Source organism: Oncorhynchus gorbuscha, unplaced genomic scaffold, assembly GCF_021184085.1.
Source record: "Oncorhynchus gorbuscha isolate QuinsamMale2020 ecotype Even-year unplaced genomic scaffold, OgorEven_v1.0 Un_scaffold_437, whole genome shotgun sequence".
NCBI lineage: Eukaryota > Metazoa > Chordata > Actinopteri > Salmoniformes > Salmonidae > Oncorhynchus > Oncorhynchus gorbuscha.
This window is the reverse complement of record NW_025745283.1, coordinates 288,717-348,716: the sequence shown is the minus strand read 5'-3', so window position 1 is coordinate 348,716 and position 60,000 is coordinate 288,717. Positions and strand designations below refer to the sequence as shown.

The window sequence follows — 60,000 nt, the reverse complement described above, 5'->3', positions numbered from 1 at the left end:
GGATCCCCATTAGTTCCTGCAGCAGCTACTCTTCCTGGGGTTTATTATGGATCCCCATTAGTTCCTGTCAAGGCAGCAGCTACTCTTCCTGGGGTTTATTATGGATCCCCATTAGTTCCTGTCAAGGCAGCAGCTACTCTTCCTGGGGTTTATTATGGATCCCCATTAGTTCCTGTCAAGGCAGCAGCTACTCTTCCTGGGGTTTATTATGGATCCCCATTAGTTCCTGTCAAGGCAGCAGCTACTCTTCCTGGGGTTTATGATGGATCCCCATTAGTTCCTGTCAAGGCAGCAGCTACTCTTCCTGGGGTTTATTATGGATCCCCATTAGTTCCTGTCAAGGCAGCAGCTACTCTTCCTGGGGTTTATTATGGATCCCCATTAGTTCCTGTCAAGGCAGCAGCTACTCTTCCTGGGGTTTATGATGGATCCCCATTAGTTCCTGCCAAGACAGCAGCTACTCTTCCTGGGGTTTATGATGGATCCCCATTAGTTCCTGTCAAGGCAGCAGCTACTCTTCCTGGGGTTTATTATGGATCCCCATTAGTTCCTGCCAAGGCAGCAGCTACTCTTCCTGGGGTTTATTATGGATCCCCATTAGTTCCTGTCAAGGCAGCAGCTACTCTTCCTGGGGTTTATTATGGATCCCCATTAGTTCCTGCCAAGGCAGCAGCTACTCTTCCTGGGGTTTATTATGGATCCCCGTTAGTTCCTGTCAAGGCAGCAGCTACTCTTCCTGGGGTTTATTATGGATCCCCATTAGTTCCTGCAGCAGCTACTCTTCCTGGGGTTTATTATGGATCCCCATTAGTTCCTGTCAAGGCAGCAGCTACTCTTCCTGGGGTTTATTATGGATCCCCATTAGTTCCTGCCAAGGCAGCAGCTACTCTTCCTGGGGTTTATTATGGAGCCCCATTAGTTCCTGCCAAGGCAGCAGCTACTCTTCCTGGGGTTTATTATGGATCCCCATTAGTTCCTGCCAAGGCAGCAACTCCTCTTCCTGGGGTTTATTGTGGATCCCCATTAGTTCCTGCCAAGGCAGCAGCTACTCTTCCTGGGGTTTATTATGGATCCCCATTAGTTCCTGCCAAGGCAGCAGCTACTCTTCCTGGGGTTTATTATGGATCCCCATTAGTTCCTGCCAAGGCAGCAGCTTACTCTTCCTGGGGTTTATTATGAGAATAACCTGACTCTGATTGAGAACCGCCTCAGGCAGCCAACCTATGCTACACCCCTACTCAGCCGCAATCCCAATACCTACAAAACCCCCAATACGAAACACAACATTAAACCCATGTCACACCCTGGCCTGACCAAATATATAACGAAAACACAAAACACTATGACCAAGGCGTGACAGTTGTTTAACTAAAATGCAATAGCTAGTTGTTTAACTAAATCTAGTTGCTAGTTGTTTAACTAAATGTGTTGTTAGTTGTTTAACTAAAATGCAGTAGCTAGTTGTTTAACTAAATCTAGTTGCTAGTTGTTTAACTAAATGTGTTGTTAGTTGTTTAACTAAAATGCAGTAGCTAGATGTTTAACTCAATGTGTTGCTAGTTTTTTAACTAAATCTAATTGCGAGTTGTTCAGCTAAATCATGTTGCTATTTGTTTAAATAAATATATTGCTATTTTTTAACAAATTGTAGTTACTAGTTGTTTAACTAAAGATAGCTAATTGTTTAATATTTTGAAGATGCTAGTTGTTTAACTAAATGTAGTTGCTAGTTGTTTAACTCAATGGAGTTGCTAGGTGTTTAACTAAATGTAGTTGCTAGGTGTTTAACTAAATGTAGTTGCTAGTTGTTTAACTCAATGTAGTTGCTAGGTGTTTAACTAAATGTAGTTGCTAGGTGTTTAACTAAATGCAGTTGCTAGGTGTTTAACTACATGTAGTTGCATGCAGTTGCTAGTTGCAATTTAGCTTTTAGCCAATAGATGGGAGCAGTGTATGTGCAAAGTTTTAGTCTCAACCAACAAAACATTGCCTTTCTGTTCAAAATGTTGTATCAAGACTCCCCAAGACTGCCCAAAAGTGCCTAATTTGTTTATTAATAACTTTTCATGTTCAAAACTGTGCACATTCCTCAAACAATAGAATGGTATTCTTTCACTGTAATAGCTACTGTAAATTGGACAGTCCATTTAGATTAACAACAATTTAAGCTTTCTGCCAATATCAAATGTGTCTATGTCCTGGGAAATGTTCTTGTTACTTACAACCTCATGCTAATCGCATTAGCCTACGTTAGCTCAACCGTCCCGTGGAAGGGACACCGATCCTGAAGAAGTTTTAATTAACTAAATATGTTGCTAGTTGTTTAACTAAATGTATTTGCTAGTTGTTTAACTAAATGTAGTTGCTAGTTGTTCAGCTAAATGTGTTGCTAGATTTTGAACAACATTTGTTGCTAGTTGTTGAAATAAATGTGTTGCCTGTATATGATTCATTACACATGTATTCTATACAGTAGGAGGAGTACAGGAATGTCACAAGGCTCTGAAGATGACTATACAGTCCCAGAGTAATAATGTCATTATAGAGGCATGTCACAGGGCTCTGAAGATGGCTACAGCCCCAGATAATGCTGACATCATAGAGGCATGCCACAGGGCTCTGAAGAGGACTACAGCCCCAGAGTAATAATGTCATTATAGAGGCATGTCACAGGGCTCTGAAGAGGACTACAGCCCCAGAGTAATAATGTCATTATAGAGGCATGTCACAGGGCTCTGAAGATGACTACAGCCCCAGATAATGGTGTTAATGTGTGTGTGTGTGTGTGTGTGTGTGTGTGTGTGTGTGTGTGTGTGTGTGTGTGTGTGTGTGTGTGTGTGTGTGTGTGTGTGTGTGTGTGTGTGTGTGTGTGTGTGTGTGTGTGTGTGTGTGTGTGTGTGTGTGTGTGTGTGTGTGTGTGTGTGTGTGTATTTTGTGTGTGTATTTTGTGTGTGTATTTGTTTTATTTGATTTATTAACTAGGCATGTCAGTCTTATTTACAGTGGATCCCGATCACGACCGGATGTGATACAACCTTTGATGTCTTTGTGTGTTTTGTGCTTTCAATGATCAGATGATTTCAAAACACTTCCTCTATTTACAGCTTTCCTGTTGCTTTCCTGTAACACTCTATTTGTGTTGAAATGAATACAAATCTGTTGATATAATGTGTGTTCCGTATGTGGGAAGCTGAGTTTAATCAGCGATGGAGATGGCAACACGTTTGAAAGAAGAAGAACAAATCGGAAAACTTTCCAACTTAAGGACAATGTTGAGTACCATATGTGAAGTCCTCTAAGCTCATTTGGCAAAGCCCCCTGCCCTCAACCCCCAGCCCTCAACCCTCAGACCTCAACCCTCAGACCTCAAACCTCAGCCCTCAACCCTCAGACCTCAACCCTCAGCCCCTACCCTCAACCCTCAGCCCTCAACCCTCAGCCCTCAACCCTCAGCCCCCAGACCTCAGCCCTCAGCCCTCAACCCTACGCCCTCAACCCCCAGCCCTCAACCCTCAGACCTCAACCCTCAGCCCTCAACCCTCAGCCCTCAACCCTCAGCCCTCAACCCCCAGCCCTCAACCCCCAGCCCCTCAGCCCTCAGCCCTCAGCCCCCAGCCCCCAGCCCTCAACCCTCAGGCCTCAACCCCCAGCCCTCAGGCCTCAACCCCCAGCCCTCAGCCCTTAGCCCTCAGCCCTCAGCTCTCAGCCCTCAGTCCTCAGCCCCCAGCCCTCAACCCCCAGCCCTCAACCCTCAGTCCTCAGCCCCCAGCCCTCAGCCCCCAGCCCTCAACCCCCAGCCCTCAACCCCCAGCCCTCAGCCCTCAGCCCCCAGCCCTCAGCCCCCAGCCCTCAACCCCCAGCCCCCAGCCCTCAGCCCCCAGCCCTCAACCCCCAGCCCTCAGCCCTCAGCCCTCAGTCCCCAGCCCTCAGCCCTCAGCCCAACCCTGGCTTGGCTTCCATTAAAGACTTGCGGTATGCATTTTGGACTGAACAGTAAAAAGACAAAGAACAAAAGAGGAGATTGTCTCATGGAAAATGTGTTCCAGTAGGCGTGACCATGACACATGTATGGATCCTGTTGGATATCCTGAACTCATGATGATGATGTACATCCCAGATGAATGATATGTGCTGTACATAGATACTGTAACGGCGTTCGTCTGTTGAAAGAAGAGAGTCGGACCGAAATGCAGTGTGTTGGTTACTCATGACTTTAATGAATGAAAATGCGGTACATGAAACAACTGAAAGACGAAAACAACAAACGGAACGAAAACCTAATTACAGCCTATCTGGTGAAACTACACAAAGACAGGAACAATCACCCACGAAATACAAAGCGAAACTATGGCTCCCTAAATACAGTTCCCAATCAGAGACAACGATAAGCACCTGACTCTGATTGAGAATCGCCTCAGGCAACCAAGCCTAACAACACCCCTAATCAGCCGCGATCCCAAATAATACAAACCCCAATACGAAAACAACATATAAACCCATGTCACACCCTGGCCTACCCAAACATATAACAAAAACACAAAATACAATGACCAAGGCGTGACAGAACCCCCCCCCCCCCCTAAGGTGCGGACTCCCGGACGCACCTCAAAAGCATATGGAGGGTCCGGGTGGGCGTCTGTCCATGGTGGCGGTTCCGGCTCGGGACGTGGACCCCACTCCATTAATGTCCTTGTTCCTCCCCTTCGCGTCCTGGGATAATCCACCCTCTCCGCCGACCATGGCCTAATAGTCCTCACCCAGATCCCCACAAAACTGAGGAGCAACTCGGGACAGAGGGGCAGCTCGGGACACAGGGGCAGCTCGGGACAGAGGGGCAGCTCGGGACAGAGGGGCAGCTCGGGACAGAGGGGCAGCTCGGGACAGAAGCAGCCCGGGACTGAGGGGAAGCCCAGTACTGAGAGGAAACCCAGTACTGAGAGGAAGCCCAGTACTGAGAGGAAGCCCAGTACTGAGATGAAGCTCAGGCAGGTAGTAGGCTCCGGTAAATCCTGGCTGGCTGGCGGAACTGGAAGATTCAGGTTGACAAGCAGATCTGGAAGATTCTGGTTGTCTGGCACATCTGGAAGAGACTGGTTGTCTGGCAGATCTGGAAGAGACTGGTTGTCTGGCAGATCTGGAAGAGACTGGTTGTCTGGCAGATCTGGAAGAGACTGGTTGTCTGGCAGATCTGGAAGAGACTGGTTGTCTGGCAGATCTGGAAGAGACTGGTTGTCTGGCAGATCTGGAAGAGACTGGTTGTCTGGCAGATCTGGAAGAGACTGGTTGTCTGGCAGATCTGGAAGAGACTGGTTGTCTGGCGGCGCTGGGCTGACTGGGAGCACTGGCGGCGCTGGGCAGACTGGCGGCGCTGGGCAGACTGGGAGCACTGGCGGCGCTGGGCAGACTGGCGGCGCTGGGCAGACTGGGAGCACTGGCGGCGCTGAGCAGACTGGGAGCACTGGCGGCGCTGGGCAGACTGGGAGCACTGGCGGCGCTGGGCAGACTGGGAGCACTGGCGGCTCTGGGCAGGCGGGAGACTCCGACAGCGCAGGAGAGGAGAAAAGCGCTGGCTGCGCTGAACAGGCGAGGCGCACTGGAGGCCTGGTGCGTGGTGCTGGAACTGGTGGTACTGGATCGAGGACACGCACAGGAAGCCTGGTGCGGGGAGCTGCTACCGGAGGACTGGTGTGTGGAGGTGGCTCTGGATAGACCGGACCGTGCAGGTGCACTGGAGCTCTTGAGCACCGAGCCTGCCCAAGCTTACCTGGCTCGATGCCTACTCTAGCCCGGCCAATAGGAAGGGCTGGTATGTGCCGCACCTGGCTATGCACCCGCACTGGAAACACCGTGCGCTCCATAGCATAACACGGTGCCTGCCCGGGCTCTCTAGCCCAACGGTGAGCACAGGGAGTTTGAGCAGGTCTCCTACCTGGCATAACCATACTCCCTTCTAGCCCCCCCCAATAATTTTTTTGGGCTGCTTTTCAGGTTTCCTTGCCAACCGTGTTCCCTCGTATCGTCGGCTCCTATCTCCGGCTGCCTCTGGTCTCCTTAGTGCCTCCACCTGTTCCCATGGGAGGCGATCTCTTCCGGCCAATATCTCCTCCCAAGTGTAACAACCTTTACCATCCAACACGTCTTCCCATGTCCATTCCCTGAATAATTCATCCTCCTTTTACTGCTCCAGGTGTCGCTGCCTGTTTATACCAGCGCCTCTCCGTTTTAACCGGCGTGTCTTTTTCTTTGACTGATTCGCCTATAGCCCTCTTCACACTGCTGAAGCGAATCCCAGGCGGGCTCCTGCACTCTCTCTGGGTCGACCGCCCACCTGTCGATTTCTTCCCACGTCGTATACTCCATGCCTCTGCTGTCCATAACGTCCTCCTTTCGCTCCTGCCAGTTTACACACTGCTCGGTCCGTGAGTGGTGGGTGATTCTGTAACGGCGTTCATCTGTTGAAGGAAGAGAGTCGGACCGAAATGCAGCGTGTTGGTTACTCATGACTTTAATGAATGAAAATGCGGTACATGAAATAACTGAAAGACGAAAACAACAAACGGAACGAAAACCTAATTACAGCCTATCTGGTGAAACTACACAAAGACAGAAACAATCACCCACGAAATACAAAGCGAAACTATGGCTCCCTAAATACGGTTCCCAATCAGAGACAACGATAAGCACCTGACTCTGATTGAGAATCGCCTCAGGCAGCCAAGCCTGACAACACCCCTAATCAGCCGCGATCCCAAATAATACAAACCCCAATACGAAAACAACATATAAACCCATGTCACACCCTGGCCTACCCAAACATATAACAAAAACACAAAATACTATGACCAAGGCGTGACAGATACACTGTGCACTATAATCTTCATCCAGATATGCAATAGGTATTTATGTCAGACGTTGACATCAGTTTATGAAAATGGTTATGTGCTACTTATCAATGTGGTATGCCTGGGTTATGAATGTGGTATCATGTGGACCTAGGTACCCATCAAGTCTGGGCCTAGGTACCCATCAAGTGTGGACCTACGTACCCATCAAGTATGGGCCTTGGTACCCATCAAGTGTGGGCCTACATACCCATCAAGTGTGGACCTAGCTACCCATCAAGTCTGGGCCTAGGTACCCATCAAGTGTGGGCATAGGTACCCATCAAGTGTGGGCATAGGTACCCATCAAGTGTGGGCATAGGTACCCATTAAGTGTGGGCATAGGTACCCATCAAGTGTGGGCATAGGTACCCATCAAGTGTGGGCATAGGTACCCATCAATTGTGGGCATAGGTACCCATTAAGTGTGGGCATAGGTACCCATCAAGTGTGGGCATGGGTACCCATCAAGTGTGGGCCTAGGTACCCATCAAGTGTGGACCTAGGTACCCATCAAGTGTGGGCCTAGGTACCCATCAAGTGTGGACCTAGGTACCCATCAAGTGTGGACCTAGGTACACATCAAGTATAGATACCAAGTTTGGGTTCCTGTTTAGGGAGTGCAGCCATACAGCTGTAATAACTGAGATTCCTTCCTGTTTAAGGAGTGGTGCCATACAGCTGTAATAACTATGATTCCTTCCTGTTTAAGGAGTGGAGCCATACAGCTGTAATAACTGAAATTCCTTCCTGTTTAAGGAGTGGTGCCATACAGCTGTAATAACTGAGATTCCTTCCTGTTTAAGGAGTGCAGCCATACAGCTGTAATAACTGAAATTCCTTCCTGTTTAAGGAGTGGTGCCATACAGCTGTAATAACTGAAATTCCTTCCTGTTTAAGGAGTGGTGCCATACAGCTGTAATAACTATGATTCCTTCCTGTTTAAGGAGTGGAGCCATACAGCTGTAATAACTGTGATTCCTTCCTGTTTAAGGAGTGCAGCCATACAGTTGTAATAACTGAGATTCCTTCCTGTTTAAGGAGTGCAGCCATACAGCTGTAATAACTGAGATTCCTTCCTGTTTAAGGAGTGGAGCCATACAGCTGTAATAACTGAGATTCCTTCCTGTTTAAGGAGTGTAGCCATACAGCTGTAATAACTGAGATTCCTTCCTGTTTAAGGAGTGCAGCCATACAGCTGTAATAACTGAGATTCATTCCTGTTTAAGGAGTGGAGCCATACAGCTGTAATAACTGAGATTCCTTCCTGTTTAAGGAGTGGAGCCATAAGGCTGTAATAACTGAGATTCCTTCCTGTTTAAGGAGTGCAGCCATACAGCTGTAATAACTGAGATTCCTTCCTGTTTAAGGAGTGTAGCCATACAGCTGTGATAACTGAGATTCCTTCGTGTTTAAGGAGTGTAGCCATACAGCTGTAATAACTGAGATTCCTTCCTGTTTAAGGAGTGTAGCCATACAGCTGTAATAACTGAGATTCCTTCCTGTTTAAGGAGTGCAGCCATACAGCTGTAATAACTGAGATTCCTTCCTGTTTAAGGAGTGCAGCCATACAGCTGTAATAACTGAGATTCCTTCCTGTTTAAGGAGTGCAGCCATACAGCTGTAATAACTGAGATTCCTTCCTGTTTAAGGAGTGGAGCCATACAGCTGTAATAACTGTGATTCCTTCCTGTTTAAGGAGTGGAGCCATACAGCTGTAATAACTGGCTTTAGGAAGAGTTGAATAGGAGGGCTGTGAGCTAATACATGTTGTTAATTCAACAAGAATGACTTGTTGGGAACACTTTCTATTAGATGACACTTTTTCACATGACTTTTCTGGCAGGCTGAAGAACTGTCTGCACACCCAGGATCTACAAGGATAAAATACCCAAACTTGACCAATAGAAAGGTGAGGTGGAGGGACTTGGTTCAACCATCCACCATGACTAAAACAATGAAAATATGGTGGTTGTTGTGTTTTCCCTGTTAGGCTAATTCACCTGCCAATCACTTATCATTCCTCCTGTGTATAACCCAGGGATGGTACATTTTAAATGTTAAAACCCTCTCGGGAAGTGAAAATTCCAATCCCAAACCCTGCTGGTCCTAGACAATGGGCCTGTTGATCCTAGACAATGGGCCTGCTGGTCCTAGACAATGGGCCTGCTGATCCTAGACAATGGGCCTGCTGATCCTAGACAATGGGCCTGCTGGTCCTAGACAATGGGCCTGCTGGTCCTAGACAATAGGCCTGCTGGTCCTAGAAAATGGGCCTGCTGATCCTAGACAATGGGCCTGCTGATCCTAGACAATGGGCCTGCTGATCCTAGACAATGGGCCTGCTGGTCCTAGACAATGGGCCTGCTGGTCATTGACAATGGGCCTGCTGGTCCTAGACAATGGGCCTGCTGGTCCTAGACAATGGGCCTGCTGATCCTAGACAATGGGCCTGCTGATCCTAGACAATGGGCCTGCTGGTCCTAGACAATGGGCCTGCTGGTCCTAGACAATGGGCCTGCTGATCCTAGACAATGGGCCTGCTGGTCCTAGACAATGGGCCTGCTGGTCCTAGACAATGGGCCTGCTGGTCCTAGACAATGGGCCTGCTGATCCTAGACAATGGGCCTGCTGGTCCTAGACATCATCCCAATCCCAAAGTGTGCTGGTCCGAGACAATGTCAATGGTCTGGCTGGTATTAACAGGGATTAGGGCATGGCTAGTCTCATTGGTTCAGTCATCAATCTTCAGTCACGTGATTAATTTAAAACCCAGAAGATTGTACATTTTAAACCCATGTGCCTTGTCTTCTGAGGGAGTTACAGTAACACCCCAATCCCATTTAGTGCTAGTCCTAGACAATGTCTGCTTCCCAAATGGCACCCTATTCCCTACATAGTGCACTATGGCACTATGGGCCTTTTCAAACTACATAGGGAAGAGGTTGCCATTTAATGCCAATGGGCCTGATGAATGAACAAGGATTAGGATTGGGATTAGCCTTGTCAGCACATATGTCACTGACACCCCCAGCGCACAACCCCCACTCAGATTAACACGGCATGGCCTTTCCTTCCAGATTAGGATTAGGCCATTTAAACAATGGCAAGGACGAAAGAGGTGGAAGACAAAGCCCACAGCACTGGGAGACAATGCCATATTACTGTAACACTTGAAACTGTGGAATCCTTTATCAGAGGGGGATGAATTTCTCTGTGTGAGAGAGTGTGTGATCATATCAGCCTCTCCTTGAAGAAATATGTGTTTTTCATTATAGAAAAGGGGGGGGTATAAACATTAAAAGTGGGTCATTCACCTGAGTTATTTTTCCATTTACTTAAGATTCACCAGCTGATCAGTAAAATGAGGAGGTCTGGAAAGAGAACAGTCCTTTACACTGTCTGGCTGATGAGTCAGATGAGGAGGTCTGGAAAGAGAACAGTCCTTTACACTGTCTGGCTGATGAGTCAGATGAGGAGGTCTGGAAAGAGAACAGTCCTTTATAGTGTCTGGCTGATGAGTCAGATGAGGAGGTCTGGAAAGAGAACAGTCCTTTACACTGTCTGGCTGATGAGTCAGATGAGGAGGTCTGGAAAGAGAACAGTCCTTAAACACTGTCTTGCTGATCAATAAGATGAGGAGGTCTGGAAAGAGAACAGTCCTTTACACTGTCTTGCTGATCAATAAGATGAGGGGGTCTGGAAAGAGATCAGTCATTTATATTGTCTTGCTGATCAATAAGATGAGGAGGTCTGGAAAGAGATCAGTCCTTTATATTGTCTTGCTGATCAATAAGATGAGGGGGTCTGGAAAGAGATCAGTCATTTATATTGTCTTGCTGATCAATAAGATGAGGGGGTCTGGAAAGAGATCAGTCCTTTATAGTACATTCTGAAAGTGATGGTTTGAGAGGGGTTTCAACACGTTCATGCCAGAAGAAAACCAGTGTTCCCTGGGCCAAGGCCTCAACACCTCCAGACTGAACCATGTCATCCTGCTCTCAGCTATTTTGTTCACGTTTCAGGTTCTGTAGGAGAAGTGCACATTGAAGGTCATCTGCAAGCCTTTCCTAACCTGTTGAATTGATATATTTATAGAGCAATAGAGTCGTTCTCAAAGGGACAAGGAGTGTTTATAAAACAGTTGTCAATACTTAACTCTGTTCAAGTTCTGCAGAAAACATGTTCATCAAACATCTTCACCAACCCTTAGCCTTACCAAACCTACTGAATCCATTGAATCAATATCTACAGAAGTAGGATCTTCATTTGAGCCAGTTTGCTACAGTGTGAAAATAATCCTGCAGCAACAAGACATGTGAATTATTATGTGGATTATAATGAATGGACATTTTTGGTAGGGGGTGATACATTTTACGTTAAATCAAGTCTGACACTTTAAAGTGAAAATTGCAAACTTTAGAAGCCACTTTAAACCTTTGAAAACACTACTAGTATTCAGCAACAAAAAAGTTATCAAATTATGATCCTACATCTGTGTAAAGCTGCACAGTGGCTCTTAAAGGGATGAAAACCGCACTAGAGCAGTCCTCAAGAGGTCAACAATGACAAGTACTTGAATGTGTCCATGAGCATCTACCAGAGCACTCAAGTGTTCCCATTGCAGAATACTGTACATTAACCCAGCGAGCAAAAAAAGGTTGCGATGACGTTATTCTGAGGTATTTGGTGACACCATGGTCATGTTGTATAATGGTTGTATGAGGATGTTTTTTTCTTTTGTCACGTTGACAATGTCCAGGGATGTTCCACTCGAAATAGAAACTCTGAACCATATCAGAGGTCCCCAGTATATTGGTCTGTCTCTGGCTGTTATCAGTCAGCAACACACTACAAACCTTGTCAAGTCCTAAAGCACTGACAGACTACAATGACATATTCCTGAAGAACACTGATCTCATTTCCTCTGTCTTCTTTACCACTTACTTACTCTAAATCTGCTTCCCTCACTCTAAACACTACCTTCCCTGGTCCTTACTCTAAACACTACCTTACCTGGTCATTACTCTAAACACTACCTTCCCTGGTCCTTACTCTAAACACTACCTTCCCTGGTCCTTACTCTAAACACTACCTTACCTGGTCCTTACTCTAAACACTACCTTCCCTGGTCCTTACTCTAAACACTACCTTCCCTGGTCCTTACTCTAAACACTACCTTCCCTGGTCCTTACTCTAATCACTACCTTCCCTGGTCCTTACTCTAAACACTACCTTCCCTGGTCCTTACACTAAACACTACCTTCCCTGGGCCTTACTGTGTCATGATACAAACACTACCTTCCCTGGTCCTTACTCTAAACACTACCTTCCCTGGTCCTTACTCTAAACACTACCTTCCCTGGTCCTTACTCTAAACACTACCTTCCCTGGGCCTTACTGTGTCATGATACAAACACTACCTTCCCTGGTCCTTACTGTGTCATGACTCTAAACACTACCTTCCCTGGTCCTTACCTTGTCATGACTCTAAACACTACCTTCCCTGGTCCTTACTGTGTCATGACTCTAAACACTACCTTCCCTGGTCCTTACTGTGTCATGACTCTAAACACTACCTTCCCTGTTCCTTACTCTAAACACTACCTTCCCTGGTCCTTACCGTGTCATGACTCTAAACACTACCTTCCCTGGGCCGTACTGTGTCATGATACAAACACTACCTTCCCTGGTCCTTACTCTAAACACTACCTTCCCTGGTCCTTACTCTAAACACTACCTTCCCTGGTCCTTACTCTAAACACTACCTTCCCTGGTCCTTACTCTAAACACTACCTTCCCTGGTCCTTACTCTAAACACTACCTTCCCTGGTCCTTACTCTAAACACTACCTTCCCTGGTCCTTACCTGGTCATGACTCTAAACACTACCTTCCCAAGGCCTTCCCTGGTCATGACTCTAAACACTACCTTCCCTGGTCCTTACTGTGTCATGATACAAACACTACCTTCCCTGGTCCTTACTGTGTCATGATGCAAACACTACCTTCCCTGGTCCTTACTGTGTCATGACTCTAAACACTACCTTCCCTGGTCCTTACTGTGTCATGATACAAACACTACCTTCCCTGGTCCTTACCGTGTCATGATACAAACACTACCTTCCCTGGTCCTTACTGTGTCATGACACCAACACTACGTTCCCTGGTCCTTACTGTGTCATGATACAAACACTACTTTCCCTGGTCCTTACTGTGTCATGATACAAACACTACCTTCCCTGGTCCTTACCTTGTCATGATACAAACACTACCTTCCCTGGTCCTTACTGTGTCATGATACAAACACTACCTTCCCTGGTCCTTACTCTAAACACTACCTTCCCTGGTCATGACTCTAAACACTACCTTCCCTGGTCCTAACTCTAAACACTACCTTCCCTGGTCCTTACTCTAAACACTACCTTCCCTGGTCCTTACTGTGTCATGATACAAACACTACCTTCCCTGGTCCTTACTCTAAACACTACCTTCCCTGGTCCTTACTGTGTCCTGACTCTAAACACTACCTTCCCTGGTCCTTACCTGGTCATGACACCAACACTACGTTCCCTGGTCCTTACTGTGTCATGATACAAACACTACCTTCCCTGGTCCTTACTGTGTCATGACACTAACACTACGTTCCCTGGTCCTTACTGTGTCATGATACAAACACTACCTTCCCTGGTCATGACTCTAAACACTACCTTCCCTGGTCCTTACCGTGTCATGATACAAACACTACCTTACCTGGTCATGACTCTAAACACTACCTTCCCTGGTCCTTACCTTGTCATGATACAAACACTACCTTCCCTGGTCCTTACTGTGTCCTGACTCTAAACACTACCTTCCCTGGTCCTTACTGTGTCCTGACTCTAAACACTACCTTCCCTGGTCCTTACTGTGTCCTGACTCTAAACACTACCTTCCCTGGTCCTTACTGTGTCCTGACTCTAAACACTACCTTCCCTGGTCCTTACTGTGTCCTGACTCTAAACACTACCTTCCCTGGTCCTTACCTGGTCATGACACCAACACTACCTTACCTGGTCCTTACCTTGTCATGACACCAACACTACCTTCCCTGGTCCTTACCGTGCTAGAACACCTGCTCTGCTCTACGACCTAACCAGATGGCCTCTGCCCTGTAGGCCTGTAATCTCTACATCTTAAAGCCACTTTAGCTAAGTCAACTCTAATAAGGCCAAGTGTATTAAGGGACCTTGAGCATTCGTTAAGTTACTAACTCCATTATACACTACCACTGCATTGGCCAACTTCCTTTGGCTCAGATCCCATGTGACTTCAACAGAGAAGGGATGGAGAACCTACACAAGTTGTCTGGAGGCAAGGAGTGCCATCAACCTAGATTCAAACCCTGGTCTCCTGCAGGCCATACAACCTGGGATTGAAGGCTATAAATCTATTTAAACCACAGGTTTTCTGTGTGCCATAGGATTGTGTTTGTCCTCTGAGCTAAAGCCAAGGCAATAGCTCATAAAGCTAACGGCAGTCTGCAGATCTCAGCCTTCCATTTTAACAACAGAGAGAGTTGTTTTTTAAAGTATTACAGTTTCCCATTAAATCAACAGCATGTTCTGTTCTACAGGGCTGTTCTGTTTGTCTGCTCCTGCTCCGAAGCTACATCAGTACCCCTGGTAGGAAGTCAGGCCAAGTGGTTGTCTTTCATACTGCCGATCTGCCAGGCGTCTGTTCTGTAGAGTGTGTGTCAATGTGCGTGTGTGTGTGTGTGTGTGTGTGTGTGTGTGTGTGTGTGTGTGTGTGTGTGTGTGTGTGTGTGTGTGTGTGTGTGTGTGTGTGTGTGTGTGTGTGTGTGTGTGTGTGTGTGTGTGTGTGTGTGTGTGTGTGTGTGTGTGTTGCCAGATCCTGTGGTTTAGATCCAAACAACAGCCTGAAGGGATGTGTGTTAACTCTCAACTGGGAGTACAGCAATTATACACACAGATAACCCCTCCAATCAGTCTCTCACAGGCACACACACACACACACACACACACACACACACACACACACACACACACACACACACACACACACACACACACACACACACACACACACACACACACACACACACACACACACACACACACACACACACACACACACACACACACACACACACACACACACACACACACACACACACACACACACACACACACACACACACACACTGCACTTTCAGAATTGCAGGGGGGGCTGCCTCCTAAAGGAGCTGGCTGCTAGCCTAGTAACCTGACAGACTTGCTGTTATTCCCTTGCTGCAGGTGTGTGCAGCACACAAAACACACACACACACACACACACAAACACAGGGTTGTGTGAGAGGAACTGAGCTGGCGTTTATCTCAACTAACATTCTTATTCAGTTCCTACAGGCCTCCAGAGCCTGCCTCTGGGTTCAGAGACAATGATATAGCATACATACTGTACTCATCCATACAGATACTATATACATACTGTACTCATCCATACAGGTACTATATATATACTGTACTCATCCATACAGGTACAATACATATATACTGTACTCATCCATACAGGTACTATATATACAGTATATCTATATATCTATATATCTATCTATATATACACTGCTCAAAAAAATAAAGGGAACACTTAAACAACACAATGTAACTCCAAGTCAATCACACTTCTGTGAAATCAAACTGTCCACTTAGGAAGCAACACTGATTGACAATAAATGTGTTGTGCAAATGGAATAGACCACAGGTGGAAATTATAGGCAATTAGCAAGACGCTCCCAATAAAGGAGTGGTTCTGCAGGTGGTGACCACAGACCACTTCTCAGTTCCTATGCTTCCTGGCTGATGTTTTGGTCACTTTTGATTGCTGGCGGTGCTTTCACTCTAGTGGTAGCATGAGACGGAGTCTACAACCCACACAAGTGGCTCAAGTAGTGCAGCTCATCCAGGATGAAACATCAATGCGAGCTGTGGCAAGAAGGTTTGCTGTGTCTGTCAGCGTAGGTTCCAGAGAATGGAGGAGCTACCAGGAGACAGGCCAGTACATCAGGAGACGTGGAGGAGGCCGTAGGAGGGCAACAACCCAGCAGCAGGACCACTACCTCCGCCTTTGTGCAAGGAGGAGCAGGAGGAGCACTGCCAGAGCCCTGCAAAATGACCTCCAGCAGGCCACAAATGTGCATGTGTCTGCTCAAATGGTCAGAAACAGACTCCATGAGGGTGGTATGAGGGCTCGACGTCCACAGGTGGGGGTTGTGCTTACAGCCCAACACCATGCAGGACGTTTGGCATTTGCCAGAGAACACCAAGATTGACAGATTGGCCCTGGGTTCCTCCTAATGCAAGACAATGCTAGACCTCATGTGGCTGGAGTGTGTCAGCAGTTCCTGCAAGAGGAAGGCATTGATGCTATGGACTGGCCTACCCGTTCCCCAGACCTGAATCCAATTGAGCACATCTGGGACATCATGTCTCGCTCCATTCACCAACGCCACGTTGCACCACAGACTGTCCAGGAGTTGGCGGATGCTTTAGTCCAGGTCTGGGAGGGGATCCCTCAGGAGACCATCCGCCACCTCATCAGGAGCATGCCCAGGCGTTGTAGGGAGGTCATACAGGCACGTGGAGGCCACACACACTACTGAGCCTCATTTTGACTTGTTTTAAGGACATTACATCAAAGTTGGATCAGCCTGTAGTGTGGTTTTCCATTTTAATTTTGAGTGTGACTCCAAATCCAGACCTCCGTGGGTTGATAAATTTGATTTCCATTGATAATTTTTGTGTGATTTTGTTGTCAGCACATTCAACTATGTAAAGAAAAAAGGATTTAATAAGAATATTTCATTCATTCAGATCTAGGATGTGTTATTTTAGTGCTCTCCTTCTCTACAGTGTCAGGGGTTATCAACTATCAGGCTCTCCTTCTCTACAGTGTCAGGGGTTATCAACTATCAGGCTCTCCTTCTTTACAGTGTCAGGGGTTATCAACTATCAGGCTCTCCTTCTCTACAGTGTCAGGGGTTATCAACTATCAGGCTCTCCTTCTCTACAGTGTCAGGGGTTATCAACTATCAGGCTCTCCTTCTTTACAGTGTCAGGTGTTATCAACTATCAGGCTCTCCTTCTTTACAGTGTCAGGGGTTATCAACTATCAGGCTCTCCTTCTTTACAGTGTCAGGGGTTATCAACTATCAGGCTCTACTTCTTTACAGTGTCAGGTGTTATCAACTATCAGGCTCTCCTTCTTTACAGTGTCAGGTGTTATCAACTATCAGGCTCTCCTTCTTTACAGTGTCAGGGGTTATCAACTATCAGGCTCTCCTTCTTTACAGTGTCAGGGGTTATCAACTATCAGGCTCTCCTTCTTTACAGTGTCAGGGGTTATCAACTATCAGGCTCTCCTTCTCTACAGTGTCAGGGGTTATCAACTATCAGGCTCTCCTTCTTTACAGTATCAGGGGTTATCAACTATCAGGCTCTCCTTCTTTACAGTGTCAGGGGTTATCAACTATCAGGCTCTCCTTCTCTACAGTGTCAGGGGTTATCAACTATCAGGCTCTCCTTCTTTACAGTGTCAGGGGTTATGAAATATCAGGCTCTCAGAGGAATGGCAGTGTTTTGATCATCTGTCTCGCCTCCTGCTTAGAGAGGGACCTGACACATGGTGCTGTGACCATGGCGACAAGCGTGGTAGTGTTCCATTGAGTCACTAACGCTAACACTAATGCTAACTGCGCTCATTAACCTGTCTGGCTAATGAGGTTCAGGAAGCGTCAGACAACCCCTCTGGTGCCACTGTGCTCAGTGCTAAGGGCTCCAATGACGTAGTCACCGAAGACAATGAGGAGAAATAACAGGGGCTTTATAAGCTGGTCATAAGCTGGTTATAAGACTGTATAATTTGTTTATAATGTAGTTATAACACATGTCAAAGGTGTAGTGTAGTTTTATGACAATGTGACATTCAGAGGATCATTTTGTTTTGGTAAAATAGATATATTCCTTACTTCAAAGAAATAACAACAATGACGTTATTTTACTCACAACGGCCTCATTTACATCTGTGTATAATGGAAACTATACAGCAAAATAGTTGAATACAGATTTTTTATCAATACATTATCATCATATTTGATGGGCAGAAACATTGTCATTGGCGTCTCTGTATAGGGATGAATAAAACTCATCCATACACAGACTTAGGAGAAAGGAATTGTGGGCCCTGAATAGCAAGACGTTGGTCACGATTCAATTCAAGGCTCGCTACAGCGCTGCACACTGTCACAGAGGTAATGTTCCCACTTTCACAGAGGTGACCTTCAAGGTAAACCTCTGTTAACGTTGGCTCAGCTGGAAATGACTTTCTGATGTGAAGAGCACTGCAACGTGCGATCGGATTGAATCGCGGCCTTTGAATTTCCATTTCAACAACAATAACACAACAATGCACCATTGAGTTCCCAATAAATGTGGTCTGATCCAACAACAGTCCTGTTAACTTTACCCAACAGGACTACAGAGGGCTGTGATGATAACATCTGATCCAACAGCAGTCCTGTTAACTTTACCCAACAGGACTACAGAGGGCTGTGATGATAACATCTGATCCAACAGCAGTCCTGTTAACTTTACCCAACAGGACTACAGAGGGCTGTGATGATAACATCTGATCCAACAGCAGTCCTGTTAACTTTACCCAACAGGACTACAGAGGGCTGTGATGATAACATCTGATCCAACAGCAGTCCTGTTAACTTTACCCAACAGGACTACAGAGGGCTGTGATGATAACATCTGATCCAACAGCAGTCCTGTTAACTTTACCCAACAGGACTACAGAGGGCTGTGATGATAACATCTGATCCAACAGCAGTCCTGTTAACTTTACCCAACAGGACTACAGAGGGCTGTGATGATAACATCTGATCCAACAGCAGTCCTGATAACTTTACCCAACAGGACTACAGAGGGCTGTGGTGATAACATCTGATCCAACAGCAGTCCTGTTAACTTTACCCAACAGGACTACAGAGGGCTGTGATGATAACATCTGATAACTTTACCCAACAGGACTACAGAGGGCTGTGGTGATAACATCTGTTAACTTTACCCAACAGGACTACAGAGGGCTGTGATGATAACATCTGTTAACTTTACCCAACAGGACTACAGAGGGCTGTGATGATAACATCTGATAACTTTACCCAACAGGACTACAGATCACTCAGCTGCACTGTGACATCACTCAGCTGCACTGTGACATCACTCAGCTGCACTGTGACATCACTCAGCTGTAATGTGACATCACTCAGCTGTAATGTGACATCACTCAGCTGCACTGTGACATCACTCAGCTGTAATGTGACATCACTCAGCTGCACTGTGACATCACTCAGCTGTAATGTGACATCACTCAGCTGTAATGTGACATCACTCAGCTGCACTGTGACATCACTCAGCTGCACTGTGACATCACTCAGCTGCACTGTGACATCACTCAGCTGCACTGTGACATCACTCAGCTGTAATGTGACATCACTCACGTGTAATTGATGTGATGATGAATTATTACTGTATTGATATAGCTGTCATAGTGACACTGGGAGGGCATCCCAAATGGTTCCCTGTTCCCTAAATGCCTCATGGGTCCTGGTCAAGTAGTGAACGATTAAGTGAGCAGGGAGCCACTTGGGACCCAGCCTGACGGGGTCAGCGGGGGTTCTATATATTGATCTGGTGGATGAAGTGGGCCCACAGGCCTCTGGAGGTCAGGCTGATCTTAAGGAGGTTGATTTGGACTCCTTGAGTGGTTTTTAACATCTTTTAAAAACAATGAGGCTACAGAGATGCCTCCGTGTTCAATGACCCAACACTAATTCTCTGGTCGTTACAATATTTGTACGTCGTCATTCTACCAACCTTTGTGATTGAACCCTTTTTGCTGAGATGGTGTGGTATTCGTACAGCCATGTTAAAACCAACGTGGTAAAGGCAGGGAGAATGAGCTAATGCAGCATTAGAAAGTCATTGCATGTATATGAAGGAAAACAATAGCTCTAGCCTAACCCTGCTGGTCGAGTGCTGCTACCCGTAACAGAATTGTGCTGTTATATTTTCATTTCCACAATTCCTGCACATGTATTTTTCTGAGGTAATTTCAAGATGACAAAATGCCCTTCAAACGAAGATTTTAGAAACAGGAATGTAAAGATGTGTGATGATCCTCAACAAACATGGATAGGCAGCTCAGTGAGTTCATAATATCCTTGAAATAAATTATCATAAAATAGACTTCTGTACTTTTTACACACGCTGCCTTATATACATATTATAACATTATCTCCAACATGTTAGAAATACAACCTAAAACCCCTCAAAGAAATATACAACATCTCTGTCTGAAAGGGCACCATAACACCTCAGTAGCGCACTACATTTGACCAGGGTAGTGTACAACAACCTCAATAATGCACTACTATTGACCAGGGTAGTGCGCTACATAGGGAAGAGGGTGCCATTGTGTCCAATGTTATAGTGCACTACTATTGACCAGGGTAGTGCGCTACATAGGGAAGAGGGTGCCATTGTGTCCAATGTTATAGTGCACTACTATTGACCAGGGTAGTGCGCTACATAGGGAAGAGGGTGCCATTTTGTCCAATGTTATAGTGCACGACTATTGACCAGGGTAGTGTGCTACATAGGGAAGAGGGTGCCATTTTGTCCAATGTTATAGTGCACTACTATTGACCAGGGTAGTGTGCTACATAGGGAAGAGGGTGCCATTTCGGATTCACTCAATGTCTCCGTCGCTCAGCTCCATGAACCCCATCCAAAGTCATGTCCCGTCATCTGATAAAACCTCCTGTTGAAAGGTTGATAAAAGTCCCTCAGCTTCTGTACCACCTCAGGGTCAATATTAGGATGAATCCTTCCTTTGGTTTTCCCCAGACAGTGAGGTTTACTATTCCCCTCTGGCCTCTTCAGACAGGGGAAGCCCTTGGCTGGGTTGAAGTGAAAGTGTTTGAGACCGACCACCCTCCTGAGCCCCAGGAAGTCCTGTACGCGTGTCATCTCCCCGGCTGGGTCGGAGATCAACCTCTCCCCGCTGATGAAGAGGAGCTGCTCCTTGGGGAAGTACTGCAGCCAGCGTTCTAGGTGCTTGGCATACATCCCGATCTGGACGGCGCTCCAGGACGTATCGATGAGACCCGTAGTTCTGTTCTTGAAGGCGAGGCTCTCAAAGGAGGGGATGTCAGGTTTCTTGGAGCGGGTCTGAGTGTAGTCTGAGATGGCCCTGGTGACTGGGTCTCGGACCACCACAATCAGCCTGGTGTCTGGGGACATGGTGTGGATACGTGCAGGGACGTCTTTAGTGACGTAGTAGCTGGGGGTCTTCTCCATGGTGATCTGACCCTCCTGAGTCTCAGGCATACGGTCTCTAAGGAGAGGAGAGATGGAGAGGTTTGTTATTATATACACAGGATAAAGACAGGACTGTGAAGCACTCCATGACATGGAGAGTTGGAGAGGTGGAGAGGTGGAGACATGCAGAGGTGGAGACATGGGGAGATGGAGAGATAGAGACATGGAGAGGTGGGGAGATGGAGACATGGGGAGATGGAGAGATAGAGACATGGAGAGGTGGGGAGATGGAGACATGGGGAGATGGAGAGATGGAGACATGGAGAGGTGGGGAGATGGAGAGGTGGAGACATGGACACATGGAGAGGTGGAGAGATGGAGAGATGGAGAGATAGAGACATGGAGAGGTGGAGAGATGGAGACATGGAGAGATGGAGACATGGAGAGATGGAGAGATAGAGACATGTAGAGGTGGAGAGATGGAGACATGGAGAGATGGAGACATGGAGAGATGGAGAGATAGAGACATGGAGAGGTGGAGATATGGAGACATGGAGAGATGGAGACATGGAGAGATGGAGAGATGGAGACATGGAGAGGTGGAGACATGGGGAGATGGAGAGATAGAGACATGGAGAGGTGGGGAGATGGAGAGATGGAGAGATAGAGACATGGAGAGGTGGAGAGATGGAGACATGGAGAGATGGAGACATGGAGAGATGGAGACATGGACACATGGAGAGATGGAGACATGGAGAGATGGAGACATGGAGAGATGGAGACATGGAGAGGTGGAGAGGTGGAGAGGTGGAGACATGGAGAGATGGAGACATGGAGACATGGAGAGGTGGAGAGTTGGAGACATGGAGAGGTGGAGACATGGACACATGGAGACATGGAGAGATGGAGAGATAGAGACATGGAGAGGTGGATAGATGGAGACATGGAGAAGTGGAGAGGTGGAGACATGGAGAGGTGGAGAGGTGGAGACATGGAGAGATGGAGACATGGAGAGATGGAGAGATGGAGAGGTGGAGACATGGAGAGATGGAGACATGGAGAGATGGAGAGGTGGAGACATGGACACATGGAGAGATGGAGACATGGAGAGATGGAGAGATGGAGACATGGAGAGGTGGAGAGATGGAGACATGGAGAGGTGGAGAGATGGAGACATGGAGAGGTGGAGAGATGGAGACATGGAGAGGTGGAGAGATGGAGACATGGAGAGATGGAGACATGGAGAGATGGAGAGATAGAGACATGGAGAGGTGGAGAGATGGAGAGATGGAGACATGGAGAGATGGAGAGATAGAGACATGGAGAGGTGGAGATATGGAGACATGGAGAGATGGAGACATGGAGAGATGGAGAGATGGAGAGATGGAGACATGGAGAGTTGGAGACGTGGAGAGATGGAGAGATGGAGAGATGGAGACATGGAGAGATGGAGACATGGAGAGATGGACACATGGAGAGATGGAGACGTGGAGAGATGGAGAGATGGAGACGTGGAGAGATGGAGACATGGAGAGATGGAGACATGGACACATGGAGAGATGTAGACATGGAGAGATGGAGACATGGAGAGATGGAGACATGGAGAGATGGAGACATGGAGAGATGGAGACATGGACACATGGAGAGATGTAGACATGGAGAGATGGAGACATGGAGAGAGGGAGACATGGAGAGATGGAGACATGGAGAGATGGAGACATGGAGAGATGGAGAGATGGAGAGATGGAGAGATGGACACATGGAGAGATGTAGACATGGAGAGATGGAGAGATGGACACATGGAGAGATGGAGACATGGAGAGAGGGAGACATGGAGAGATGGAGACATGGAGACATGGAGACATGGAGAGGTGGAGAGATGGAGACGTGGAGAGGTGGACACATGGAGACATGGAGAGGTGGAGAGATGGAGACGTGGAGAGGTGGAGAGATGGAGACATGGAGAGATGGAGACATGGAGAGATGGAGACATGGAGACATGGAGAGATGGAGAGATGGAGACATGGACAGATGGAGAGGTGGAGAGATGGAGAGTTGGAGACGTGGAGAGATGGAGACATGGAGACATGGAGAGATGGAGACATGGAGAGATGGAGAGTTGGAGACGTGGAGACATGGAGAGGTGGAGAAATGGTGAGATGGAGAGATGGAGACATGGAGACATGGAGAGGTGGAGAGGTGGAGAGGTGGAGACGTGGAAATATGAAGAGGTTAGTATTGGGCTAAGGCACATATTGCACTGTGTGGTTCAGGAGTTACAGCCTGGAACCATGCATCATCCAGGCTATAGTTTAAGAGTTACAGCCTGGGACCATTAAGCATCCAGGCTATAATTCAGGAGTTATAGCCTGGGACCATGCAGCAGCCAGGCTATAGTTTAGGAGTTACCGCCTGGGACCATGCAGCATCCAGGCTATAGTTTAGGAGTTACACCCTGGGACCATGCATCATCCAGGCTATAGTTTAAGAGTTACAGCCTGGGACCATTAAGCATCCAGGCTATAATTCAGGAGTTATAGCCTGGGACCATGCAGCATCCAGGCTATAGTTTAAGAGTTACAGCCTGGGACCATGCAGCATCCAGGCTATAGTTCAGGAGTAGTCAGACAGTGCATTCAGGTCAGATAACTCAGCGAGACATAAAGGATCAAGCGTTGTGGAATAGGAATGCTGATCTAGGATCAGATCCCCCTGTCTATGTAATCTTATTCATTATGATATAAAGGTCAAAACTGATTACGGTCAAAACTGTTAGAGGTCTGTCTGTCCGTCTGTCCGTCTGTCCGTCTGTCCGTCTGTCCGTCTGTCCGTCTGTCTGTCTGTCTGTCTGTCTGTCTGTCTGTCTGTCTGTCTGTCTGTCTGTCTGTCTGTCTGTCTGTCTGTCTGTCTGTCTGTCTGTCTGTCTGTCTGTCTGTCTGTCTGTCTGTCTGTCTAGTCCCTCTTACTGAGCTGACCTGACTCTTTTAGATAATAAATTAGCCAGTTAACTGCAGCCACAGACCAGGGTAATGACCAGGGCTCAGGGTAATGGCTAAAGTGGGCCACCAGAGATTTCGACTAAGCCTAAACACATAGGCATTAGGGGTATTAGTCCTTGTAGTGCATTAGAAGGATAGGAAAGGAGGGAGGGAGATGGGGGTAGTAGACTAGTGAGTTGTAGTAGACTAGTGCTTAGTGACTTAGAGGGGTAAGGGAGGAGGGAGGGTTGGAGGGAGGGAAGAAGGAGTGTAGGAGAGAGGGTAGGAGGAAGTGGAGGAGGGAGGGGAGGGGAGGAAGGAGGGGAGGGGAGGAGGGAAGGGAAGGGAGGGGAGGAGGCAGGGTAGTGGAGAAAAGATAAAGACAGATAGATAACATTACATTAGTAGAGTCACTAACATTAGGAGATGGTTGGTAGTATATATCTAATACTACTATAGTACAGTCACTAACATTAGGAGATGGTTGGTAGTATATATCTAATACTACTATAGTACAGTCACTAACATTAGGAGATGGTTGGTAGTATATATCTAATACTACTTTAGTACAGTCACTAACATTAGGAGATGGTTGGTAGTATATATCTAATACTACTATAGTACAGTCACTAACATTAGGAGAGGGTTGGTAGTATATATCTAATACTACTATAGTACAGTCACTAACATTAGGAGAGGGTTGGTAGTATATATCTAATACTACTATAGTACAGTCACTAACGTTAGGAGATGGTTGGTTGATAGTATATGTCTCGTAAGTTATTACTATTTTTTAACAATGACTAACACAGTTATAAATACTACTAAACTACTACTTTGTCAAAAGTAAGGTATTTGCTGATCTCCTTCTGAATATGTGTAACCAACTACTGCAGAAACAGGCATGGTAAAGCCCTAGCTGAGCACTGCTGACTGGAGCCTTGGGGTGGAGCCTTGGGGTGGGTCCTTGACCTATGGGGAACGCTCCTTTTGGAAAGACCTCATTACTCCAATACAAACACACAGGGGGTTGCTCTTTCCTTCTGTCGCAATCACAGAAACCAACAAAACCTCTTCCCCATTAGTCTCTCGATACCATCTCTCTCCACTACACTCATACGTTTCCATCTCCCTCTCTCCCTATTACTGTGTGAGGTGTGAACAAAACACCAACCACTACAGCTCGCTATCAGCATCACTGCAACACTTCTGAAATTATATGCCGTATCTCTTGGATACACAAGCGGAGTGCATTTTGTCAAGGCCCTGGGGGAGTCACAGAGAAACTTACTACCAATCAAACTACACACTTAGTCCCAGAGCAAAACAAACCCGGATGGAAGATGGATGAATAATGCATTAGATAGATATGAGAGAGAGAGAGAGAGAGAGAGAGAGAGAGAGAGAGAGAGAGAGAGAGAGAGAGAGAGAGAGAGAGAGAGAGAGAGAGAGAGAGAGAGAGAGAGAGAGAGAGAGAGAGAGAGAGAGAGAGAGAGAGAGAGAGAGAGAGAGAGAGAGAGAATGAGAGAGAGAGAGAGAGAGAGAGAGAGAGAGAGAGAGAGAGAGAGAGAGAGAGAGAGAGAGAGAGAGAGAGAGAGAGAGAGAGAGAGAGAGAGAGAGAGAGAGAGAGAGAGAGAGAGAGAGAGAGAGAGAGAGAGAGAGAGAGAGAGAGAGAGAGAGAGAGAGAGAGAGAGAGAGAGAGAGAGAGAGAGAGAGAGAGAGAGAGAGAGAGAGAGAGAGAGAGAGAGAGAGAGAGAGAGAGAGAGACATGAGGGTTTTCTATACAAATTGTTTGAAAGCAGTGTTGGGGGGAAATCATACGACATTATAAAGTCCATGTAAACACACAACAAGTGTTGTTAAACACACACATTTATTTCCACACGGCTGTGGGGTGAGACAGGTATGTAGCTCAACCTACTAAATCAAATTCTACTATTTGCCGATGATCTGGTGCTTCTGTCCCCAACCAAGGAAAGCCTACAGCAGCACTTAGACATTCTGCACAGATTCTGCCAGACCAGGGCCCTGACAGTAAATCTCAGTAAGACCAAAAATAATGGTGTTCCAAAAAAAGGTCCAGTTGCCAGGACGACAAATATAAATTCCATGTCAACACCATTGCCCCAGAGCACAAAACAATATGCATAAAAAGGAACATAACAGTAAATAGAACCTGTCTAAAACAGTTCAGTTACAGAACCCATTGTCCTTTCTGTTTGTGAGGTCTGGGGTCCGCTCACTGACCAATCATTTACAAAATGGGACAAACACCAAATTGACACTCTGCATGCAGAATTCTGCAAAAACATCCTCCGTGTACAACGTAGAACACCAAATCATGCATGCAGAGCAGAATTAGGCCGATACCCGCTAATTATCAAAATCCAGAAAATAGCAATTCAATTATACAACCACCTAAAATGAAGTGATTCCCAAAACTTCCATAACAAAGCCATCACCTACAGAGAGTTGAACCTGGAGAAGAGTCCTGTAAGCACGCTGTTCCTGGGGCTCTGTTCACAAAAACAAACACACCCTACAGAGCCCCAGGACAGCAACACCATTAGACCCAACCAAATCATGAGAAAACAAAAAGATAAATACTTGACACACTGGAAAGAATTAACAAAAAAAACAGAGCAAACTAGAATGCTATTTTGCCCTAAACAGAGAGTACACAGCGGCAGAATACTGACCCAAAATGAAGGAAAGCTTTGACTATGTACAGACTCAGTGAGCATAGCCTTGCTATTGAGAGAGGCTCCTGAAGGCAGACCTGGCTCTCAAGAGAAGACAGGCTATGTGCTTACTGCCCACAAGGTGGAAACTGAGCTGCACTTCCTAACCTCCAGACAAATGTATGACCATATTAGAGACACATATTTCCCTCAGATTACACAGACACCCAAATACATTTTTAAAAGCCATTTTAATTTAATTTAATTGAGAGGGAGAGAAGAGAGAGTAAGATAGAGAGGAGAGAAAGAGAGAGAATGAGAACGAGAGAGAGAAATAATAGAGATGAGAAAGAGAGACAAAGAGAAAGCGAGAGAGAAGAACAGAGAGACAGAGAGGGAACACCGTCTCAGGCTAGAGGAGTGAAGAAGAGTGCCCTTGGGGACAGATGTAACAAGGTTTCACAATTGTTTCTGTGTTAATAAACTAGATTGCCTGGAGGAACCAATAGGTTGCAAAGCATCTTCCTCTATCAGCCAATAGAGATGTAAAATACACTTCCTGTCCTCCTCCTCCTGCTCTTCCTCCTCCTCCTGAATCACTAGATAACTCCTAGCTCCAGCCCTTAATCACTGTGTGTCTGTGTGAGCTGTGAAACTGCTGTGTTGTGTCTGCTGGTCTGTCAGGTGACTTCATTAACCAATCTCCTTCTAGACAGAGGCTGTTTGAAGCTACTGGTCAATGTTGATATCTGTTGCTATCAGGGAACAGGTTCAAAGGTAGGAATTTACATCCCTGACTGACTGGCTGTATGGAGCTTGTTGTGCTTGGCTGTTGCTGTCGGCTCACTTGGGGAAGGGGTGTGATGTATAGTCATGTACTTTTATCTCTACATGTATATCCAAATAAAATGTCACTTACATAACTGGTCCATTCTAATCTGAATGAGGTGAGCACAGGCTTTCAATAACTTATTAACAACAATCATGATTAGAATTTAAACAGACAGGATTGACCAGGACTATAGGGTCTACTACTATCTACCAGCTCAGAGGGGAGGATTCGCCAGGACCATAGTGTCTACTACTATCTCTACCAGCTCAGAGGGGAGGATTCGCCAGGACTATAGAGACTACTACTATCTACCAGCTCAGAGGGAGGATTCACCAGGACTATAGGGTCTACTACTATCTACCAGCTCAGAGGGAGGATTCACCAGGACCACAGGGTCTACTACTATCTACCAGCTCAGAGGGAGGATTCACCAGGACCACAGGGTCTACTACTATCTACCAGCTCAGAGGGAGGATTCACCAGGACTATAGGGTCTACTACTATCTACCAGCTCAGAGGGAGGATTCACCAGGACTGTAAGTCGCTCTGGATAAGAGCGTCTGCTAAATGACTTAAATGTAATGTAAATGTAAATAGGGTCTACTACTATCTACCAGCTCAGAGGGGAGGATTCACCAGGACCACAGGGTCTACTACTATCTACCAGCTCAGAGGGGAGGATTCCCCAGGACCACAGGGTCTACTACTATCTACCAGCTCAGAGGGGAGGATTCCCCAGGATCACAGGGTCTACTACTATCTACCAGCTCAGAGGGGAGGATTCGCCAGGACCACAGGGTCTACTACTATCTACCAGCTCAGAGGGGAGGATTCACCAGGACTATAGGGTCTACTACTATCTACCAGCTCAGAGGGAGGATTCACCAGGACCATAGGGTCTACTACTATCTACCAGCTCAGAGGGGAGGATTCCCCAGGACCACAGGGTCTACTACTATCTACCAGCTCAGAGGGGAGGATTCCCCAGGACCACAGGGTCTACTACTATCTACCAGCTCAGAGGGGAGGATTCCCCAGGACCACAGGGTCTACTACTATCTACCAGCTCAGAGGGGAGGATTCCCCAGGACCATAGGGTCTACTACTATCTACTATCTACCAGCTCAGAGGGAGGATTCACCAGGACTATAGGGTCTACTACTATCTACTATCTACCAGCTCAGAGGGAGGATTCCCCAGGACTATAGGGTCTACTACTATCTACCAGCTCAGAGGGAGGATTCACCAGGACCATAGGGTCTACTACTATCTACCAGCTCAGAGGGGAGGATTCCCCAGGACCATAGGGTCTACTACTGTGGGAACCACTCCTCTCCTCAGACCACCAGACACGGGATAAGAGGTGATGGTATGCAGACACTCAGAATAATCTGGCAACATTTCTGTTAGACAAGTTCCAGACATGAATCAAAGAGAACAGCTTCTTAGAAGGAACGATGAGGCCATTCTTTGGTCGTAGATACCGCTGGAACGTTCTCTTATCAACCGTGTAAAAGACGTTCTCATCTCATCTCATCTCTCTCTCTCTCTCTCTCTCTCTCTCTCTCTCTCTCTCTCTCTCTCTCTCTCTCTCTCTCTCTCTCTCTCTCTCTCTCTCTCTCTCTCTCTCTCTCTCTCTCTCTCTCTCTCTCTCTCTCTCTCTCTCTCTCTCTCTCTCTCTCTCTCTCTCTCTCTCTCTCTCTCTCTCTCTGTGCACTCAGTGCCTTCTTCACTGTGCTCTGATGTCCCAATATCTCTACAGCATTCCTGTTAACACAGATAATGCAGAGAAGGGTTTTCCCATGCTCTCCTCCTTTTCCATCCACTTCTCGACTCTTCTCATACCAGCAATATGCAGCAGCAGGAATCAAGGCCACCTGATTAACAGTTGGAAGAAGGCCCAGGTCTAGAGAGAAGGTGAGATGAGAAGGGCGGAGAAGAGGCCCAGGTCTAGAGAGAAGGTGAGAGGAGAAGGGCGGAGAAGAGGCCCAGGTCTAGAGAGAAGGTGAGAGGAGAAGGGCGGAGAAGAGGCCCAGGTCTAGAGAGAAGGTGAGAGGAGAAGGGCGGAGAAGAGGCCCAGGTCTAGAGAGAAGATGAGAGGAGAAGGGCGGAGAAGAGGCCCAGGTCTAGAGAGAAGGTGAGAGGAGAAGGGCGGAGAAGAGGCCCAGGTCTAGAGAGAAGGTGAGAGGAGAAGGGCGGAGAAGAGGCCCAGGTCTAGAGAGAAGGTGAGAGGAGAAGGGCGGAGAAGAGGCCCAGGTCTAGAGAGAAGGTGAGAGGAGAAGGGCGGAGAAGAGGCCCAGGTCTAGAGAGAAGGTGAGAGGAGAAGGGCGGAGAAGAGGCCCAGGTCTAGAGAGAAGGTGAGAGGAGAAGGGCGGAGAAGAGGCCCAGGTCTAGAGAGAAGATGAGAGGAGAAGTGCGGAGAAGAGGCCCAGGTCTAGAGAGAAGATGAGAGGAGAAGTGCGGAGAAGAGGCCCAGGTCTAGAGAGAAGGTGAGAGGAGAAGTGCGGAGAAGAGGCCCAGGTCTAGAGAGAAGGTGAGAGGAGAAGGGCGGAGAAGAGTCCCAGGTCTAGAGAGAAGATGAGAGGAGAAGTGCGGAGAAGAGGCCCAGGTCTAGAGAGAAGATGAGAGGAGAAGTGCGGAGAAGAGGCCCAGGTCTAGAGAGAAGATGAGAGGAGAAGTGCGGAGAAGAGGCCCAGGTCTAGAGAGAAGATGAGAGGAGAAGTGCGGAGAAGAGGCCCAGGTCTAGAGAGAAGATGAGAGGAGAAGGGCGGAGAAGAGGCCCAGGTCTAGAGAGAAGATGAGAGGAGAAGTGCGGAGAAGAGGCCCAGGTCTAGAGAGAAGATGAGAGGAGAAGTGCGGAGAAGAGGCCCAGGTCTAGAGAGAAGATGAGAGGAGAAGGGCGGAGAAGAGGCCCAGGTCTAGAGAGAAGGTGAGAGGAGAAGGGTGTAGAAGAGGCGTAATGTGTATGCCCTCCTCTGGTTTTACATTTTAGTCATTTATCAGACGCTCTCATCCAGAGAGACTTACAGGGTCAATTAGGGTTAAGTGCATTGCTCAAGGGCACATGAACAGATATTTTACCTGGTTGGCTGGGGATTCGAACCAGCAACCTTTCGGGTTAGCTACTTGCCACCCATAGATCTGTCACTTTCAGCCTTGCGCTACCACATAGCAGTTTTATCACTCTCTGTCTTCCTGCTGTTAACATAACAACAGAACCAACACCTCTGCCAGGGTGGCAAGGATGGATCAATTACAGTCTGTCAGGTCTACCATTTAGAAGAATGTCTTATCCAGAGAGACTTTAATAACATCAGAGATGGACAGGTCTACAGTCTGTCAGGTCTACCATTTAGAAGAATGTCTTATCCAGAGAGACTTTAATGACATCAGAGATGTACAGGTCTACAGTCTGTCAGGTCTACCATTTAGAAGAATGTCTTATCCAGAGAGACTTTAATGACATCAGAGATGTACAGGTCTACAGTCTGTCAGGTCTACCATTTAGAAGACTGTCTTATCCAGAGAGACATTAATAACATCAGAGATGTACAGGTCTACAGTCTGTCAGGTCTACCATTTAGAAGACTGTCTTATCCAGAGAGACATTAATAACATCAGAGATGGACAGGTCTACAGTCTGTCAGGTCTACCATTTAGAAGAATGTCTTATCCAGAGAGACTTTAATGACATCAGAGATGTACAGGTCTACAGTCTGTCAGGTCTACCATTTAGAAGACTGTCTTATCCAGAGAGACTTTAATGACATCAGAGATGTACAGGTCTACAGTCTGTCAGGTCTACCATTTAGAAGACTGTCTTATCCAGAGAGACTTTAATGACATCAGAGATGGACAACAGTCTGACAGGATCTGATCAGTAATAACACCAGAGATGGACAACAGTCTGACAGGATCTGATCAGTAATAACACCAGAGATAGACAACAGTCTGACAGGATCTGATCAGTAATGACATCAGAGATGGACAACAGTCTGACAGGATCTGATCAGTAATAATATCAGAGATAGACAACAGTCTGACAGGATCTGATCAGTAATAACACCAGAGATAGACAACAGTCTGACAGGATCTGATCAGTAATAACATCAGAGATAGACAACAGTCTGACAGGATCTGATCAGTAATAACACCAGAGATGGACAACAGTCTGACAGGATCTGATCAGTAATAACATCAGAGATGGACAGGTCTAGAGAACTAAACAACAACTCCAGGAGGACAGAGAAGGAGAGAACTAAACAACAACTCCAGGAGGACAGAGAAGGAGAGAACTAAACAACAACTCCAGGAGGACAGAGAAATAGAGAACTAAACAACAACTCCAGGAGGACAGAGAAATAGAGAACTAAACAACAACTCCAGGAGGACAGAGAAGGAGAGAACTAAACAACAACTCCAGGAGGACAGAGAAGGAGAGAACTAAACAACAACTCCAGGAGGACAGAGAAGGAGAGAACTAAACAACAACTCCAGGAGGACAGAGAAATAGAGAACTAAACAACAACTCCAGGAGGACAGAGAAATAGAGAACTAAACAACAACTCCAGGAGGACAGAGAAATAGAGAACTAAACAACAACTCCAGGAGGACAGAGAAGGAGAGAACTAAACAACAACTCCAGGAGGACAGAGAAGGAGAGAACTAAACAACAACTCCAGGAGGACAGAGAAGGAGAGAACTAAACAACAACTCCAGGAGGACAGAGAAGGAGAGAACTAAACAACAACTCCAGGAGGACAGAGAAATAGAGAACTAAACAACAACTCCAGGAGGACAGAGAAGGAGAGAACTAAACATTGATGAGAGATGAACTTGAGTTTTCCAGCTATTGAACTCCAAGAAGTAAAAGTAGGTCTGAACCAATACCGTTCACACAGCTGCGTCAGCTAAAAGTCCACTATTTCAGATTTGTTCAGAAATAAATGTCAGCATATTTCGATACCTACTGTAGCCCTACACACCCCCGTTACCTACTGTAGCCCTACACACCCCCGTTACCTACTGTAGCCCTACTACACTGTAGCCCCACCCCTTACCTACTGTAGCCCTACACACCCCCGTTACCTACTGTAGCCCTACACACCCCCGTTACCTACTGTAGCCCTACACACCCCCGTTACCTACTGTAGCCCTACACACCCCCCCTTACCTACTGTAGCCCTACACACCCCCCCTGTTACCTACTGTAGCCCTACACACCCCCGTTACCTACTGTAGCCCTACACACCCCCGTTACCTACTGTAGCCCTACACACCCCCGTTACCTACTGTAGCCCTACACACCCCCGTTACCTACTGTAGCCCTACACACCCCCGTTACCTACTGTAGCCCTACACCCCCCGATACCTACTGTAGCCCTACACACCCCCGATACCTACTGTAGCCCTACACACCCCCGATACCTACTGTAGCCCTACACACCCCCCGTTACCTACTGTAGCCCTACACACCCCCGATACCTACTGTAGCCCTACACACCCCCGATACCTACTGTAGCCCTACACACCCCCGATAACTACTGTAGCCCTACACACCCCCCGATACCTACTGTAGCCCTACACACCCCCGATACCTACTGTAGCCCTACACACCCCCGATACCTACTGTAGCCCCACACCCCCGATACCTACTGTAGCCCTACACACCCCCCCGACCTACTGTAGCCCTACACACCCCGATACCTACTGTAGCCCTACACACCCCCCGATACCTACTGTAGCCCTACACACCCCCGATACCTACTGTAGCCCTACACACCCCCGATACCTACTGTAGCCCTACACACCCCCGATACCTACTGTAGCCCTACACACCCCCCGATACCTACTGTAGCCCTACACACCCCCGATACCTACTGTAGCCCTACACACCCCCGATACCTACTGTAGCCCTACACACCCCCGATACCTACTGTAGCCCTACACACCCCCGATACCTACTGTAGCCCTACACACCCCCCCGTTACCTACTGTAGCCCTACACACCCCCGATACCTACTGTAGCCCTACACACCCCGATACCTACTGTAGCCCTACACACCCCCCGATACCTACTGTAGCCCTACACACCCCCGATACCTACTGTAGCCCTACACACCCCCGATACCTACTGTAGCCCTACACACCCCCGTTACCTACTGTAGCCCTACACACCCCCGATACCTACTGTAGCCCTACACACCCCCGATACCTACTGTAGCCCTACACACCCCCCGATACCTACTGTAGCCCTACACACCCCCGTTACCTACTGTAGCCCTACACACCCCCGTTACCTACTGTAGCCCTACACACCCCCGTTACCTACTGTAGCCCTACACACCCCCTACACACCCCCGATACCTACTGTAGCCCTACACACCCCCGTTACCTACTGTAGCCCTACACACCCCCGATACCTACTGTAGCCCTACACACCCCCCTACTGTAGCCCTACACACCCCGATACCTACTGTAGCCCTACACACCCCCGATACCTACTGTAGCCCTACACACCCCCGATACCTACTGTAGCCCTACACACCCCCGTTACCTACTGTAGCCCTACACACCCCCGATACCTACTGTAGCCCTACACACCCCCCGATACCTACTGTAGCCCTACACACCCCCGATACCTACTGTAGCCCTACACACCCCCCGTTACCTACTGTAGCCCTACACACCCCCCCGATACCTACTGTAGCCCTACACACCCCCCTACACACCCCCCGTTACCTACTGTAGCCCTACACACCCCCGATACCTACTGTAGCCCTACACACCCCCGTTACCTACTGTAGCCCTACACACCCCCCCCCGTTACCTACTGTAGCCCTACACACCCCCGTTACCTACTGTAGCCCTACACACCCCCCGATACCTACTGTAGCCCTACACACCCCCGTTACCTACTGTAGCCCTACACACCCCCGTTACCTACTGTAGCCCTACACACCCCCGTTACCTACTGTAGCCCTACACACCCCCGATACCTACTGTAGCCCTACACACCCCCCGTTACCTACTGTAGCCCTACACACCCCCGTTACCTACTGATACCTACTGTAGCCCTACACACCCCCGCCCTAGCACACACCCCCCGTTACCTACTGTAGCCCTACACACCCCCGTTACCTACTGTAGCCCTACACACCCCCGATACCTACTGTAGCCCTACACACCCCCGTTACCTACTGTAGCCCTACACACCCCCGTTACCTACTGTAGCCCTACACACCCCCGTTACCTACTGTAGCCCTACACACCCCGATACCTACTGTAGCCCTACACACCCCCGATACCTACTGTAGCCCTACACACCCCCGTTACCTACTGTAGCCCTACACACCCCCGCCCTATACCTACTGTAGCCCTACACACCCCCGTTACCTACTGTAGCCCTACACACCCCCGTTACCTACTGTAGTCCTACACACCCCCGTTACCTACTGTAGCCCTACACACCCCCGTTACCTACTGTAGCCCTACACACCCCCCGTTACCTACTGTAGCCCTACACACCCCCGATACCTACTGTAGCCCTACACACCCCCGTTACCTACTGTAGCCCTACACACCCCCGTTACCTACTGTAGTCCTACACACCCCCGTTACCTACTGTAGCCCTACACACCCCCGATACCTACTGTAGCCCTACACACCCCCGTTACCTACTGTAGCCCTACACCCCCGATACCTACTGTAGCCCTACACACCCCCCGTTACCTACTGTAGCCCTACACACCCCCGTTACCTACTGTAGTCCTACACACCCCGTTACCTACTGTAGCCCTACACACCCCCGATACCTACTGTAGCCCTACACACCCCCGTTACCTACTGTAGCCCTACACACCCCCCGTTACCTACTGTAGCCCTACACACCCCCCCCGTTACCTACTGTAGCCCTACACACCCCCGTTACCTACTGTAGTCCTACACACCCCCCGTTACCTACTGTAGCCCTACACACCCCCCGTTACCTACTGTAGCCCTACACACCCCCGTTACCTACTGTAGCCCTACACACCCCCGTTACCTACTGTAGCCCTACACACCCCCCGTTACCTACTGTAGCCCTTACCTACACCCTACACACCCCCGATACCTACTGTAGCCCTACACACCCCCTACTGAGCCCTACCTACTGTAGCCCTACACACCCCCGTTACCTACTGTAGCCCTACACACCCCCGTTACCTACTGTAGCCCTACACACCCCCGATACCTACTGTAGCCCTACACACCCCCCGATACCTACTGTAGCCCTACACACCCCCGTTACCTACTGTAGCCCTACACACCCCCGTTACCTACTGTAGCCCTACACACCCCCGTTACCTACTGTAGCCCTACACACCCCCGTTACCTACTGTAGCCCTACACACCCCCGTTACCTACTGTAGCCCTACACACCCCCGTTACCTACTGTAGCCCTACACACCCCCGTTACCTACTGTAGCCCTACACACCCCCCGTTGGGCCCGTTCCTCATTCTCAACAGATGTTCTGTTCTTTTCCTGCCTTTCAATATGCTGATGCATTCCATTTAGCTGGGAAGAATCTACATGGATGTTCCTGCTTCTTAAACCTTTTTATTCCCCTGTGTCCATTACAACTACTAAGGGTTTGTAGTCAGCTAAAAGAAAACCTAATGTACTTGTATGAACTACCTGAAGGGAAATATAACTTCTCCCTCTGAAACCCTCTGAAAGACCTCAGGAGGAGAGCCAACTTTCAGAACAGAATAGAGAACACTGAGGCTCAGTGTTAATAATCTGTCCATCCTGCTGGCCTCAGAGTTCCAGAACCCAGAGTTCCAGAACCCAGAGTTCCAGAACCCAGAGTTCCAGAATCCAGAGTTCCAGAACCCAGAGTTCCAGAATCCAGAGTTCCAGAACCCAGAGTTCCAGAACCCAGAGTTCCAGAACCCAGAGTTCCAGAACCCAGAGTTCCATTTGCAGGCAACATTCCGAAGGATTCAATCAAGTTGAAAAAGCACTTTTCCGCTCCTGAGGAACATTTGCATACAACATAAAGTGAAGAGAAACCAGGTTTCACTCTAATGGCCCTGTTCTATTATCACTAGGGTTAATATAAACCCCAGGGGTTCCTCTGCTCCTCTTTCAGACAGCTGTACACCCCCACCACCACTGCAGATTCTAAAGACTCACTTTCAACTTACTGCCCTCTCTCTGGCTGCGTTCCCAACGGCACTCTATTTCCTAGAAAAGGCACTACTTTTGACCAGGGCAGATAAAGCTCTGGTCAAACATAGTGCATTATATAGGGGATAGGGTGATAATTGGGACTCAACCACATCTTTCTCTGTATATACCTATCCCAAACCCAGCTCCGACCCAGCTCCCACCCAGCTCCCACCCAGCTCCCACCCAGCTCCGACCCAGCTCCCACCCATCTCCGACCCAGCTCCGACCCAGCTCCCACCCATCTCCGACCCAGCTCCCACCCAGCTCCCACCCAGCTCCCACCCAGTTCCCACACAGCTCTGACCCAGCTCCGACCCAGCTCCCACCCAGCTCCCACCCAGCTCCCACATAGCTCCAACCCAGCTCCCACCCTTCTCTTACCCAGCTCCCACCCAGCTCCCACATAGCTCCGACCCAGCTCCCACCCAGCTCCCACCCAGCTCCCACCCAGCTCCCACCCAGCTCCGACCCAGCTCCGACCCAGATCCCACCCAGCTCCCACCCAGCTCCGACCCAGCTCCGACCCAGCTCCCACCCAGCTCCCACCCAGCTCCCACATAGCTCCAACCCAGCTCCCACCCTTCTCTTACCCAGCTCCCACCCAGCTCCCACATAGCTCCGACCCAGCTCCCACCCAGAATAGAAAAACCCCACACTATCATACTTCAACAAAATGGGTTCATTTTCCAGGATCACTTCATGTCACATTTCCACAGAATGGGTTCGTTTTCCAGGATCACTTCATGCCTTTTGATTCCAGCAGCATGTGGTGCCCAGATGTTCTACTCTCTAAATTCATAGTATCAAGAAGAGAATAAGTCAAGTAGTCTAACTGGGAAATAAAACAGTGACTTATAGACAAAGGAGGAGGAATGTTGGAATGGAAAAGAAAATTCCCACGGCCTTTGGGAGTTCCCTCCTCCCGCGCTCCCTCCTCCCGCGCTCCCTCCCTCCTGTATGTGTGAGCGTGCAGCCTACAATTTGTCTGGCAGCTCCTGTCTTTCTGCCTCTTGGTGTAAGCACGTCTATATTCCGTGAAAGCGTGGCCAACTGGCTATATCTGTAGCCGGAGTCCCCGCTGCGCCAGGCCTTGGCCATAGAAATAGAAGGACTAGATGAGAATCCCCTTTCAAGCCGACCATATTGTGTGTTGTAGTTATTCTATGTGTATGACCTCTCCTCTCTGTGTGGCTCTAGACTGCAGAGCACACTGTTGGACCAACAGTGTGGAGATGTGGGCAGCAGAGATCAATGCCTCCACGGGGGATGGCCTGAACCAGGCCACCCAGCAGAGCTGCTCCTCAGCCCCCTCTCTCCCCTCCCCTGCACCTCCTCCCCAAGCACAGTGGTGGAGGCTTTATGAGAGTTAGTCAAGCCACACCATACCCTCTCCCTGTCCATCCCCTCCTAAGGATAAAGTTAGGACCAACACTGAAATAACTGACCTCATGGTAAGAGGACTGTCCTCCATGGTGAACGAGTTGGGCCTGATCAAGTAACCCTGAATAACTGGCACCCTTTCTGATCCTCTAGAATGTTTTAACAGTAAGTTTACTGGTTGGTATGTGGATGACCATGTGACCTCGGCCCTCCCTCCCTCCACTGTGACTTCACTAAAAGACAGAGTAGAGGGAGATGACTCTGTTGATCCAGGGCGGTGCCGGTCACTAGTGATGGTCATTAGTACAGAGACCTGTGGGGTTTCCTCTCTCTCTCTCTCTCTCTCTCTCTCTCTCTCTCTCTCTCTCTCTCTCTCTCTCTCTCTCTCTCTCTCTCTCTCTCTCTCTCTCTCTCTCTCTCTCTCTCTCTCTCTCTCTCTCTCTCTCTCTCTCTCTCTCTCTCTCTCTCTCTCTCTCTCTCTCTCTCTCTCTCTCTCTCTCTCTCTCTCTCTCTCTCTCTCTCTCTCTCTCCCCCTCCCTCCCTCCCTCCTAGTCCCTGAACAGAAGCATCATTAAGGGGTGGCTGTAGTGTTCCTTGGCTGTCTGAGGTCATGGTGCTCGGGTCTGACTGGGGTCTGACTGGGGTCTGAATGGTCTGGCTGGGCGTTACTCAAGCTGAGGGGTTTTAATTAACCTAGCAACCACTCCAGGCAATCAGATGCAGGGTTCTTTCATTACATCCTACATATGCACCTGCACTGTGTTTCTCCACTGTGGATACTCTAATGTGTTTAGAAATACCAGTTCTGAGCCAGAGGATGAGCTTTTGCATGTTCACCTTTAGCTAACATAAATATGTCAGATGTCACTCAGACATTTACTGTCTTCCAGCTCTTTATCTCCGCCAATAGCCTCCAGCTTCTATGATCAACACAGATCCTACTACATCAGTTTGCCGTTCTGATCGAGTCATGAACTATGATGCTTAAAGACTCCATAAACCACCAGAGGAAGAAACTGTCCGTTCCTTGTTGAATGTCATCTCTTCTCTTCTCAGTCAGTGAAGAGGCACTAAAGACCCCCGTCACAGTTCGTTGGTCAACCTCAACACAAGTGTCTTGGAGCAGCTGAACCCAGAAGTCGTTTGAACGTAGCTCCCCTGTCTTCCTCCATTGTAGGGTTATGAAGAGAGGTTGATGAAGACAGCGTTGAACTAGTAGCATTAAGGAGCCGTTGACATGGACTGCTAATCTCCATGTCTCAAGTCCATTTAGATGTCTCAAGTCCATTTAGATGGCTCAAGTCCATTTAGATGGCTCAAGTCCATTTAGATGTCTCAAGTCCATTTAGATGGCTCAAGTCCATTTAGATGTCTCAAGTCCATTTAGTCCATCCATTAGATGGCTCAAGTCCATCCATTTAGATGGCTCAAATCCATTTTGATGGCTCAAGATGGCTCAAGTTTAGATGGCTCAAGTCCATTTAGATGGCTCAAGTCCATTTAGATGGCTCAAGTCCATTTAGATGGCTCAAGTCCATTTAGATGGCTCAAGTCCATTTAGATGTCTCAAGTCCATTTAGATGGCTCAAGTCCATTTAGATGGCTCAAGTCCATTTAGATGTCTCAAGTCCATTTAGATGTCTCAAGTCCATATAGATGGCTCAAATCCATTTTGATGGCTCAAGTCAATTTAGATGGCTCAAGTCTATTTAGATGTCTCAAGTCCATTTAGATGTCTCAAGTCTATTTAGATGGCTCTAGTCCATTTAGATGTCTCAAGTCCATTTAGATGGCTCAAGTCCATTTAGATGGCTCAAGTCCATTTAGATGGCTCAAGTCCATTTAGATGTCTCAAGTCCATTTAGATGGCTCAAGTCCATTTAGATGGCTCAAGACTATTTAGATGGCTCAAGACTATTTAGATGGCTCAAGTCCATTTAGATGGCTCAAGTCTATTTAGATGGCTCATTTTAGATGGCTCAAGACTATTTAGATGTCTCATTTAGATGTCTCAAGTCCATTTAGATGTCTCAAGTCCATTTAGATGGCTCAAGTCCATTTAGATGGCTCAAGACTATTTAGATGGCTCAAGACTATTTAGATGGCTCAAGTCCATTTAGATGGCTCAAGTCTATTTAGATGGCTCAAGTCCATTTAGATGGCTCAAGACTATTTAGATGTCTCAAGTCTATTTAGATGTCTCAAGTCCATTTAGATGTCTCAAGTCCATTTAGATGGCTCAAGTCCATTTAGATGGCTCAAGACTATTTAGATGTCTCAAGTCTATTTAGATGTCTCAAGTCCATTTAGATGGCTCAAGTCCATTTAGATGGCTCAAGACTATTTAGATGGCTCAAGACTATTTAGATGTCTCAAGTCTATTTAGATGTCTCAAGTCCATTTAGATGGCTCAAGTCTATTTAGATGGCTCAAGTCCATTTAGATGGCTCAAGACTATTTAGATGTCTCAAGTCTATTTAGATGTCTCAAGTCCATTTAGATGGCTCAAGTCCATTTAGATGGCTCAAGACTATTTAGATGTCTCAAGTCTATTTAGATGTCTCAAGTCCATTTAGATGACTCAAGTCTATTTAGATGGCTCAAGTCCATTTAGATGTCTCAAGTCCATTTAGATGGCTCAAGTCCATTTAGATGGCTCAAGTCCATTTAGATGGCTCAAGTCCATTTAGATGGCTCAAATCCATGTAGATGGCTCAAGTCCATGTAGATGGCTCAAGTCCATGTAGATGGCTCAAGTCCATGTAGATGGCTCAAATCCATTTAGATGGCTCCTCAAAGAAACCAACAAAGGTACATGTTTCAGTGTTCATAAAGTGGCTCATCTGCTGTTTTTCAGTCTTCAATTAAAAACCGCAGAATTCCTGAAATGATTTAACTTTACATATCACTCTGATACTTTACGGAGGTCATGTCAACGATTGAATCAGGAACAGGTTATAGTTGTTTAGAACAGAGAGAGGCCTGTTGTGATGCTTTGGGTTACAACAGGTCTAGCTAACACTGAGAACTCACTGAGATGCACTGAGATATTGATCATTACAACCACACATTGTTGAACACTGGCCTAACTGTTCACTGTTCCTATAGCTTTGGATCCCTGGAATTTGGAATTAACTCATTGACTGTGTCCCAAGTGGCACCCTATGCCCTACATAGTATGATATGAGCTCTATGAGCTCTGGTCAAAAGTAGTGCTCTATATAGGGAATAGGGTGCCAAGCATGGTTAAAGCTGTGTTGTCGTAAAAGGAATCACAGCCTAAGAATCAATCCCTGGAACCGGGAGCACTCAATTGAATTACGATGCTTCTGGCTGCTAGGGGATGATGTCATGATTTAGTCTGTTTACTCCTGGCAGTAAACCATGTGCTGTTTGGGTCTAAACTCCAGAAGAAAAACTGAATAGAAGCTCTATAATGTTTGTCTGACCTCTAGAAGGAACTGTCAAACTGAATGGAAGCTGTAGAATGTTTGTCTGAGCTCTAGAAGGAACTGTCAAACTGAATAGAAGCGGTAGAATGTTTGTCTGAGCTCTAGAAGGAACTGTAAAACTGAATGGAAGCTCTATAATGTTTGTCTGAGCTCTAGAAGGAACTGTCAAACTGAATAGAAGCGGTAGAATGTTTGTCTGAGCTCTAGAAGGAACTGTCAAACTGAATAGAAGCGGTAGAATGTTTGTCTGAGCTCGAGAAGGAACTGTCAAACTGAATGGAAGCTGTAGAATGTTTGTCTGAGCTCTAGAAGGAACTGTCAAACTGAATGGAAGCTGTAGAATGTTTGTCTGAGCTCTAGAAGGAACTGTCAAACTGAATGGAAGCTGTAGAATGTTTGTCTGAGCTCTAGAAGGAACTGTCAAACAAGTCAGTTTCTATGTGTCATTTAAGGTGCGTAATTGAATATGGGCCCTTTTATTAGGCCCATATCGGCCCTAGTCCCAAATGGCACCCTATTCCCACTTCTTTTGACCAGAGCCTATGTGTACCATTTGGGACTCTCCCTATGACTCAGGACTATACTTTATATGGAGTGTTTTATTACACCAAGGTGGTGTTTAGATTGTATTGAGTTGGTAGTCAGCTGTTAGAGTGATACATTCCTCAGTTCACACTCATCACACTGTGAGGAGAGACTTCTAGCTTCATTATAACTTTATTATAGCTTTATTGGCCCAATGAAAATGTGTTTATTTTCACCTTGAACAGGGTATACATTCATAAACACATTCCATTGGATACCCATAGTGTCTGCACATTCATGGTACAGTTTTTCAGAACTGCTGTAGGTCTATATTCACCAACCACATGAGCCACAGTGAATGGTCACTACTTTAATTAACTTAACTACAGGCACTGATTACTTTAACTAATTGTTACCATTGTGTGGCATAGGCCTATTTCTATTCTGTGTGTGTGTGTGTGTGTGTGTGTGTGTGTGTGTGTGTGTGTGTGTGTGTGTGTGTGTGTGTGTGTGTGTGTGTGTGTGTGTGTGTGTGTGTGTGCGTGTGCGTGTGTGTGTGTGTGTGTGTGTGTGTGTGTGTTTAAATCCATGCTAATCAATCTGGTTATTTTTTTCCACTCAGCACAATGGCCATATGTCCATCTAATCATAGTGTTGCGTGTTATCTTAGAGGTGTGTTTATAGACACTGTGTGAATTAGTCCTCCGGTAGCTATGTGAAGAGATGTAGAGGCCAGCGAACATAATATTCTAAACGGAGATATCCTTCCCTGACAACCTTGAGGTTTTGTTTGATGTTCTTTGTGAGTCTCTACAAATAACGGTGTTTCTCAGAAACCCATTAATCGACCAGACAACCTATGACATATGTATGTGTTATAGACTGAATAGTAGCCTAGAAATGAAGATGGGATACAAAATAAATTACATTAAATAGATGGGCTCAATTAAATGGCAAATGATGAATGATTTTAGTAGTATATACATAATTCGTTTATATTCTGATCAGTTAACGTTATTAAGTGTATGAAATGTACCTGTACCACTCTAGCCCCTTGTCATAGTTCCGATCAAAGAAGTGCGGCTCGGCCCCAACAGCTCTAATGTCGGGATGCACGCGGAGGAACTCCAGCAGCGCCCGTGTGCCTCCCTTCTTCACCCCGATGATAATCGCCTGGGGCAACTTCTTACTCTCCACCGGCCCTGACTCGTTGAAGAGACTTGACACGACATTATTATCCAACGTCCTCTGCTCGCTTCGAATCTCATCCCAGTCCTCCCCTCCTCTGCTGTCCAAATCATTCTCATTATTTAACACGTCCCTGGATGATGCGCCGAATAACGGATCTAAAGAATCTAACGGATCTTCTTGGTGTTCGGATTCCAAGTCCCCTTCGTTTTGGAGTCGGGGTTGAGTTCTGTTAGGGTCAACTGTTTCGAGATGTTGTGAATGTTTACTGCTGGCTGTACTGACCATCAGACTTGGCATGGTTGAACAGTATCCGACGCAGCAATATATCATATACACCCACAGGGACAACATGATGCAGAAAACAAATAGTTTATTCTTCACGGGGGATGATGAGACAAAATGCAGGTTCGGATATATTGGGCTATATTCCATAGGACAGTCGGGCGAGACGAGTCATAATCCAAAAACGCATATTGGCTAAAGTTATTCGCTCCTCTTCCACTGCAAAAATCCTGGTGAAATTGACATAATTCCACAACTTGCCTATACGCTGCTTATAACGGACTTCTTATTATTTAGTGATGAATGAATCTAATTTCCAGCTCCATTCATACGGAAATCCAAACGAAACGAAAAGATACCCGGGTCAGGTGTGTCCGCGCCCTGTGCTTAAAAACAAAGTATCCGTGGTTGTCTCCCATCACTTGGCCAACAGGCGTGTGAGCGAGAGGGAGCGCACTACGGTGAATAGATGAGTAGGCTACATCCCATTCATCCCGTTTAGGCTTGGGGCGTATGATTGACAGTAGAGCCGACCAATCCTAGAAGACTGTAGTGAGAGATAATTATCTGTCGCTTTATTTCCAATGAGGAGTTATAGGCCAATAAACCCTTCACACATCATGGCTACGTGCGTAATAGTCACCAAATAATGCAGGCTGATTATAACTGTGTTATAAGTGTTTCGTGTTTAATATTTAAAACTTGAAAATATATATATATATTTTTTTACATAAAATCATTTAAAAAATCTACATTTCAATTGTTATTTCTTTACTTTACAGGCTGGAATTGTTGAAGGAAATCAACTTATGTCACTGGCGAAGTAGCCGAATCCTCTATCCAACCCGCTGAAATGCAAACGTAAATATTATGACAGCGTTTTAAACATCCTTTTATACACCCCAAACATATGGATAACATGGCAGCAGCAACACAACATCTGTTTACTGCCAGTGGAATTAGCATCAGAATATCTACCGCTAGAACAAGTGCTTTTCTGCATGACCAGACGAGACAATAGTCTTATACGGAGAGATCAGCACGAGCACACGACGTTCTGAAAGGACAGATGTCCTGAATCTCCTGCCGTTCCAGGCTGAATGGCTAGTTTGTAAAGTTGCATTCTTTCACTGCGCAACAGCGATAGGGTGTCACGGGTTGTAACTACTCGACTTAAGGCGGTTTCTGTACCCTCCTGCCAGCCGGTAGTCAAGATGCGCGTGTAATGTACAGTATAACAAGTATAGGCTACAAGTGGTGTGTGTGCAAGCTCACGTGCCTGCGCCAGTGAGTCTGTCTGTGTCTGTGAGTGTGTGTGCTTGCGTTGATGTGTGTGTGTGTGTGTGTGTGTGTGTGTGTGTGTGTGTGTGTGTGTGTGTGTGTGTGTGTGTGTGTGTGTGTGTGTGTGTGTGTGTGTGTGTGTGTGTGTGTGTGTGTGTGTGTGTGTGTGTGTGTGTGTGTGTGTGTGTGTGTGTGTGTACCTCTTCTTGTGTGTGTGGGCCAGGGAAGGTCAGGGGGCAGCCATTGTGTTCAGATGGATTATGAAGATTACTGAAGAGCTTTCCATGTCAGTCAGTCTAACCAGAACCACCACGATGACACTGTAATCCCCTTATCTCATCACACACACTCACACACAAGGCTAGATATGGGGAGGGTGTGTGTGTCCTTGTGTGCATGTGTGTGTGTGTGCGCGCGTGCGTGTGCGTGTGCGTGTGTGTGTGTACCTCTTCTTGTGTGTGTGTGTGTGTGTGTGTGTGTGTGTGTGTGTGTGTGTGTGTGTGTGTGTGTGTGTGTGTGTGTGTGTGTGTGTGTGTGTGTGTGTGTGTGTGTGTGTGTGTGTGTGTTTATCTGAATCCATACACCCAGGCATGTTCTAACAGAAAACCCATTTTCTTCAGGAAGTTGGAAACAGTTTTCTCAGCAGGCCTAGTGGATATGACTTTGACTGTTATAAAGCAGGAGTCAGACAGTTATATGGTATATGTTTGATAATGGCCCAAAAAAAACTGGGTTAATGGAGTTGTAGTCATTTACATCTTCCATCAGATTACAGTAACTGGACACATTTAAGGAGTCATGGTTCGTTACATCTTCAGATTACAGTAAAGTGTTAATAAGGGGGAAAGTGTTAAGGGGGAAAGCAGACAACCACAAAGTGTTGTTGGTCCTCCTCTAAATATAGCGATGCTGCGACTGCCGAACCATCTGGGATTTCTGATCACCTCATCCTGGAAACACATTATTGTGGCAGAGTGCAGATTGCAGCACCTCATTAATGACAGAGGTTTACCACAGGGTTACAGATGTGTTAATGACAGAGGTTTACCACAGGGTTACAGATGTATTAATGACAGAGGTTTACCACAGGGTTACAGATGTATTAATGACAGAGGTTTACCACAGGGTTACAGATGTGTTAATGACAGAGGTTTACCACAGGTTTACAGATGTATTAATGACAGAGGTTTACCACAGGGTAACAGATGTATTAATGACAGAGGTTTACCACAGGGTTACAGATGTATTAATGACAGAGGTTTACCACAGGGTTACAGATGTATTAATGACAGAGGTTTACCACAGGGTTACAGATGTATTAATGACAGAGGTTTACCACAGGGTTACAGATGTATTAATGACAGAGGTTTACCACAGGGTTACAGATGTATTAACGACAGAGGTTTATCACAGGGTTACAGATGTATTAATGACAGAGGTTTACCACAGGGTTACAGATGTATTAATGACAGAGGTTTACCACAGGGTTACAGATGTATTAATGACAGAGGTTTACCACAGGGTTACAGATGTATTAATGACAGAGGTTTACCACAGGGTTACAGATGTATTAATGACAGAGGTTTATACCACAGGGTTACAGATGTATTAATGACAAAGGTTTACCACAGGGTTACAGATGTATTAATGACAGAGGTTTACCACAGGGTTACAGATGTATTAATGACAGAGGTTTACCACAGGGTTACAGATGTGTTAATGACAGAGGTTTACCACAGGGTTACAGAGGTTTACCACAGGGTTACAGATGTATTAATGACAGAGGTTTATCACAGGGTTATAGATGTATTAATGACAGAGGTTTACCACAGGGTTACAGATGTATTAATGACAGAGGTTTACCACAGGGTTACAGATGTATTAACGACAGAGGTTTACCACAGGGTTACAGATGTATTAACGACAGAGGTTTACCACAGGGTTACAGATGTATTAATGACAGAGGTTTACCACAGGGTTACAGATGTATTAATGACAGAGGTTTACCACAGGGTTACAGATGTATTAATGACAGAGGTTTACCACAGGGTTACAGATGTATTAATGACAGAGGTTTACCACAGGGTTACAGATGTATTAATGACAGAGGTTTACCACAGGGTTACAGATGTATTAATGACAGAGGTTTACCACAGGGTTACAGATGTATTAATGACAGAGGTTTACCACAGGGTTACAGATGTATTAATGACAGAGGTTTACCACAGGGTTACAGATGTATTAATGACAGAGGTTTACCACAGGGTTACAGATGTATTAATGACAGAGGTTTACCACAGGGTTACAGATGTATTAATGACAGAGGTTTACCACAGGGTTACAGATGTATTAATGACAGAGGTTTACCACAGGGTTACAGATGTATTAATGACAGAGGTTTACCACAGGGTTACAGATGTATTAATGACAGAGGTTTACCACAGGGTTACATATGTATTAATGACAGAGGTTTACCACAGGGTAAACAGGTTAATTCCTATTGAGGTGCTTCATTCAGTCGTTCTCTATTAACATCATACCTTTTCTCATTATAAAAACACACACAGACACACAGACACACACACACACACAAACACACATACACACTCAAAACACACACGCACACATACAAGAAGACACACACACACAAGAACACACACACACACATACGCACACACGTACAAACACACACACAGATACTGTAAGGGTTTTCCTGTGGTGAAGGAGAAGCGGACCAAAATGCAGAGTGGTGGTTATTCATGTTCTTTAATAAAGGAACTAGACATGAAATAACTAACAAAACAATAAATGTGGAAAACCAAAAACAGTCCTATCTGGTGCAAACACAGAGACAGGAACAATCACCCACAAACACACAGTGAAACCCAGGCTACCTAAGTATGATTCTCAATCAGAGACAACTAATGACACCTGCCTCTGATTGAGAACCATACTAGGCCGAAACATAGAAATACCCAAAACCTAGAAAAACAAACATAGACTGCCCACCCAACTCACGCCCTGACCATACTAAAATAAATACAAAAGAAAGGAAATAAAGGTCAGAACGTGACAGATACACACACACACTGAGGACATAGGAGATCTCAGACGATGAGACAGTTCAAGAGGACTGGTTAATGACCTCATCTTTCACATCCAAAACACTTCCTATAAACCAAAACAACTCAATGAGAAATACACACAACACACCATAAGGACATAGACACACTAAGACCTGCAGTGAGGACCGACACACACACACGCACACACACACACAAATACATACTCACAGATACGCACTAGAACAAAGTGTGTAAAGGCTAAGCCCTCACAGTAATGACAGGGCTATAAGACATGCCAAAACAGCAGATCAAGACCCTGCTCGGCATGTTTTAAGTCCTCCTAAGTCTATCTCTCTCTCTCTCTCCTACTCTCTCCTCTCCACCTCTCCCCTACTCTCTCTCTCCACCTCTCTCTCTCTCCCTCTCCACCTCTCCCCCCCTCTCTCCACCTCTCTCTCCACCTCTCTCTCTCTCTCTCTCCACTCTCCTCCACCTCTCCCCTACTTCCACCTCTCTCTCTCTCTCTCTCTCCACCTCTCACTCTCCACCTACTCTCTCTCTCTCTCCTCTCTCTCCACCTCTCCCCTACTCTCTCTCTCTCCACTCTATCTCCTCTCTCTCTCTCTCTCTCCACTCTCTCTCCACTCCTCTCTCTCTCTCTCCACTCTCCACTCACTCTCTCCCTATCTCTCTCTCTCCACTTCTCACTCTCTCTCTCCCACCTCTCTCTCTCTCTCTCTCCACCTCTCACTCTCTCTATCTCTCTCTCTCTCTCTCTCCACCTCTCTCTCTCTCCACCTCTCTCTCTCTCCACTCTCTCTCTCTCTCTCTCTCTCTCCTCTCCACTCTCTCTCTCTCTCCACCTCTCTCTCTCTCTCTCTCTCTCTCTCTCTCCACTCACTCTCTCTCTCTCTCTCCACTCTCTCTCTCTCTCTCTCCTACTCTCTCTCATTACTCCACCACTGACTAACATTCTCAATACTACTGACTAACATTACTCAATACTACTGACTAACATCTCTCAACACCACTGACTAACATTACTCAATACTACTGACTAACCCTCTCTCACCACTCTCTCTCTCTCCATACCTTTATAGTACTACTGACTCTCTCCACCTCTAACCTCTACCTCTTATAGCACTACTGACTAACTAACCATACCTTTATAGTACTACTGACTCTCTAATCATACCTTTATAGTACTCTCTCTCTAACTAACCATCTCCTTTATAGTCTCTACTGACTAACTCTCTCTCTCTCTCTCTCTCTCTTATAGTACTACTCTCTCTCTCTCCATACCTTCTCTAGTACTCTGACTAACTCTCTCCATACCTTTATCTACTCTCTGACTTCCTCTCCTCTCCTTTCTAGTACTACTGACCTCTCTCTCTCCTTCCATACCTTTATAGTACTCTCTTCCCTCTCTCCATCCTTTATAGTCTCTCTAACTAACCTCTCTCTCTCTACTCTCTCTCTCTCTCATACCTCTCTCTCTACTCTCTCTCTCTCTCTTCCCTTAACTCTCTCCCTTTATTACTCAATACTACTGACTAGCATTACTCAACAATACTGACTAACATTACTCAATACTACTGAATAACATTACTCAATACAACGGACTAACATTACTCAACACTACTGAATAACATTACTCAATACAACTGACTAACATTACTCAACACTACTGACTAACATTACTCAATACAACTGACTAACATTACTCAACACCACTGACTAACATTACTCAACACTACTGACTAACATTACTCAACACCACTGACTAACATTACTCAATACTACTGACTAACATTACTCAATACTACTGACTAACATTACTCAACACCACTGACTAACATTACTCAATACTACTGACTAACATTACTCAATACTACTGACTAACATTACTCAACACCACTGACTAACATTACTCAATACTACTGACTAACATTACTCAACACCACTGACTAACTATCCATACCTTTATAGTACTACTGACTAACTAACCATACCTTTATAGCACTACTGACTAACTAACCATACCTTTATAGTACTACTGACTAGTAATCATACCTTTATAGTACTACTGACTAACTAACCATACCTTTATAGTACTACTGACTAACTAACCATACCTTTATAGTACTACTGACTAACTAACCATACCTTTATAGTACTACTGACTAACTAACCATACCTTTATATGATACCATGTCAGAAGTGGTTCTAGGTATGTATGGTTGGAGAGTGATACCATGTCAGAAGTGGTTCTAGGTATGTATGGTTGGAGAGTGATACCATGTCAGAAGTGGTTCTAGGTATATATGGTTGGAGAGTGATACCATGTCAGAAGTGGTTCTAGGTATGTATGGTTGGAGAGTGATACCATGTCAGAAGTGGTTCTAGGTATGTATGGTTGGAGAGTGATACCATGTCAGAAGTGGTTCTAGGTATATATGGTTGGAGAGTGATACCATGTCAGAAGTGGTTCTAGGTATGTATGGTTGGAGAGTGATACCATGTCAGAAGTGGTTCTAGGTATGTATGGTTGGAGAGTGATACCATGTCAGAAGTGGTTCTAGGTATGTATTGTTAGAGAGAGTGATACCATGTCAGAAGTGGTTCTAGGTATGTATGGTTGGAGAGTGATACCATGTCAGAAGTGGTTCTATGTATATATGGTTGGAGAGAGTAATACCATGTCAGAAGTGGTTCTAGGTATGTATGGTTGGAGAGTGATACCATGTCAGAAGTGGTTCTAGGTATGTATGGTTGGAGAGTGATACCATGTCAGAAGTGGTTCTAGGTATTTATTGATAGAGAGTGATACCATGTCAGAAGTGGTTCTAGGTATATATGGTTGGAGAGTGATACCATGTCAGAAGTGGTTCTAGGTATATATGGTTGGAGAGTGATACCATGTCAGAAGTGGTTCTAGGTATATATGGTTGGAGAGTGATACCATGTCGGAAGTGGTTCTAGGTATGTATTGTTAGAGAGAGTGATACCATGTCAGAAGTGGTTCTAGGTATGTATGGTTGGAGAGTGATACCATGTCAGAAGTGGTTCTAGGAATGTATTGTTAGAGAGTGATACCATGTCAGAAGTGGTTCTAGGAATGTATTGTTAGAGAGTGATACCATGTCAGAAGTGGTTCTAGGTATGTATTAATAGAGAGTGATACCATGTCAGAAGTGGTTCTAGGTATGTATTGATAGAGAGTGATACCATGTCAGAAGTGGTTCTAGGTATATATGGTTGGAGAGTGATACCATGTCAGAAGTGGTTCTAGGTATATATGGTTGGAGAGTGATACCATGTCAGAAGTGGTTCTAGGTATGTATTGTTAGAGAGAGTGATACCATGTCAGAAGTGGTTCTAGGTATGTATTGTTAGAGAGTGATACCATGTCAGAAGTGGTTCTAGGTATGTATTGATAGAGAGTGATACCATGTCAGAAGTGGTTCTAGGTATATATGGTTGGAGAGTGATACCATGTCAGAAGTGGTTCTAGGTATGTATTGATAGAGAGTGATACCATGTCAGAAGTGGTTCTAGGTATATATGGTTGGAGAGTGATACCATGTCAGAAGTGGTTCTAGGTATGTATTGTTAGAGAGTGATACCATGTCAGAAGTGGTTCTAGGTATGTATGGTTGGAGAGTAATACCATGTCAGAAGTGGTTCTAGGTATGTATGGTTGGAGAGTGATACCATGTCAGAAGTGATTCTAGGTATATATGGTTGGAGATTGATACCATGTCAGAAGTGGTTCTAGGTATATATGGTTGGAGAGTGATACCATGTCAGAAGTGGTTCTAGGTATATATGGTTGGAGATTGATACCATGTCAGAAGTGGTTCTAGGTATATATGGTTGGAGAGTGATACCATGTCAGAAGTCGTTCTAGGTATGTATGGTTGGAGAGTGATACCATGTCAGAAGTGGTTCTAGGTATATATGGTTGGAGATTGATACCATGTCAGAAGTGGTTCTAGGTATATATGGTTGGAGAGTGATACCATGTCAGAAGTCGTTCTAGGTATGTATGGTTGGAGAGTGATACCATGTCAGAAGTGGTTCTAGGTATGTATGGTTGGAGAGTGATACCATGTCAGAAGTGGTTCTAGGTATGTATTGTTAGAGAGTGATACCATGTCAGAAGTGGTTCTAGGTATGTATTGTTAGAGAGTGATACCATGTCAGAAGTGGTTCTAGGTATGTATTGATAGAGAGTGATACCATGTCAGAAGTGGTTCTAGGTATGTATTGTTAGAGAGTGATACCATGTCAGAAGTGGTTCTAGGTATGTATTGTTAGAGAGTGATACCATGTCAGAAGTGGTTCTAGGTATGTATTGTTAGAGAGTGATACCATGTCAGAAGTGGTTCTAGGTATGTATGGTTGGAGAGTGATACCATGTCAGAAGTGGTTCTAGGTATGTATTGTTAGAGAGTGATACCATGTCAGAAGTGGTTCTAGGTATGTATTGTTAGAGAGTGATACCATGTCAGAAGTGGTTCTAGGTATGTATTGATAGAGAGTGATACCATGTCAGAAGTGGTTCAAGGTATGTATGGTTGGAGAGAGCGATACAATGCTTGTCTGAAGTGTTTACAATTTTACAGGGCTGAGGCCTAGATAAGACACTCAGGGACCCTGGTCCATAATAATGCCACCCTAGACACCCAGGGACCCTGGTCCATGATAATGCCACCCTAGACACCCAGGGACCCTGGTCCATGATAATGCCACCCTAGACACCCAGGGACCCTGGTCCATGATAATGCCACCCTAGACACCCAGGGACCCTGGTCCATAATAATGCCACCCTAGACACCCAGGGACCCTGGTCCATAATAATGCCACCCTAGACACCCAGGGACCCTTTGTCCATAGTAATGCCACCCTAGACACCCAGGGACCCTGGTCCATAATAATGCCACCCTAGACACCCAGGGACCCTGGTCCATAATAATGCCACCCTAGACACCCAGGGACCCTGGTCCATAATAATGCCACCCTAGACACCCAGGGACCCTTTGTCCATAGTAATGCCCTATATGGGGACCCTGGTCCATAGTAATGCCCTATATAAGGACCCTGGTCCATAGTAATGCCCTATATAGGGACCCTGGTCCATAGTAATGCCCTATATAGAGACCCTGGTCCATAGTAATGCCCTATACAGGGACCCTGGTCCATAGTAATGCCCTATGCAGGGACCCTGGTCCATAGTAATGCCCTATATAGTGACCCTGGTCCATAGTAATGCCCTATATAGGGACCCTGGTCCAGAGTAATGCCCTATACAAGGACCCTGGTCCATAGTAATGCCCTATACAGGGACCCTGGTCCATAGTAATGCCCTATACAGGGACCCTGGTCCATAGTGATGCCCTATATAGGGATCCTGGTCCATAGTAATGCCCTATATAGGGACCCTGGTCCATAGTAATGCCCTATATAGGGACCCTGGTCCATAGTAATGCCCTATACAGGGACCCTGGTCCATAGTAATGCCCTATACAGGGACCCTGGTCCATAGTAAAGAGCCAAAGTCTCAGTCTGGGCGGAGGTCCTCAAAGATACATTATATAGTCCACATTTTTTGTGGTCCTTTGTGCTTTAATTTCAGACATTCCTGAGATGTTTTACCTCTCATACCTCTTTTGTCTCGCTGGCCGGTCTACATTAGACAGATCTAGGATAACAACTAGCTATGCAGAAATCTGAAGAATTTGAAACTTTATATTATATCAAACTGATGTTCTGTGTATATCTATTTATGTCACAACTCTTCTACTGTCCTCTCCTTCATCCACAATGACCTGATAAAACAGGATGCAGATCTGCACACATGAAGGAAAGGAGATAAGGAAAGGAAGCCACTTTAGAATATTGACATGCTCTCCTTCATCCACAATGACCTGATAAAACAGGATGCAGATCTGCACACATGAAGGAAAGGAGACAAGGAGAGGAAGCCACTTTATAATATTGACATGCTCTCCAGGTCTCATGCTGATCGTCCTTTACAATAGTCTAGGATGGCTCTCTCTCCCCATCTCCTTTCCTTGTCTCTTCTCCTCTCCTTCAACCTCACCTCTACCTCCACCAGGCTCCTCTCCTGACAGGCCTGGGCTGTACTGCTTTGATCTGGGCTGAGATGACAAGGCTGTGTGGTCTGCCTGGCTGCCCCAGGCCCCTCCAGTCTCCTCAGCCACAACAGTCCCCTCGTGACAAGGTAATGTCCTGGGGAGGGAGGTAGAAGGGACATATCATCTCCAGCACCACTGCACTTCGGGCTCTGGGAACATTCAGTCAGGAAGGGACAACCTGCAGGACATGCCTCAGACCAGCAACTATAGCCTGTGGTTATAACATCACCTTGTCCAAGTCACTTTCAAGGCACAAGAACAACTGCTATGAGACATGAGACTAATGAAACTGGAACGTTTGGTTGATTCTGTTTGTTATACAACGGGTGGGTCTAATCCTGGATGCTGATTGGTTAAAACATGTTTAATAGAACACAAGCAGGCCTAACAAAGAGATGTTTTCACATGACAGACAATCATGTTTGCATTACACAATACTGTTCTTTCTGAACGTTCTGGAACATAACGTTGGCCCCCCTCTGAACAGACCCCAGGTATCAGGTTGCAGCCAAGTGGGAGGGGCTCAGCCTGCTAAACTAAGCTGAGCTACACTTGGTCACTAGGTGAGGATAGTTGAGGTGGAGGGCCCAGCCTGCTAAACTAAGCTGAGCTACACTTGGTCACTAGGTGAGGATAGTTGAGGTGGAGGGCCCAGCCTGCTGAACTAAGCTGAGCTACAATTGGTCACGAGGTGAGGATAGTTGAGGTGGAGGGGCTCAGCCTGCTGAACTAAGCTGAGCTACACTTGGTCACTAGGTGAGGATAGTTGAGGTGGAGGGCCCAGCCTGCTAAACTAAGCTGAGCTACACTTGGTCACTAGGTGAGGATAGTTGAGGTGGAGGGCCCAGCCTGCTAAACTAAGCTGAGCTACACTTGGTCACTAGGTGAGGATAGTTGAGGTGGAGGGGCTCAGCCTGCTGAACTAAGCTGAGCTACACTTGGTCACTAGGTGAGGATAGTTGAGGTGGAGGGCCCAGCCTGCTAAACTAAGCTGAGCTACACTTGGTCACTAGGTGAGGATAGTTGAGGTGGAGGGGCTCAGCCTGCTGAACTAAGCTGAGCTACAATTGGTCACGAGGTGAGGATAGTTGAGGTGGAGGGCCCAGCCTGCTAAACTAAGCTGAGCTACACTTGGTCACTAGGTGAGGATAGTTGAGGTGGAGGGCCCAGCCTGCTAAACTAAGCTGAGCTACACTTGGTCACTAGGTGAGGATAGTTGAGGTGGAGGGCCCAGCCTGCTAAACTAAGCTGAGCTACACTTGGTCACTAGGTGAGGATAGTTGAGGTGGAGGGCCCAGCCTGCTAAACTAAGCTGAGCTACACTTGGTCACTAGGTGAGGATAGTTGAGGTGGAGGGCCCAGCCTGCTGAACTAAGCTGAGCTACACTTGGTCACTAGGTGAGGATAGTTGAGGTGGAGGGCCCAGCCTGCTGAACTAAGCTGAGCTACACTTGGTCACTAGGTGAGGATAGTTGAGGTGGAGGGGCCCAGCCTGCTGAACTTAGCTGAGCTACACTTGGTCACTAGGTGAGGATAGTTGAGGTGGAGGGGCCCAGCCTACTAAACTAAGCTGAGCTACAATTGGTCACTAGGTGAGGATAGTTGAGGTGGAGGGGCCCAGCCTGCTAAACTAAGCTGAGCTACACTTGGTCACTAGGTGAGGATAGTTGAGGTGGAGGGCCCAGCCTGCTAAACTAAGCTGAGCTACACTTGGTCACTAGGTGAGGATAGTTGAGGTGGAGGGCCCAGCCTGCTGAACTAAGCTGAGCTACACTTGGTCACTAGGTGAGGATAGTTGAGGTGGAGGGGCCCAGCCTGCTGAACTTAGCTGAGCTACACTTGGTCACTAGGTGAGGATATTTGAGGTGGAGGGGCCCAGCCTGCTAAACTAAGCTGAGCTACAATTGGTCACTAGGTGAGGTAAGTTGAGGTGGGAAGGGCCCAGCCTGCTGAACGAAGCTGAGCTACACTTGGTCACTAGGTGAGGTAAGTTGAGGTGGGAGGGACCCAGCCTGCTGAACGAAGCTGAGCTACACTTGGTCACTAAGTGAGGTAAGTTGAGGTGGGAGGGACCCAGCCTGCTGAACGAAGCTGAGCTACACTTGGTCACTAGGTGAGGTAAGTTGAGGTGGGAGGGACCCAGCCTGCTGAACTAAGCTGAGCTACACTTGGTCACTGGTGGAGGATAGTTGAGGTGGAGGGGCTCAGCCTGCTGAACTAAGCTGAGCTACACTTGGTCACTGGTGGAGGACAGTTGAGGCCCTGAGCAGACAGAGGAGGATGATGATCTATATGAATAGTTCTGTAACGTTGCACCCCTTGAACAGACTCCTGGTGTCAGGTTTCAACAGGAGAGGACATGTTGGTCATTACGAGGTGAGGCATCTGTCTGAGAGAGAGAGAGAGAGAGAGAGAGAGAGAGAGAGAGAGAGAGAGAGAGAGAGAGAGAGAGAGAGAGAGAGAGAGAGAGAGAGAGAGAGAGAGAGAGAGAGAGAGAGAGAGAGAGAGAGAGAGAGGATGAAATACCAGTGTGCCATCACAGCAGCAAGATGTGTGACCTGTTGCCACAAGAAAAGGGCAACCAGTGAAGAACAAACACCATTGTAAATACAACACATATTTATTGTCACGCCTTGGTCATTGTATTTTGTGTTTTTGTTATATGTTTGGGTAGGCCAGGGTGTGACATGGGTTTATATGTTGTATTTCGTATTGGGGTTTGTATTATTTGGGATTGCGGCTAATTAGGGGTGTTGTATAGGTTTGGCTGCCTGAGGCGATTCTCAATTGGAGTCAGGTGCTTATCGTTGTCTCTGATTGGGAACCATATTTAGGTAGCCTGTGTTCGCTTTGTATTTTGTGGGTGTTTGTTCCTGTCTCTGTGTTGTAGTCACCAGATAGGCTGTAATTAGTTTCACGTTCCATTCTGTTGTTTTTGTATTTCAGTTCTGTTCATTAAAGTCATGAGTAACCTACACGCTGCATTTCGGTCCGACTTTCTTCATTCAACAGACGAACGCAGTTACAGAAACACCTACCGCTCACGGACCGAGCAGCGTGTGAACTGGCAGGAGCTAAAGGAGGACGTTATGGAAGGTAAAGGCATGGAGTATACGACGTGGGAAGAAATCGATAGGTGGGCGGCCGACCCAGAGAGAGTGCAGGCGCCCGCCTGGGATTCGCTTCAGCAGTGCGAAGAGGGCTACAGGCTAATGGAGTCAAAAAGGAAAACACAAAATACAATGACCAAGGCGTGACATTTATGTTTATTTATTTTCCTTTGTGTACTTTAAATATTTGCACATTATTACAACACTGTTATAGACATATTATGACATTTGAAACGTCTTTATTCTTTTGGAGGTTTGCAAGTGGAGTGTTTACTGTTCACTTGTCTATTGTTTATTTCACATTTGTTTATGATCTATTTCACTTGCTTTGGCAATGTAAACATATGTTTCCCATGCCAATTAAGCCCCTTAAATTGAAATTGAATGGAAAGAGGGAGAGAGAGAGAGCTAGACGATAGCTAGAAAGAGAGCTAGAGAGAGAGAGAGAGCTAGAGAGAGCTAGAAAGAGAGCTAGAGAGAGAGAGAGAGCTAGAAAGAGAGCTAGAGAGAGAGAGCTAAAGAGAGCTAGAAAGAGAGCTAGAGAGAGAGAGAGAGAGAGCTTGAGAGAGAGCTAGAAAGAGAGCTAGAGAGAGAGAGTGAGAGAGAGCTAGAAAGAGAGCTAGAGAGAGAGAGAGCGTGAGAGAGAGCTAGAAAGAGAGCTAGATAGATCTAGAGAGAGAGAGGGAGAGCTAGAGAGAGCAAGAAAGAGAGCTAGAGAGAGAGAGAGAGCTAGAGAGATCTAGAGAGAGAGAGAGCTAGATAGATCTAGAGAGAGAGAGAGAGCTAGAGAGAGAGATAGAGAGAGAGAGAGATGGATGGATGGATGGATGGATGGATGGATGGATGGATGAGATGGAGGCACTGTGTAAATGACAGACTGAGGAAGATGAGAGAGAGAGAGAGGCTCTGTGTAAATGACAGACTGAGGAAGATGAGAGAGAGAGAGGCTCTGTGTAAATGACAGACTGAGGAAGATGAGAGAGGCTCTGTGTAAATGACAGACTGAGGAAGATGAGAGAGAGAGAGGCTTGTGTAAATGACAGACTGAGGAAGATGAGAGAGAGAGAGGCACTGTGTAAATGACAGACTGAGGAAGATAAGATGTATAGTTACCATGGGTTGTGACAGCAGGCTATGTATAGTTACCATGGGTTGTGACAGCAGGCTATGTATAGTTACCATGGGTTACGACAGCAGGCAATGCATAGTTACCATGGGTTGTGACAGCAGGCTATGTGTTGTTACCATGGGTTACGACAGCAGGCTATGTATAGTTACCATGGGTTGTGACAGCAGGCTATGTATAGTTACCATGGTTTGTGACAGCAGGCTATGTATAGTTACCATGGGTTGTGACAGCAGGCTATGTATAGTTACCATGGTTTGTGACAGCAGGCTATGTATAGTTACCATGGGTTGTGACAGCAGGCTATGTATAGTTACCATGGTTTGTGACAGCAGGCTATGTATAGTTACCATGGGTTGTGACAGCAGGCTATGTATAGTTACCATGGGTTGTTACAACAGGCTATGTATAGTTACCATGGGTTGTGACAGCAGGCTATGTATAGTTACCATGGGTTGTGACAACAGGCTATGTATAGTTACCATGGGATACGACAGCAGGCTATGTATAGTTACCATGGGTTACGACAGCAGGCTATGTATAGTTACCATGGGTTACGACAGCAGGCTATGTATAGTTACCATGTGTTACGACAGCAGGCTATGTATAGTTACCATGGGTTACGACAGCAGGCTATGTATAGTTACCATGGGTTATGACAGCAGGCTATGTATAGTTACCATGGGTTACCACAGCAGGCTATGTATAGTTACCATGGGTTACGACAGCAGGCTATGTATAGTTTCCATGGGTTACGACAGCAGGCTATGTATAGTTACCATGGGTTACGACAGCAGGCTATGTATAGTTTCCATGGGTTGTGACAGCAGGCTATGTATAGTTTCCATGGGTTACGACAGCAGGCTATGTATAGTTACCATGGGTTACGACAGCAGGCTATGTATAGTTACCATGGGTTGTGACAGCAGGCTATATATAGTTACCTTGGGTTGTGACAGCAGGCTATGTATAGTTACCATGGGTTGTTACAACAGGCTATGTATAGTTACCATGGGTTGTGACAACAGGCTATGTATAGTTACCATGGGTTGTGACAGCAGGCTATGTATAGTTACCATGGGTTACGACAGCAGGCTATGTATAGTTACCATGGGTTGTGACAGCAGGCTATGTATAGTTACCATGGGTTACGACAGCAGGCTATTTCTAGTTACCATGGGTTACGACAGCAGGCTATGTATAGTTACCATGGGTTACGACAGCAGGCTATGTATAGTTACCATGGGTTACGACAGCAGGCTATGTATAGTTACCATGTGTTGTTACATTTACATTACATTTACATTTACATTTAAGTCATTTAGCAGACGCTCTTATCCAGAGCGACTTACAAATTGGTGCATTCACCTTATGACATCAAGTGGAACAGTCACTTTACAATAGTGCATCTAAATCTTAAATGGGGGACAACAGGCTGAGAGGGTACTTATCCCATGT

The 60,000-nt window shown here is 46.5% G+C and overlaps 1 protein-coding gene across 1 annotated transcript; it reads right to left on the bottom strand.

The window, feature by feature from the left end:
- Positions 1-17,827: 17,827 nt before the first annotated feature.
- LOC124018219 (heparan sulfate glucosamine 3-O-sulfotransferase 3B1-like) lies at positions 17,828-44,237 on the bottom strand. Its single transcript, XM_046333478.1, has 2 exons — positions 43,363-44,237; positions 17,828-21,339 (listed from the first exon to the last, which is right to left on the bottom strand). The coding sequence occupies exons 1-2, from the start codon at positions 43,947-43,949 to the stop codon at positions 20,712-20,714; spliced, it is 1,215 nt and encodes a 404-aa protein (XP_046189434.1). The 5' UTR covers positions 43,950-44,237; the 3' UTR covers positions 17,828-20,711.
- Between the last annotated feature and the right edge of the window lie 15,763 nt (positions 44,238-60,000).

Bases quoted from the DNA above. Each gene is read 5' to 3' on its own strand.
- LOC124018219 (XM_046333478.1), bottom strand. From the start codon at position 43,949: ATGGAATATAGCCCAATATATCCGAACCTGCATTTTGTCTCATCATCC. The intron at 21,340-43,362 runs GTACATTTCATA...TCCTCTCCTTAG, and splicing joins AAGGGGCTAGAGTGGTACAG to AGACCGTATGCCTGAGACTC.